Source organism: Furipterus horrens, unplaced genomic scaffold (assembly GCF_987537825.1).
Source record: "Furipterus horrens unplaced genomic scaffold, mFurHor1.1.pri manual_scaffold_4, whole genome shotgun sequence".
Lineage (NCBI taxonomy): Eukaryota > Metazoa > Chordata > Mammalia > Chiroptera > Furipteridae > Furipterus > Furipterus horrens.
The window spans coordinates 49,262,755-49,334,042 of record NW_028327174.1 but is presented as its reverse complement, the minus strand read 5'-3'; the positions used below and the strand labels follow the sequence as shown (position 1 = coordinate 49,334,042).

Sequence of the window (71,288 nt, the reverse complement as noted above, 5' to 3'; positions counted from 1 at the left end):
CTTCAGTAGATTTAATGATGAAACAAGAACAAATTAATTCTAAGAAATTAGGGAAAGAACAATGAAGATGGACAGGGAATTGATGTAGAGTGGGAATTCTGTAGAAAACATAATTACAGGTTTTAGGAAATCTAGAGATTTACCATTTTAGATATACATTTTTGAGTGGACAAGAAACTGTGTGACCGAGAGGAAGGTTAAAATACTGGAATATTATACATAAGAAGAGGCCTGGCCAGTGTGGATCAGTTGGTTGGGCATTGTTCCTTAAAGCGGAAAGTCATGGGTTCAACTGCCAGTCAGGACACATGCCTGGGTTGCAGATTTGGTCCCTGGAAGGGGCACCTATGGGAGGCAGCTGATCAATGTTTCTCTCTCACACCCATGTTTCTTTGCCTCTCTTTTTCCTTTCCATCCCCTCTCTAAAAATAAATAAATAAAATCTTCAAAAAAATAAATAAATAAAAGAAGAGGCTTCACCCAATTTACTTCTGACCTTCCAAAGAACATATTGAAGGCAATGAGGAACCACAGTGTTATCTCTGAGTTCATCCTCTTGGGGCTCTCTGCTGATCCCCAGATCCAAGCTCTGCTCTTCGTGCTCTTCCTTGTTATTTACCTCCTCACCCTCATGGGGAACCTGATGCTGCTGCTGCTGATCAGGGTTGATTCCCATCTTCACATCCCCATGTACTTTTTCCTGGGACATTTGTCCTTCCTGGATCTCTGCCACTCCTCTGTCACTGTGCCCAAGCTGTTGGAGAACCTCCTGTCTGAGAAGAAAACCATCTCAGTGGAGGGCTGCCTGGCTCAGGTGTTCTTTGTGTTTGCCACTGGGGGCACTGAATCCTGCCTGCTTGCTGTGATGGCCTATGACCGCTATGTTGCCATCAGCTCTCCTCTGCTCTATGGCCAGGTGATGAAAAGACAGCTGTGTGCGGGGTTGGTGTGGGGCTCGTGGGGCTTGGCTTTTCTGGATGCTCTCATCAATATCCTTGTAGCTCTCAATTTAGACTTCTGTGAAGCTCAAAATATCCACCACTTCTGCTGTGAGCTGCCCTCTCTCTACCCTTTGTCCTGCTCCGACGTGACAGCAAGCTTTACTGCCCTGCTCTGCTCTAGCCTCCTGCATTTTCTTGGGAATTTTCTGCTGATATTTGTCTCCTATGTTCGTATTTTGTCCACCATCCTGAGCATCAGCTCTACCACAGGCAGAAGAAAGGCCTTCTCTACCTGCTCCTCCCACCTCACGGCAGTGATCTTCTTCTATGGCTCAGGATTACTCCGCTATCTCATGCCAAACTCAGAATCCACTAGAGAGTTAATCTTCTCCTTGCAGTACAGCGTGGTCACCCCCATGCTGAATCCTCTCATTTACAGCCTGAAGAACAAGGAGGTGAAGGCAGCTCTGAAAAGGATGTTGAGAAAATATTCCTAGCATTTCAAATAATAGACTACAACATTAGTATGATGAGGAACCTGGGTAGAATTGCAGTAAGTAATGCCTGAATATTAACCCTTTGAGAGCCATGCTTAATTGCTAAAAATTTGTGTGAGATGCTAGGCTATTTTGCTGAGATATGCAGTTTATGAAAAATGTCTATAAAAACATTATTATTCATAATAATTTGCTGAAATTTTCACAACATATAGTAAATACACTCTTCTTTTGTAAGCAGTGTTCTTTGATGCAATTTAGCAAAAAATTTATTGCATTCAAATTATTTTATTATAACAATTATTTTAGAAAAAATAAATTCTTTCCTTCAATATGGTTTTTGAAGTATAATATATGGCATAATATAAAACCTATGATTATAACTTGAAAAAGCATATAGCAACATGGATAACAAGCAAGAAGTATGCCAAATAGTGCATAAATTTTTGAAAAAAAAAAGAAAACTTCATAACGTACCAAAAAAATGAACACAAACGGCATTCACACTAGGGACATATACCAATAGATATCAACAGTGAAAAACAGTTTATAAACAAAATGAAGTGCAAAAACAATACAATAATAGTAAAATGTTTATATATTAACATTTGTGGCTATTGACTCATTTTGGGTGCAGCCCTTTGTCACATCTCACACATACTGTTTTTGACCTGATTTTTCTAACAATTGCTGTAGAATTTTGTCAACTATATTTTCTATTTCTATTTAGTATCAGGATGTGTATGTCACATAATAAGAATGCAATAAATACCTACTGAGTGAAAATAAATTTATTGAAATAATCATATGACTTTTATTATTTGATTTTTAAATATAGATTGTATCAGTAGGTGTTCTGGTGTTGAAGAGTTGTTGCATTCCTGAAATCACCTTACTTAGGTAGAGTAGTAAAAACAGAATTAATTCTCATCAATATTTAACTTAAGATTTCCTATTTATGTTTATAATGAGACAGGACAATTTTTTCTTGCATTCATCTGGTCTTTTCAACAGCTTTAATGATTTTATGTGTTACACATCACAAAGTTCACCTCTTTAGTTCATACAATGCCATGGTCTCCAGCACATTCACAGAGTTGTGCAACCATCAGTACAACTCAATCTCAAAACATTTTTGTCACCCCATACCTGTGGGCAGCCACACTCCAAACCCTCCCCCTACACAATCACTAATCTATTTTTTGCCCATATAGATTTCCCTGTTTTAGACATCTAATCTTGGTATCAATAGTATACTTTCATTCTTGTAGTTCCTTAAAATATGTTCATTAAAAAGAGGTTATCATTTCCTTGAAGATTTTATAAAACTCATCTGTAAAAATTTGAGGACTTCTTGTGTTTTTGTTGTTGTGGAGGAAATATTTTGATCACCAATTTAATTCCTTTAATGATTAGTGGTATATTTGGGTTTGATATTTGTTCATGAATCAATTTTAGTAATTGGTAATGTTTGCCTATTAATCATTCAATGTATTAAATTTCATTGATATTTTGTTATAATATTCTAATATTTATTCAATGTTTTTCAGCATTGATTTAATTTCAAACATATAGCTAAGCTGAAAGAATTCTACAGTGACTATCCATATAATCACATCTAAATTTTACTATTAACATTTGGTACATGTGCCTTATCAACTACCTGTCCATCTATCCATTTACTAATTACCTTTTTTAATGCATTTCAAAAAAGTTACAAAATTGTATAGTATACTTCAATATACTTCACCCTAAATACTTCAGCATGCATGTCATTAACTAGAATTCAAAATTTGACTACACTTTTTTCTCCTTTGCTTTTGTGGTAAAATCTACATGCTAAAATACTAACAGTGTCATTCAGTGAATTTTGATAAATGTAAACTGCTGTGTAACTCAAATGCTTATTCAGGTATAGAGCATTACCACCACCCAAGCAAACTACTGGGTTGGCCAAAAAGTTTGTTTGGTTTTTGTCAGAACATGGAGACAGCTGGCATGCCCACCTGAACTTTTGATGTATGCAAATGAACCTTATGCAAATAAACCTGGGCCTAGCCCCTCCCATAGGAAATGATGATGGACTTCACTTGTTCCCAGAGGAAATGTTGAAGGACCTAGCCTGATATGTTGGGGGAAAAGCAGGGAAATGTAAATGACCTACTGGATGTGTTGATGGGCGGGCTCACCCTAACCGAAATGTGTGTTTGGCAAATGTTTGGCAAAGTGTGGAGCTGGCACCTGCATAGGCTCAGGCAGGCAATTCCTATGGGCTGCATGGGTGACTGGGAGTCTCCACTTCCTCTTCTCCCTTCCCCCTTCCCCTTGCTTCTAGGGGACCCCCTTGAGTCAGCCCGGGATTTTTTTCTTTCCTCCGTCCCCTTCCCCCCTTTTCCCTCAATAAACCTGTTGTTTAATCCTAGAGTGGTCTCTGGGTGATTTCTCAGAGCAAGGCAACCTGACAGCTTTTTTCCAGACAATGGCTCTAGTAGTGCTTAGTTGTCTTTAACTTCATTTGAAACAATTTTGTTAGATTGTATTGTGACAGCTGTTATATCAGTGTGCATTAAAAAAACTTATCAAAATAGGTGAATTTTTGGTAGCCTTTTAATTTTGAATATGGAAGGAAATACACATTTTTGGCATAGAATGCTTTATTATTTTGAGAAAAGTAAAAACGCAACTGAAACACAGAGAAAGATCTGTGCAGTGTATGGAGAAGGTGCTGTGACTGAACATTTCAAAAGTGGTTTGCAAAGTTTCATGCTGGAGATTTCTCACTGGACAAGGCTCCATGGTTGGGTAGACCAGTTGAAGTTCATAACGATCAAATCAAGACATTTATTGAGAACAATCAACATTATACTATGTAGGAGATCGCCAACATACTCAGAATATACAAATCAATAAAGTTATTGGTGAAAATATAAAACGTATCTAAATGGACTTTTTGGCCAACCCAATACCTCATGTCCCTTTCCAGCCAATGTTGTTTCCCCTTCCTTACTTGTGAATCACTGTTCTGCTTTTTACACTATTGATTAGTTTTGCCTGTTATAAAACATCATAAAAACAGAATTGTATAATATACATGATGTTGTGTCAAATTTCCTTCATCCTGTTTTTGAGATTCATCTGTGCCGTGCCACGTATCAGTAATTTGCTTCATTTTATTATTAAATAATATATCATAGCATGAATGAATCTCCATTTATTTATCTATTCTATCAGGTTGCTTCCAGTTTGGCACTATAATGAATGATGCTGTAAATCAAGGTTCCTAAACTGAGGCATGTTCTCATGCCTCTTGGTCCAGGTGTTCTATGACCTGAGCTGGCGAGCTGGACTTGCTAGCCCCAACAGTCTTTGACTGATCAGGCCTCAGGGTTTCAAGACATTCTGTGACTTAAAAGAAATCTTGCTGAGTACTCTATCCTCCCTAATGTTGACAAGGAAACCAAACAAAGCCGAGCACAGGTAGTGTTGGTAGTACTTAAACTTGGGTGCTTTCTGTTAATGTTTAAGAAACTGTGTAGCCGTTCCCATAGTCTTAAAAGAATAGATGATTGAATTCCTGTTTTTTATTTTTGATAGGAATCATTCTTTATAGTTTATATATTAATCTCCTTTGGTTGTAATCCCAAGTAAGTAATTATATATTGTAATCAATATTTGAATGTGCCTGTGAGCTCATTCCTTACCCTCCCTATTGATTTCTATACTTGTAAAACTCAATAAAAGGAGAGGTTTTTGCGCCGCTCACTGCTGACCTGCCAGAGCGTGCAGCAGCCCTCCAACCGACTCATTCTCCTTGCTGGAATTACTTCCGCGCCCTCGACCACATTTAATACAACAAATGAATAAAGCTGCAATGAACATTCTTATAAAAGCCTTTTTGTGCATAATTATTTTCATTTCTTCTGGGGAATACCTGGTATTGAAATTATTGGGTCATAAGTAGGTATAAGTTTTGTAAGAAACTGCCAGATATTTTTCCAAAGGGGAGACTCATATCATTCTATAGTTCCACCAACATTGTCTGCCAATTCTAGTTGCTCTGCATCTCACCAACATTTCGTCTGGTCAGTCTTTTAATTTTTTTCCATTTTTGTGAATGTCTAGTGAAATATCCATGTGATTTTAGTTGGCATTTCCCTGATGACTAATGATGTTAAAAATTATTTCATACATTTAATAGTCATTCATATATTTTATTTATTTATTTATTTATTTATTTATTTATTTGTTTGTTTGTTTCTTATTTTATTTTATTTTATTTTATTAGAGAGAGGGGAAAGGAGAAAGAGAGGGAGAGAAATATCACTGTGTGGTTGCCTCTCACTCGTGCCCCCGACTGGGGACCTGACGTGCAACCTAGTAATGTGCCCTGACTGGGAATTGAACCAGCGACACTTGGCTCGCAAGCCGACACTCAATCCACTGAGCCACAGCAGCCAGTGCCATTCATATATTTTATTGACTGCTATTACAGTTGTCCCAATTTTTCCCTTTTTCCCCCCTCTGCCTGATTCCCCCTTCCTTCCAGCAATCCCCCCTCCCCACTTGTGCATATAAGTTCTTTGGCTTCTCCATTTCCTATACTATTCTTAACATCCCCCTGTCTATTTTGTACATGTCAATTATGCTTCTTATTCCCTGTACCTTTTTCCCCACTCTCCCCCTCCCCCCTTCCAGCTGATAACCCTCCAAATGATCTCCATACCTATGGTTCTGTTCCTGTTCTGGTTGTTTGCTTAGTCATTTTTTAAATATTCAGTTGTTGATAGTTGTGAATTTGTTGCCTTTTTTAATGTTCATAGTTTTGATTTCTTCTTTCTCAAATAAGTCCCTTTAACATTTCATGTAATAATGGCTTGGTGATGATTAATTCATTTAGCTTTACTTTGTCTGGGAAGCACTTTATCTGCCCTTCCATTCTAAATGATAGCTTTGCTGGATAAAGTAGTCTTGGTTGTAGGTCCTTGCCGTTCATCACTTTGAATACTTCTTGCCTGCAAAGTTTCTTTTGAGAAATCAGCTGATGATCTTATGGGAACTCCTTTGTAGGTAACTCTCTGTTCTTCTCTTGCTGCTTTTCAGATTCTCTCTTTATCTGTAACTTTTGGCATTTTAATTGTGATGTGTCTTGGTGTAGTCCTCTTTGTGTCCATCTTCCTTGGGACTTTCTGTGTTTCCTGGACTTGTATGTCTGTTTCCTTTGCCAGATCAGGGAGGTTTTCTTTTGTTATATTTTCAAATATGTTTTCAATTTCTTGCTCTTCTTCTTCTCATTCTAGTATCCCTGTGATTGGGATGTTGGCACATTTGGAGATGTTCCAGAGTCTTTGTATACTATCCTTATTTTTCTGAATTCTTGTTTCTTCTTTCTGATCTGGTTGAATGTTTGTTTCTTCATTATGTTCCAAATCGTTGATTTGAACCTGGCTTCCTTCCCTTTACTGTTGGTTTTCTTTATTTCACTTAGTGTAAACTTCATATTTTCCTTTATGTGTTGCTGTATTCAACGAGGTCTTTGAGCATCTTGATCATCAGTGTTTTGAACTCTGCATCTGATAAGTTGGCTGTCTCTGTTTTGTCCAGTTCTTTTTCTGGGGTTGGTTTTGTTCTTTCATTTGGGCCATATTTCTTTGCCTCCTCAATTTGGCAGTTTCCCTGGTTTGCTTCTGTGTATTAGGTAGAGCTGGTTTGACTCCCTGTAGAAGGCACCTATAAATTGTGTGGGTCAGAGCCAGTTTATGACTCTGTGTAGGGGGAGGGCTCACTGTCTGGCTTCTGAGGCTTTTCCTGGCACTCACCCCATTTCTAGTCACTTTACCCACTCCCCATATGCAACTGGCACCCTTCCAGCTGTTGCCCTGGCATTGAATCTCAGAGTGGGGGCGTTTGTATATGTTTTAAGACCTTGGAGGCCCTTTAAGTGAAGTTTCCTGAAAATCTGGCAGTTTCTTCTGCTGCTCCAACCCTCACTGGTTTTTAAAGTCAGAAGTTACAGGAATTTATCTTCCTGCCGCTGGAACCCTGGGCTGTGTGGTCTGGCCTGTGTGGTCTGGCCTGTGGATGCTATCATTTGCTCCTGAGGTATCCCCCTGATTTTTATCGACCACACATGAACATGGGACTTCCCATACCTATTCCACTACCACTGCCACCTCCTCATGCCACACTGCATCTCCTCACCTCTCCACCCTGTCTCTGCATTTCCACTCCTCCTACCTGTCTGAATGATTGTAGCTTCTTTAAATCCTTGGTTGTCAGACTTCCACACATTTGATTTTCTGACATTTCTGGGCATCATTTGTTTTGAGATTAAGTTGTAATTCTTTTATTCTTTTTGTGGTTGCACGAGGAGGTAAAGTGTGTCTACCCATGCCTCCATCTTGATCAGAAGTCTATTTTTATTTTATGAAGTATTTGTTCAAGAATTTTGCTCATTTTTAAATTAAATATTTTAAAACAAGTAGTATGAAACTCAATGGGCAAAAACTACAAGTGTTCCCCTTAAGATCTGAAACAAGAGAAGAATGTCTGCTTTCACCTCTCTCATTCAAAATAGTATTGGAAGTCCTAGCCAAAGCAATTAGACAAGAAGAAGATATAAAAAGACATCCAAATTGGGAAGGAAGAAGAAAAACTGTCTTTATTTGCAGATGACATGATACTGTACATAGAGAATCCCAAAGACTCCACCAAGACACTTTAGAACTGACAAATGAATTCAGCAAAGTAGCAGAATACAAAATTAGTATCCAGAAATCAGTTGCACTTTTATATGCCAATAACAAATGAATAGAAAGGGAAATTAAGAAAACAGTCCCATTCAAAACTGCTTCAAAAAGAATATAATACCTAGGAATAAACCTAACCAAGGATGTAAAAGATCTGTACGTGGAAAATTATGACACTGAAGAAAAAATTTAAGAAGATACAAATAAGTGGAAGCATATACTATATTCATGGATAAGAAGAATTAACATCATTAAAATGTCCATACTATCCAAAGCAATCTATAGACTCAATGGAATTCCTATCAAGATTCCAATGATGTTTCACAGAACTAGAATAAATATTTTAAAACTTTATATGGAACCACAAAAGGCCCTGCATAGGGGCTGCCTTTAGTTGTTAGTCATATGACTCCCTCACAGCATGGTAGCCTCTAATCTCTCTCACTTCAGGAAGAGCCCATTTATATGGTTTCACCTGCTTAGGTCAGCACAATTCAAGATAATCAGGCTTTTCATTAACTCAAAATCAACTGATCAGTATGTCAGCATGGATGTGAAATCTCACTGTACTCACAAGTCCCACCCATATTCAAGAAGAGGAGATTATACAGGATGGATTGTGCACCAGGGGGCCAGAATGTTGAGGGATATCTTAGGATTCTGCCTACCAGAGCCATATTATAGGAAAATAATCTTACCCTGATGTGGAAAACAATTTGAGCCTATATCATTCCAGCCATTATATGATATAGGCATTTATAATCTCAGAAGAACTTTTAACTCAGCTTCTAACTCTTTCTGCCACTTTCTGGATATTAGATGGTGCCAGGTATTTGTCTACAATGATTCAACAATCTGGTCTACTTAAAATATAAATTAAGAGTTAGAGATAATAGAATTAAAGATATTTTCTGTAACTTATAAATAACAAACAGCTAAATTAAGAAACTCTACTATGTCAATGAGAAGTCTGCTTAAGCAGAGTAAGTTTTTGTACTATTTAAAAAAAAGACAGTTTGAGGAATTAAGATAAGAGTCAGAGAGAGCAAGCATTTCACTCTGCTACATGAACTCTGCTTTTGCTGCATTCATGAGTTTTGATATGATAAAATCCTATCAGACTGAGTTCCTGAGTGACAATGTGGTTCAGATCACCACTGGACATATAGTACTTGTCATTGGGCATAGAGGGTGATATAATGTAAATACCCAAGTTATTTTGAGGTTTAAATAAAATCTTATGTTAGGCGCCAACACAGTGGGTTGCATATGGAAATTTTGGGACTTCTGGTCAAGATGGAGGCATAGGTAAACATGGCTCATCCCCTTACACAACCACAGCAGAAAGTAAAACTAAACTACAGAACAACTATCACCTAGAATTATCAGAAAATTGAGCTGTATGGAAGTCTAACAACCAAGAAATTAAAGGAATCATATTCATCCAGGCGGATAGGAGGGGTGGAGACACAAGGATGCTTGGAGAGGTGCGGAGATGTGGAGATGCAGAACAGGCAGTCCCACACCCATGTACGGTACATAAAAATTGGGAAGGATACCTTGGGAGTGAGAAATCCCAGCCCCACACCAGACCACTGAACCCAGGGTTTCAGTGCCAGGAAGATAAGTCTCCATAACGTCTTGCTGTAAAAACCTGTGGGGGTGGGGGCAGTGGAAGAAGCTGAGGGATTCTTAGGTGCTTCCTCTTAAAGGTCCCACAACAGACTTAGGACTTAGTCAGACTCACTCCCTTTGGGTTCCAGCACTGGGCCAGCAACTTGAAGGGCACCAGTGGCATACATGGAGAAACCAAAGGGCCTGGCATCAGGGCAAGTGTTCGGGGACAGCTTCTTCCTGGACAAAACTCCAGAGGCCAGGCAGTGGCATTGTCCCCTTTCTGAGCCCTACACCCCACAGAGCCACAGAGTGGTGACAACATATCAGAGACTCCATCAAACTGGTTGACACCAGTTGCCCCACTCTGGCAATTACCCAAGGCTCCACCTCATCCAACTTACCAGCACACTTTGCTACATGGGCCATGCTACTAAGACAGGGAGTTGAAGCAGCTCTACCTAATACATGGGAACAAACACAGGGAAGCTGTCAAAATGAGGAGACAAAGAAATATGGCCCAAATGAAAGAACAGAACAAAACTCCAGAAAAAGAACTAAAAAAAGGGAGATAAGCAATCTATCAGATGCAGAGTTCAAAAAACTGGTTATCAGGATGCTCAAGGAACTCACTGGAAACTTCAAAAGTATAAAAAAGACCCAGGCAGAAATAAAGCTTACACTAAGTGAAATAAAGAAAAATAACAGGGAACCAACAGTGGAGTGGGTGAAGCTGAGAATCAAATCAATGTTTTGGGATGTAAGAAAGAAAAATCATTCAATCAGAACAGCAAGAAGAAAAAAGAATCCAAAAAGCCAAGGATAGGCTAAGGTGTCCCTGGGACAACTTCAAACATACCAACATTCGAATAATGGGTGGGCCAGAAGGAGAAGAGGAAGAGCAAGAAATTGAAAAGTCATTTGAAAAAATAATTTTAAAAACTTCCCTAATTCTGTGAAGAAAATGGACATGCAAATCCAGGAAGCACAGAGAGTCCCAAAGAAGATGGACACAAAGAGGACCACACCAAGACACATCATCATTAAAATGCCAAAGGTTAAAGATAAAGAGAGAATCTTAAAAGCAGCAAGAGAAAAGAAGAGTTATCTACAAAGGAGTTCCCATAAGACTGTCAGCTGACTTCTCAAAAGAAACTTTGCAAGCTAGAAGGGTTTGGCAAGAAATATTCAAAGTCATGAAATGCAGGGACCTACAGCCAAGATTGCTGTACCCAGCAAAGCTATCATTTGGAATCAAAGGGCAGATAAAGAGCTTCCCACACAAGAAAAAACTAAAGGAGTTCATCATCACCAAACCATTATTGAATAAAATGTTAAAGGGATTTATTTAAGGAAAAAAGAAGATAAAAACTGTGAATAAAATGGCAAAATACATATTTATCAGCAATTGAATCTAAAAAACAAGCTAAGCAAACAAGAACAGAGACAGAATCATGGATACCAAAACCATTTTGATGGTTGCTCAGTGGGAGGGGGTTGTGGGAGAATGGGTGAAGAGGTGAGGGGATTAAGAAGTACAAATAGGTAGTTACAGAATAGTCATAGGGATATAAAGTACAATATAGGAAATGGAGAAGCCAAAGAACTTACAAGCATAACCCCTGGACATGAACAGTGTTGGGGGGATTGACTGAGGGGGTTGGGGGCAGGGTGCTGGGTGGAGAGGGACAAAGGGGAAAAAAATCAGGACAACTGTAATAACATAATCAATAAAATATATTAAAAACAGTAAAAATAGAAATTTCCATTTTTCTTTGACATTTATTCTAAATAAATACTATACCTTTTATTTTTAAATGACAGTTTGAGATTACACCACTTTGAAGCTGTCCTAGTGTAACATAATATTTTTCAAGTGCTGTTTTGACCCAGTCATGATGTCATGGCTAAAACTCTCAATTCCCCTTTGCTGGCAATATGTCAACCCCCCAGCTCAAATACTTTCTTTATCAGGCTCTAACACTCCTGGGTTACAATATACACATGTCCAACTGCCAGAGGCCCCAGATACCTATACTGAGGGACTGCCTCTTCTTTCTTAGGCCTGCAGAATTATTTAAAATACCCTACCCCCAGGAAGCCTGAGAAACCTAGCTGACTTCATTCTAGCCAGCTCCATTCTGTTTGCCATACATAAATACCTCCTGCAGTTCCAGCCTGCTGTTACCCTGTCCTTGGGTGCATCTCCCTGTGTGGCCCTGTTTGACAGCTTTCTCTGGTTTGGAGCTGAAAGCAACAAAGAGTTCTGCCTTTCATCTCTTTGTCTTTGAGTTGTATTCCACCACCAAAAAAAAAAAAAATTATTTAAATCTTATAAAACATCCAGTCTTACCCTGATTACAATACCAGCTGTCACTGACAGCTGCCTGCACTCAGTCCACTATTTGCACTGACTCCAAATTATTTTTGCCAAGTAATGCCCACTGCCAACATCTTGCCTTTGAATAGTGCTTCACAAGTTTTACACCATATGTCTACATTTTTACTTAATTTGGTCCTCACAACTGCTTTTCAGGAAAAGAAGAAGGACATTAAATACCAATTTGATAGATGAGGTTAAGGCTCTGATCTGTCACGCAGAGGCACAGCCAGAACTAAGAAACCGACTCTTTTAGTTCTCAGTTTAGTGCTATTTCTAGCACACCTTTGGGCTCACTATTTAATTTAAGTCTTTTTAATTAAAAATTTCCTACTTAAAAAGCACACCAGAAACTATTACCATCTTGTAAGCCTTCTCCTTCCCTCCCTCTCAATATCAAGGACAGTAGGATTTAAGCATAAGCCACAGAACTTCTTAAGCCTTGACACCACCACCACCTACTGCCAAGCATGATTTCAGGGACCCTCAGAGCTCTGGCACTTTTGGAAAGACACCCCCTCTAGCCTTAACTCAAACCACAATAGGATTGAAAGAAGATCCACAGAGCTCAGCACACTTCTAGCAAGATCATCATTCTACCACATACACCTCATCTACTCAAGCCCAACCAACTTTTACACCTGACTTCACCACTGACAAGCTGACTGAGAGACCCATCCCAAGAAGAGGGCTATAATTAGAACTGATTATCCACCTCCCCCTGAGAGGACTAATTCCTGCATGACCTATATCTCTGCTTACAACACTCACCACGAGAATCCTTGGCTTCCAGATCATTCCTCATCACAGATATTTTTACCTTATTCTAGTCCTCTACATTGCCTGATTAGAATCAATCTCTAACCCCCAAAATAACCTCTAACTCCTTCCACTGAGACCTCTGGAACTCAGGGTCTGTCATTAACACAATCCCTTTGCTATAGACTGAATGTTTGTGTGCCCCCCTCAACTCCACCCCACCCCCACCCCGCCATTTATATGTTGAAACCTAACCCTCAAAGCGATGGTATTTGGAGGTGGGGCCTTCAGGAGGTAATTAAATTTTGAAGGCAAAGCCCTCAGGAATGGGATTGGTGCCCTCAATAAGAGAGATTCCAGAGAGCTCCCTCACCCCTTCCACCATGTGAAGACACAGTGAGAAAAAAGCAGATTCTCATCAGAAATTGAATCTGTCAGCACCTTGATCTTAGACTTCTCAGCCTGCAGAGCTGTGAGAATTAAATACTCGTTGTTTATACGACACCCAGTCTATGGCATTTCATTACAGCAGCCCAAACAAACTGAGACACTCATATATCCTTGGACCTCCTTTGGTAGGTGTTTCTTTCACCTCCTTTTTCTAACTGAAACCTGGCTACCACTTGAGGACCAAGCACACTTCCCTTGCAGTCCTTTCTAAGGAATGGCTTTCTTTTCTCCTACAACTTTTATGCCAATGCTTTGCAAACATTAAATTGCAACCCATTAGTATGTAGTAAATAGAATACTTTTAAAATAAAGTAATAAAATATAAAACATCAGCATATACTGCTTGTAATTAAGATGTGTGTTGTTTCAGGAAAGTTTTGTTTCAATTATATAAATGGTTGATTTCATTCCTGCCTCAAGTACCATTTCATTCCTCCCTAAATAATGTCCTGCTACTCTGAAGCACATGCCATCAAACCGTTCCACACACTACCCTTTCCTAGTTATTATCACTTGAACTGGTCATTCTCCTTCTTTCATTAAAGACTCCCTCAACTCATCATTCCTGGTGACTTCACTATCTATGTGGAAATCCATCTTATGGCTTGGGATAAATTGCACAAGTATGATAACTGAAATACTGAACTGTTTTTCACAGCTGCTGATGTCCCCAGGACCCTGCATCTGCGCTTTAATCTGCACTTATTTTGATGGATCCATGTCCATGCTGTGACTGGTAGTTAAATACTTTGAATACTATCCCCATCTAACACCCTAGCCTCTCAGATATTTGACTCTTTCTTACCTCAAACAATCTTTTCTACCACTGCAGAAACTCACTTTTATAGCCCATAACATATATCTAGTTATTACCAATAATTGCAACCCTCCCTATCTCCAGTTCAAGCACCCTGTTCTTCTGCCTACACCTTCGGCTCACTCCATTCCAACAATCTATCTCATTAAGACTCAGGAATACTTCCAGCCAAGATGGAGGCCTAGACTGACACGCTCCATCTCCCTCCACAACTAAGAAGGAATACAACTACCGCAAAACCAGAAATAACCAGCAGATACAGAAAATAAAGCTACATGGAAGTCCAACGTATGAAGTTATAAATAAGTGGTTCTCATCCACACAGGTAGGAGGGGCGAAGCCAGGGCAGAGAGGTCAAGCTGTGCTGGCGGCGGTGGCAGCAGCAGCGACAGCGGCAGGATGGCGGTAAGCACAGACACCTGTATTTAAGGGGAGGCGAGAGCACCTGGGGAGTACCCCCACCTGCAGACCAGACCCATCAGCTTGTGATTCTAACGCCGGGGAATGCAGATGCCTATTGCCTCAGACTGTGAGGCCCAGAGGGCGTGGGGACGGAGGAGGAGGCTCCTGGTCTCTCAGTGGAGAGTGAACAACACGAATCCATCTTGGACCCCCACCCCCACAAAAAGTGCCACAGTGTGGTGAGAAGGGTCGTCTGGTAGTGACGAGTGCATGGGGCTCTGCCCCCTATAGCATAGGAGGTGTGACAGCCCTGCCCAAGAAGCAAAGGTAAACACAAAACTGTCAGGAGGGCACAGATCATGATAGAAATTCCACTCACTCAGCTGACCAGACAGCAAATATATAATCTATCAGACCAGCAAATAGGAAGTCTTTCTGAGGCACAGTTCAGAGCTTTGGTTACAAAAATGCTTGCAGACCTAACAGCTGATCTTAAACAAGACAGGGAAGGAATGAAGGCTAGTCCTGCTGAAATGAACAAAAACACATACAAAACTAGTGGTGAGGGAAATAAAACCAGGGGTCAAATCAACAAATCGGAACATAGGGAAGGAACAGTCAACCAGTGCAGAAAGAGGAAACAAAACATGAGGAAAATGAGGAGAGGCTCAGAAACTTATGGGACAGCTATAAGCAAGCCAACGTCCGAGTCATAGGATTGCCAGAAAGTGAAGAAGAAGAACTAGAAATTGAAAAATTATGTGAAAAAATAATGAAGCAGAACTTCCCTAACTTGGGGAAGGAAAGAGACTTACAGGTCCAGGAAGCACAGAGAGTTCCAAAAAAAAACTGGACCCAGGGAGGACCACACCAAGACACATTATAATCAAAATGTCAAAAATTAACGATAAAGAGAGAATCTTAAAAGCAGCAAGAGAGATGAAGAGAATTACATACAAAGGGGTCCCAATAAGACTATCAGCTGATTTCTCAAGAGAAACTCTGCAGGCAAGAAGGGACTGGCAAGAAATATTCAAAGTAATGAAAATCAAAAACCTACAACCACGATTACTCTATCCAGCGAAGCTGTCATTCAGAGTAGAAGGGCAGAGAAAGTGCTTCCAGGACAAAGTAAAACTGAAGGAGTTCATTAGATCCAAACCACTGTTATATGAAATGTTAAAGGAACTTGTTTAGGAGAAACAGGATCAAAACTATGAACATTAAAATGAAAACTGTATCACAACAACAAACAACAAAAGCTAGGGAATAGAAATAAAGGCAAACTAAGTAGGCAACAAGAATGGAAAAAGAATTATAGATATGGGGAACATATTGGGGGGAGGTCAGTAGTGAGGGAGAAGGGGGGAAAGGGAGGGAGATGCTACAGGAATTAAGAAGCATAGTAGGAGGGAGTGGAGTATACTGGAAGATGTTGAGAACTATAAGCACAATCAATGGGCAGGGACTAAGAGTGGGGGGACAACTGGAGGGAGGGGGTCACTGGGTGGAGGGGAACAAAGGGAAAATAAATTGGGACAACTGTAACAGCATAATCAATAAAGCATATTTAAAAAAGAAAAAGACTCAGGAATACATTGATCTTTCACCCCATCTTTGCACTGTCCATCATTCTACTAAAGTCTTCTTTTCACCCATTATCCAGTTTCAATTCTTAGGTTTTATCATTTATTGAATTCTTACTATGTATTAAGTTGTTTATGTCTCCATTTCATTTTTTCTCTACTCTAGACACCCAGAACTCTGTTCTTCATGTCATTTACCTTCAAAATAACTTGACAAAGTAGGTGGACTGATATTCATTTTCTTGATTAAGAAATATATATATATCTTCCCAAGATTATAGAAATAAAAAGATAATTTATCTCCTTGAGTTGTGAAGATCACATGAACACAAAAGCACTTTGTAAATACTAAAGTGTTTTACAAATGTTAGTTATAATTATTAATTACTGACTAGGGGGCTCTTACTCTTTTTCTCCACAGGAGTCCTAACCTGAGACTTCCTTCAACCTTCCTCTTTCTTGTATAGTCATGGGCATAGAGGAAGCAAAACTTCCCACTGCTCTGTTGGTAGAAAATTCATCTCTGATGTCAAGCTGCAAAACTTTGAATGGAAGAAAAAAAGTGTTATAAGTGGTGGTTAGGTTTTAATTAGTAATTGAAGGAATGGTTTCATTATGGAAAAACAGGCTTTTATAAGCCAAGCTGATAATTCATGACAATCAACAGACTAATAAGAAACTTTTATAACACAATCCCAAACTGGTGAACACCTGCATTATGCTTCCTTATTCAAACCACATCAGAGCAGGAGTTCAGAAATGAAGGAGCCAAGGCTGACAGGCAAGAGACTGAATCTCTTAAGGTTTTTCTTTCTCTTTCTTTCTTTCTTTTTTTAAGTCCTGTAGAGAACTTGGAGCCCTAAACGTCTTAGAGCTCTCCCTGAGCCCCAGGTAGAACACTGCTGTGTCCTAAGGAACTCTGTATTCCACATGCTAGAACCTGGCTATGGGCCCAGCTAATACGGTTCTGTTGTTCTGAACTCTTGACGGGGCAACCCTGCACCAAGAATGATATAATGAGACCCATCAGGTATATCATTTACAGCACTAAATATAGTGACTCCCTATTGTTTGACATAGCAAATAAAAATCCTTGACTCACATATTCTAGTCTTTCTATCAATGTCCCCATTTCTATTTTTCTCTCCTCTAGACACCCTCACAACGCTGCTCTTTGTCCTATGGCATGTCCATTTCTGCCTTCTGATTCTATCCAAGATGCTCTTCCTACACTTTGTCTTCAGAGCTGATCTTGAAATGATTCCATAAGAAAGTCTTTTTAAAAAATGGAATCATCTGCCTACTCTCATTGCTTATTTAATTACTCTGCCTTGTAATATTACATGGAGGTTTGGACTTGTCCATTTTTTACTGTGAAAGGTAAGGTACCACTCTGGTGACTAGTGCACCAGATTATATGTCTAAGGCCAGGGCTTAATTCCCAATTTTGCTTTTCAGCTCACTTAATGCCCCTGAACCCATGCTGAGATAATATCTACACCTCACAGTTTCTTGATTGACAGCTAAAATGATGGCACATTAGAAGCATAATATAAAGTATTTTACATTTTCCCCAGTGGTGTTTAAGACAGGGTTCTGGCATAAAATAGATGTATATTAAATATTAATGACTTACTATGGTTTCATTAGGTCAAAGTCTATTTTACCTCAGTTTTGTTTGTTTTGGATATAATCTCACACTGGTTTATTTCCCAAAGAGGAAAGGATGGTCTATGCTGCTTCTCATATCTATTTATCTGCTCTCCCCAAATATTCCTTTCAAGTAAAGTCAGGTTTAGGTGCTTCGTTGTGTTCAATTTCATATTGTGTGGCAGAGGCAATGCTAAGTGTTCATCAGACCCCATTTCCTTTTCTACTAGGCACATATATTTTGCTTCCCAGCCACCACTGCAGTTATGTAGGGCCATGTGACCACACACCTGAATTCTGGCTAAGGGAATAGGGTGAAACTGATTTCCACCATTTCTAGGGCTGGCTCCTGATATCTCTGACTGTCAGCCACAGCTCTCCTCCTTTATCTGAGACCTATAGAGTGGATGATTCTAAAGCAACAGGGGACGATGGAGCCGCAAGACACAAGCAGACTGGTCCTTCCATGATTGCAAGAAGCCCCATCCAGTGGCCCCAACCAACCCACTATGCACTGTGACTTATATGGAACATAAGCCTTTATTGTATTAATCTACTGAGATACTGGTATTGTTAGCCTACCCCAATTAACACACCTTGTATTTCTCACCAGTGGTAACATAAATAAAAAGAAAACTTGGACTTAATTCCAGGACCTGAGATATAAATCCTGGTTTTACCACTCCCCACACATATCCTATGATCTTCTCTAGAACATGTTTTATACCCTCTCCCAACTGCATGCCTAGCACATTCTCCTCTTTCCCATAATGGAGCCCTCCCTGCTCTTCTGCCTTAAGGCTTCTGTGAGGTCTTCTCTGACTTCCTTCACATATGTGTTCACTTCTTTGCTCCTAGTGCAAAGTATATTCCTACATTTTAGCATCCATTACATTTTATTGCAAATATTTGTTGATGTCTGTTTCCACAGACTGAATCCTTAAATACACAGAGCTCCTTTGGGATCTTTGACTCCCAGCATTTAGTTGCAGTGCCTGGCACTTAGGAAAAAATAAATACATATTAAAGGAATGATTGTCACCTATTTTTAAGTTTATAAGATTTTACAGAATTGTTGTGATGATGAAGTAACAAATGCGATTTGTAGATTATAAACAGATTCTAACAGTAAGTTTATTCTCATCTTTTCCAGTCAAATTCATCTCAATGTTTCTAGGTAGCTCTGTCCAATAGAAGTGTAATGCAAGCCACATATATAAAATTTAAACATTTTAGTAGCCATAGAAAAAGTTCAAAGAAGTGCATAAAATTAATTTTAATAAATTTTAACTGAACATATCCAAAATACTGCTTATTAGCTATTCTACATTTTGTTAACTGAGTCCACACATCGAGAGCTCAGCAGCCACATGTGGTTAGTGGCTCCTGCAAATTGGACAATGCAACTGCAAGGTGCATCGGTCTTGGTCTTGGTGGAGTGACCCTGAGCACCCTCATTCGGAATTAGTGAGTGACTCCCCTCAGTGCTCCCTCAAGCCCACTCTCCCTACCTATAAGGTAAGCTCTGTGAGGAATTCCAGGCCCGTGTCTCCCGAAATCGCTCTCACATTGATTGTCTGGCATATAACGAGCGGTTATTAGCCCGTGGGAGGCCGAGTGGCCGGGACAGAAAATAGACAGGGAGCAGGCGCGGGCCAGAGGCCACGACAGGCCGGGACCGGGACGCCCGCGCCTGAGGCGTCTGTGGGGTGGCGTCCCTCGGGCGGCGGGCGGCAGCCGCCGAAGACTGGCCCCCCCTCCCACTGCCCGCGCCGCTGCCGCCACGGCTGCCGCGGCCGCCGAGCCCCGGAAGCGGGCGGGGATTTCCTGTGCCCGCCCCGCCCGCGCCGGCAGGGCCGCCGTCTCCGCCTGTCGCTGGCTCCGCGGCTGCCGGCTCCGACGAAGCGAAGGGAGAAGGGGAGGGGCAGGCGGCGCCCAGGAGGGAGGCACCTGGCCGTAGGCCAAGGCGACCGGGGTGAGTGGGGACGGGCCGGAGGGAGTCACGGCCGGAGGGAGGGACGCCCGGCTTCCTGCGGCGGCGGGTGGGGGCCGGGTCGCCCGTGGGGGCGGGGAGGAACATCGACGCGGCCTCCGGGTCGCTGCCTTTCTCTGGGGTCGGCCGCACTGATATTTTTGCCCGCCCGGTTGTCCTGTCTCCCTCGTCCCCACCGGCGCTGTCAGCCCTGTGGGTTCCTGCTGCTGTCACCCGCGCACAGGTTACCCCACGGCCCCTTTCTCTTAACTTGCTCATGCCCCAGTTCACGGGAAACCTGTTTTCTGACCTCACCTCCCCTGCTGCAGCTCTGCCTTCTCAGATGCTCTGAAATCTGACCCTCTCCAGGGGCACTGTGACAAGGAGGAGGGAAGAAGCAACCTTACTCCGCAGTCGGCGTCCAGCTGGCCCACGCCCCACCCGGGGCAGGGGCCAGGCTTCTCTGACCCAGCGCCTCTTGTCCCTGCGCCCTTGGGCTACTCATTTCAACACCACGGCCGTTCTCTGTCCAGCGGCACTGACTGCAAAAACTTAACTTCTGCAGGTGCCTGCTTCCCATGCCCAGCTGTGTGAGGAAAAGGGGGATCCGAAAGCCCTAGAACCCGACTCCAGTAGGCCTGTGATCGCCCTGGGACCAGGAGAAACCAGGTTAGGGCTGACACCTTAACTGCCCAGGTACTGGCTCTGAGAGAGCAAGCATCTTAGGAGATGCAGCCTGGGGACACGTACCTGCCCCTCCCTCCTGTGCGCAGATTTGTTGGCCAGCCCTTCCACAGGTTTTCTGTGGGTTGTCTGGAGAGGCTCACAGCTGGCCCAGTGGGCTCTGCGAAGAGAAGTCTCCTGTCCGGGCACTCTGCTGCTGGGGAGATGGAGAAATGGCTTTGAGACAGGTGTCCAGAGATTTAGCTCGAGGTCAAGTCCCAAGGGAGGATTTGTGAAGGGAGTTAGAGAACAAGGAACACCTCTGGTGACGATGGGGAATTGGGGCTTTATATTTTAAAAGTGAAGCGAATGCAGAGGCTGGAATTTAGAAGAGAGAACCAAAATGGAAGTTTTTCTTGCTTTATATTGGAAATTTTTCTTTCTCACGAGAAGCCTCTGAAAAGGAAACCTCCTAAACTGGGAATCAGTCCAGGATGCTCCCTGGGGCATCTTTGGACTTCTGAGATGAAAGGGGAATTTGTTCCCTTCCTGTCCATTGGGTTTAGGGTTTCCATCAACCTCTTTTATCAAAGAGAAATAAACAACTTTATATCTGTTATTGCCCATCCTGGGCTTCTGGGTTCCAACTGTTATTGGGTAGACTTGAGTGAGCCAGAATAGTTACCAAGGTTCTGCCAAGGAGAAGGGGGCTCTGGGCAGTCTCATAGACTGTTTCTTTGCTGTAAGGCAGCAAGGCTCCTATCACAACACACATGGGACCTGCCTGGCTTTTAGGCTGTCCAGAGAAATGAGCTCGTAAACCCGGCCCTGTGCACTGCCAGACTATTTTTAAGAATTTTTAAAAAATCTAATCTAAACCTCTTGCAATCAAAAGAAGAGATCTGTATAAAGATAGAAAACATCTCTCTTTTTATTCATTGGTAGTGTCATTCATCAGCCTTCTTCCTTCGACAAGATGAAACTGTCCATCATTTTTAACTTTTCTCCAATGGCCATATTTCCCATTCTTTTCTTCTGAGGAAGAAAAAAAAGTGCTCTTGACACACATGCCCTTTGGCTGGGACTTCTACCTATAGTAATCATTTCATTCTAAATCTACTTTAATGGATAGCTTTTGAATTTCCAGGATTGTTCCTTTGCCTTTTTTTTTTTTTTAATGAAGTTCTTCCAGCCTTCAGGGATATTCTATTTCTACCATGAGGTTACCAAAATAACCATTAGTGACTTTGCTTTGTAGCACCTGTTCATTTCTCAGTTCCTCCAAGAAGCTTGGCTCAGGCTCAGTTGATTGGAATACATCAAGCTTTTAAAGTTCATCTTCCATCAAGCTCCTCTTATCCAGTTTCATCTTTTATCCCTTTGCTGTTCTCCCTAATGCTCTTGTAACAGAACCCTAGGGCTGCTCCGATTGAAACAGAACCCATGGGCTGTTTAATTAGGGGCCCAATTGCCCACCGCCAGAATTATAACTCTTAATACCAGAGTTTGGTGAAAAGAAAAAGAATTGTTTATTTACACAAAGTCCTGCCTCCCCCTCCCAGACCGGGCCAGTCTTAGGAAAGTCAGAAACACGGTTTCCCTACTTCCTAGGCACAGTTCAGCTTTACCAGTAGCTGCCAGTCACTTAGTTCTGATTGGGGAGGTCCTTTCTGTGCTGTGGTGCCCTCCAGCTCTCAATGCAGGACCGCCTTGATTCTCAGCCTCCTTGCAAACTGCCTTCTTCCTGTAACCTGTGTGGATCTCCTCTCCTCAAAACCGCCTGGCGAGAGCTTCTTCTTAAAGCAGCTTGGAGACCCCGTTCTCCAAGCCACATGGAGGGAGCCCACAAGAGCCAGAGAGTGAAGGCGTGAGGGCCAGAGAGAGCCTGAGAGAGAGAGAGCCTCCTAGAGCCAGAGCCAGCCCAAAATATCCACAGCTGCTTCTCTCTTCCTCCCTGCCTCCTCTCTCCCCCTGCGTCCTCTCAGGCAGTGGGTGTTGCAAACAGTTCTGACCATTCACAGAACCCTACATAGGCTCTGTCTGCTTCTCTCTTCCGTACCAGCCCACAGTCCAAGATCCCTCCCATCTTCCTGAGTCTTGGAAGTAAACCGGATCTTTGCAACAATGTTTCCAGCCACTAGCTCCAGGCATGCAATGGCATCCTGAAAGCTGCTTCCTGCTCCCTATCTCCCAGCCGCAAACTCTGGGGTTTGTTTTTGGACTCCCCTGTTTCTGTAACACTCTTAGGAATATCAGCCTTTTCCATTTTCATGGGAATAGCTAATATGAATTTGTTTCAGGTCACAATTTGGGTTCGCAGCAAAAATGCTTTCAGAACAGACAGCAGCCCTGGGGACAGGATGGGAGTCAATGAATGTCCAGCTGGATGGAGCAGAGGCCCAGGTGGAAAGGGGAAGCCAAGAAGAGGGGCCATGGAGAACAGCACCAGGGCCACTGGAACACCTGTGCTGTGACCTTGAAGAAGAGCCACAGTCCCTTCAGGAAAAGGGTGAGAACTTAGAGGGTATGTGTGTGAGAAGCACGGTGCAGAGAGTAGTCTCCTAATCTCTGTTCAAAAAGTAGAGTCTAAAATCCCCAAACTGCTATGGACTGAACAGCCTAATCAATACCAGAACATAGTCCATTCTTCCTTGTCCTTGATCATAGTAATATAAGGACCTCCTGGATTCTGCAAGCCATGTAACTGGGCTACACCCGTTTCTTGCATAATCACTCCCTCCACATGCTGCAAGTGCATTGTAATGGTGCTGAATATGGGAGACTAAGAAAGTGACAGCAGAACTGATTACCGGTGGAGAACACACCCAGTAAGATGCTCTTTATGTGATGAAAATTACATTCACATAATCTCAATTCAAACCACAGCTAGTCTATTACAGAAAAGCTCTACTAAAAACTACTCAATACCCTTACAGAACATTTTGAGTGAATGTCTCTTCTACTATATTTCTGCATTTGGGTTTTACCAATGGGCATATATATATATATATATATATATATATAGGAAAAACTGGGTCCCTTAAGCCCTGCTAAAATGGGGTGCAGGCTCTTATTGGGAAAGGATGGATGGTACACCTCTCATGGTTCCTTCCTCCCCTCAGCAGCTCAGTCGGCTCCCTGGGCTCCTGCCATTCCCCAGGAGGGGAGCACCGGAGATTGGGAGATGGCAGCTGCACTTCTTGCAGCCGGATCACAGGTGGGCTGTTTGCTTCCTTTCGCCTCTCCCAGGGTTTCATCACTGCTGCCTTTCTATAACCTTAGCATCATCCCACTGATTTATTATTTCACATGGTCACTAATAGGATATTTATCATATAACTGAACAGATTCTGTCCCTTTCCAAGGGCCTCATAATACCCTTTAAAACATGAATGGAGGTATAACAAGAAGAGGGGAATTCCTAGAAGTTAGGTTTTTTGTTTTTTGTTTTTAATTTAATAGATGCTGTGCTATTCACAGGGGGATTTTAAGAACAAGTCAGTAATATCCTTTAAGAAATAGATCTCTAAAGATTAGGAAAAGAGAACTTGAAGGAAGCTTGGAAGACCATAAAGTAGGCAGGATTGGGTAGATGGTGGGACATTTATGGAAAAGGGCAGGAAGGGATTAAGGCACTGTGGAAGGCCATAATGCTAATAAATGGCAGAGCTAGGAATCATTTGGCTCCAGAATCTGGACTCCCAAACACCATACTGTGCTGCCTCAGAAGATGAGGATGTAGCATGATGGCAGCAGTGGGGAGAATGTTTTATCTCTATCCTTTGTGCTGATAGAAGAGGAATGGTCAAGTGGAGGAAGGAGGAGATAATACAGTTTCTTCAATGCAAATAGTAAGGCCAGTGAGAAGAGACTGGGCAGACACCTATTAAAAAGAGGGAGCAATGAGTTTCTGGTGTCTCCGACTTCTGGTCTCACTTGAGAAACTCCTCTAGAGACCCTATCTTCACTTAGTCACTGACCATTACCTTTACCCCTCTCCTCATTTTCTCTTCACTAAAACTGTGTGCCCTGCCTAGGGACCTCTGGGCAATTCTTTTTCTAGTTCTTCTCTTGCCCTCTCTCTTCCACTTCCCCAATCTTTTATATTTGGATCCCATTTTCCTTAAGGAACAGCTGGTGACAGATGATGCTATATTTTGTTTCAGGGCTTGGTAACCATCAAGGATGTGTCCCTGTGCTTCTCTCAGGAGGAGTGGCGGAGCCTGGACCCTTCTCAGACAGACTTTTATGGAGAATATGTCATGCAGGAAAACTGTGGGATAGTGGTCTCTCTAAGTAAGAATGACCTTCCCCAGCCACTAAAAGCTTGTACCCTGGGAGGCTGGAGCCATGTGCTCCAGGGCTGTTGGATAGTGTCTGTCTAGCATTCTTTCCTTGTCAGGGAATCTATCCTTCCACCAGAGAAAGGGCACTAGGGCTAATCCAAAAGGAATGGAAGTGAGGTATCATTTTTTTAAAGACAACAGCAAAATAATGCTAAATTATGGAGGAAAGAATTTTAGGCTCTTCTTGGTTGGGAATTGGCAGGTTCTTACAAAGCAGAGAAGGACATCTAAGAGATAGAACTGAGTCCTTAGAAACTCAGAAACCATCTAGGGAAAGATGGGAGTGTGGGAGCAGGGCAGGGGGATAGCTGCATTAGAGCTAATGAAATTATGACCAGAAAGGACAGTTGGGCTGTAAGTATTTGACATGTAAGTGGAAGAGAACACACACATTGGGGAAGAGAGAGTGATTTTTCTAGAAAAAAGAAGAGGGACTTAAAAAATGGGAGGGGATGAGGAGGGAGAGGCCTGTATCTGGCCTTCTTTTATCTAGAGTTCTAAGGAATAATATAGGAAACAGCTTTCTTCAGAAATATAGAATTACCATTGTACTAATTGACATCCCTATTTCCCTTTCCCATGGACAGGATTTCCAATTCCCAAGCTGGACATGCCTTCGCAGCTAGAAGGAGGGGAAGAACAATGGGTCCCTGACCCTCAGGACTTACAGGAGCGGGACATCCTGAGGGTCACATATACAGGTAAGATCCTAGACTGGACTTTTAGCCACGGACTTCATCCCTCTTGAAATGTCATCATTATATGTCCTTCTAGTCCCTCCTCTGCCTTAGAGAGTTATAGAGTTGAAAGGTTTAGAGGTCTTTTTCTTCAAAAGCAATACACTATAGCAGAATGGTGTAGAGGGCAGGCTCTAGAGCCAAACTTTGTGGAGTTGAATTTAGGACCATACCTGAGGGACCTTGGAAAAGTAATTAACCTCTCTTTGGGTTTCCCATCTGTAAATTATTGTGAGATTTAAATATCTTAACTTAGTAGAATAGTATCGGATACATAATAAGCATGCAATAAACATTAGTTGTTGTTGTTACTGTTGTTGTTGTTGGGTGCCTTCCACAGTGTCTCTAGTATTGCTGACAGGTGACCAGCCAGCCAGTAATGATTGCAGCACATTCCTTAACTCTCTCCATTTATGCTTAGGCAGGAAGATGGTAATTAATAATAAAAAAAAAGTGGTAAATAAATAATAGTAATAAATAATCACAATAGCATAGACCATTTACTAAGTGCTTACCAAAAGCTGGTACTATGCTATCTATTTTATAACATCTGTCTTACAATTACTTCCATTTTACAGAAGAAGAAATGAAGGCTAACAGAAATTAAGTGGGACAGCTGAGATTTAAAATTAGGTAGCCTGAGCCCTGGCTAGTGTGGCTCAGTGGATTGAGCACTGGCCTGTGAACCAAAGGGTCGCTGATTCAGGGCATGTGCTTGGGTTGCTGGCCAGGTCCCCAGTTGGGGACATGCAAGAGGCAACCACACATTGATGTTTCTCTTCCTCTCTTTCTCCCTCCCTTTCCCTCTCTCTAAAAATAAATAAATAAAATCTTTTAAATAAATAAAATTAGGTAGTCTGTCTCCTGAGCCTAGGCTTTTAACTTCTACACTTCTTTCACTGTCTTGTACAACATTAAAATATGTTCTCTCAGCCCTTGTTGGGTGAGGTTTAGGCCCTAAAAGACATCATACAACCTCTCCTATGACTTGGGTCCTCAAGTACTCTCTGGTGACTCCCCTCTTGGGGTTGGTATTTCCCCTTCTCTGCAGGAGATGGAAGTGAGCATGAGGGGGACACCCCTGAACTAGAAGCAGAACCTCCCAGAATGTTATCTAGTGTGTCTGAAGATACTGTCCTGTGGAACCCAGAGCAGGACGAGAGCTGGGATTCAATGTCCAGAAACTCCAGAGGAATGCTCCTAGGTCCACCTTTTCTTCAGGAAGATAGCTTTTCAAGTCTTCTGTGTAGCACAGAGATGGATTCCCTGTTAAGACCACACACCTGCCCCCAGTGTGGGAAACAGTTTGTGTGGGGCTCCCACCTTGCCAGGCACCAGCAAACTCACACTGGGGAGAGGCCCTACAGCTGCCTCAAGTGTGAGAAGAGCTTTGGACGAAGACATCATCTGATCCGGCACCAGAAAACCCACCTGCACGACAAACCCAGCAGGTGCTCTGAGTGTGGCAAGAATTTCCGATGCAACTCCCATCTGGCCAGCCACCAGAGAGTGCATGCAGAAGGCAAATCCTGCAAAAGCCAAGAGGTTGGAGAGAGCCCTGGGGCTAGGAAACGGCAGCGTGCCCCACCGGTGCCAAAGTGCCATGTGTGCACTGAGTGTGGGAAGAGCTTTGGCCGACGGCACCACCTGGTGAGACACTGGCTGACCCATACTGGAGAGAAGCCCTTCCAGTGCCCTCGCTGTGAGAAGAGCTTTGGCCGTAAACATCACCTGGACAGGCACCTGCTGACCCACCAGGGACAAAGTCCCCGGAGCAGCTGGGACAGAGGGACATCTGTCTTTTGAAATCTGTTTCTGCTGTAGCTGTGCTCACATCTATCAGCTGGTGCTACCAGGAGTCTGCCAGAGCTGCCCCTCTCCTGTCCCCAGTGGCCAGGATCATGAGCCTTGGCCTTATCCCTAAAGATGAGGTTGCAGCATTGGTGAGAGCATTTTTCACCAGTTCTGTGAGATACCGCATGAAATAGAGCTCTTTGGGCAAAACTTTTGGGAAACAGTGCTTACTACATGGGCTGAAATTCAGCCTGAGCCCATTCTCAAGGGTAGTGGTACCAGCAGTTTATGGCTGAGGTTCATTCTGATTGTTTGGAGCCTGTGCCATACCAGTTGTTAAGTTTTTGAGTATCACTATTGTATATCATAGGTGTTATATTCTCTCTCTCTGTCTCCACATATATACATATATATAGACATATATATGTATATATGTGGAGAGACATATATATACATATATAGACATATATGTATATATGTGGAGAGAGAAAAACCATGTTGCCATATTAAAGGCTCTGAAAATTTATGCAGCAGAGCAAATTGTTAAGCCTCTTAATGCAGTGTTTCCTAACTGTATTTGACCTCATTGTTCTTTCTATCTCACATCCTACAGAACTGGTGACTCCATGAAACACTCTGGTGAACACTGGGTTAGAGTAATGATGAAAAAGGAAAAAGCCCCCATTTTTTAACCAAATGAAAGCTGAGGGGCAGATCTCATTCCTGTGCTGGTTCATCACCTTTACCCCAATCATCCGAATATACATCCACACCTCTCACCTCACCTGCGAAAAAATAGAAACAATAACCTCTTCACCCCTTAGTTCTACTCCCTTTATCCTGCACATACATATATATCCAGCTGAGAGATCATACTACCATGCTAAGAAATGGACCCTATATACCCCACCCCCAAATAATCCAGACTTAAACAGACTGTCCCTAGGATAGTCCCCTCTTCTCTTGTGTCTTTATGTGTCTGTGTGTATCTGTGTACAGGGTTTTTGAAGAGAGCATGCAAAGTGCAAACTGTAAAAGCTAAGTTTTCTAGGGGTTGTGTTCTGGTGATGAGGGTAGTGGAAATTTTATGGGGTTTTTATTTTGTTGGAAGATAGGAAGTAAGCTGAGTGATTAAGGAAGCCCTAGTAGAAAGGGTTAAGTAATGGGTTATGTTGTGGGAGTTGAGTTATAAAGCCTTTTTGAATGTCACTGAGATCAAGACTACTGAATATATATGTTTAGGTCTGAATCGTTGGTCCACAGATTCTTTTTGCCTGGGTAGAGAGAGCAAGAAACATCCTCAGTGAGGTGAGCTGTTCTTGTTGATTTCAAGCAAGATGCATATAGAGCTCTGTGCAGAGTGGTTTGTTTTGTTTTGGTTTTTTTTTTTTTGGTCTTGTTTCAAGTGCTGGGAAATTTGGGCAGGAATCACAGTGCTTACAGGTTGTTGTCATTACTCTTGTTTGACCTCGATTGCCTCATCAAGGGGGTAGAGTTATTCTCAAGGATCTCATCCTCCCAGAAACAGAACTTTAGGGGAAATGGCTGTGGTTTAGGTTTTCAGCTGATGCAAGGTAATGGGCTTTCCATTTGTTTTTCCTCACAATTCTGGGAAGGTGTATACACTAAGAGTCTTAACTCCAGGACTGGCATAAATATTCTAGCATCTATTAGTTGGTGAGTTGGTTATTGTTTCTCTTTACTGATGTATTAATACCGATCTTATAATTTAAAAAGTACCTTGTATGTAAGAGCAGTTGGGGTTAGGGAAGGAGAGTAGCAAAGACAATGAAAGTGGATATTTTCTCTTTAATGCTTAGATTCTGGTTTTCCTTAACACTAATTTTTCAGCTATGGTTGGTGGAATTAAGCAGAGAGGTAAGAAGGAAGTGAGTTACAACAATCTAGTTTAGTAATTAGTCATTTACTTAGGAAAAATGGGATGAATCATAGCTCCTCAGAGTCCTGGACCCAAATGGAGCTGAAAATAGGGTCATTTTGCTGAATGGGCTTTTTAGAATGGATAGGACTTGATCAACCCAGTCCCTGCCTGCCTTCTGCACTCAGAGCAGCCTTCCTTCTTGGTCTGGAATGTACTTCTCTTGCTTATGTTCCTATGAGTAGAGCAAAGCGGCCAGCTCTTTGTAAGGCAGCCTTGTCCTAGGTCCTCAGAGGTAGTAGTGTTTTAGGATCAGTGTTAGAAGATGCCCCAAGGAATAGGCAAGTATTGCATTCTAGTGGTAAAACTGGACTATACCATCTTTTACCCTCCCACTATGTCTCATTCATTCATGCAGATCACTCTATTAAGCAATGGTTCAGAACTTGTTTTGGATCACAGACCCTTTTGAGAATCTGATTAAAACCATAAACTCATTTTTGAAAAAAGATTAGCAATTCTCTCACTTTTTCATACACATTTAGCAGGCTGGGGTCAAAGAAAGGGAGTTACCCTGACCTAATGTCATTATATATTTGTGTCAAGAGTTACAAGGCAAGGGTCACTAAGTAGTTGAATAAATAAGATAATGAGAGGCAGTAGGGTCTAAACATAAGAGTCTGGTCTTTAATGACTAGAGGGTATTGCTTACAATCTAGTTTATATATATTTTTAAAAAGTTATACTGACAAATCCAGCACCTCACAAACTTTGTTTTGAAGACTTGTAGGAGGTGACTCCATACTATCAGATCACACCTCTTAATAATCAGATATTCACCTCCAGCCTTTGATCTGTTTTAGTAATTGTAAGGATAGAAAGTGAAGCCCCTAAAGTGTAGGTGCAGTCATAGCACACAACTGTAAGGCATCGTGGAATCTAAGGGCCTTCTACAGAAGGGACTTCCTTTTAGGTCATTTCTGGTGTACCACTGCCTTCTCTACCTCAGTCCAACACCACTTCCCTTGGATGAAAAATTAAATAAGCAACAGCCATTGGATGGGTGAATAGATTTGAATGCTTTTTCCCACAGGGAATCAGCCTCAAACTCCCATCTTTCTCCCGACTCCCTCTGCCACATGTTTATCCTACCTGCTTTAAATGAAAGAATTTTCTCTGTGTTCTCTCTGAGCAAAATGTAAAATAGAGAAGTCCCATATAAGGAACCTGTTGCCTTTTTCTCTCTGGTGCCTCTACTCTATTCAGGGCCCGAGTATCTTCCTCTTCATCAAAGTATCTCTGTATAAAGAATCCCTTACACAGGAGAATGTGACCCTAAGTGTTAGTTTAACCATATCTGTTTCCACTTAAGTGTTTTGATAGTCAAAGTGGAAAGGAAAGCTTTTCCCCTGTTAAAATGATGTTATGCCTTTAGGAAGCTGAAGGGGTGATAATTTGGGACAAAATCCTTCCCTTTCCAGCACTCCTGCAATCAAATCATTGTTTCCTATTTCCATGAAGGTCAAGGTGAGCCCTGACTCAGAACCACAGGTGCCAGAAGATAGGTTCCTTCTCTCTGTTTGCATGGGGGTGAGTGGGGCTGGGCAGTAACAGAAAGGGAAATCTATTCCCTTAGACTACTTAGCTGGCAAAATTTATTTCTACGGAGTGCTCTGGTAGGACCCAGGTCGGGGGTGGGGGGGTGGTCTTTGGACCAGCAGCATCAACAGCACCTGGGAACTTGTTTTAGAAATGCAATTCAGACGAATTGAATCAGGAACTCTGAGGGTGAAGCCCAGCAGTCTTTTAACTTGCCTTCCTGGATCTCTCAGGTATGCTAATGTTTGAGAACCACTGGCTTGGAGATTCAGATTCCATTTCAATCAGTGTTACCTTGCCCTCTTTGAATGGGAAGGGAGGGGATCTTTATACATGTTACCAGATTGATTTTCTGCAACCTCTCTAGGCTAGTTGCTTTTCAGTTCTGTTCCTCTTGAGTTCCAAGATCTTCCGACCTCTTCAATCAGTGAAAGGACTGAGTCAGTCACCAATATAAGAAGTTGGTGGGGCAGGCATCAAGCTGCTGTGATTGGAGCTAGAGCTTCTAACATGGGCACTGAGGATTTGTGGGTCCGGAAATCTGAAAGGACAAAAAGGAGGAGACATCAAAGAAGGGAAATCCAGTGTAGAATTGAAAAACTGGCATCCAAGGATATAATTTGCTAGTTACGTGGTCCTTTTCCAGGCCTGATAGCTGCCCTGAGGTAGGTGGGGTGGGCATTTAGCACAGAGGCAGGGAGTAAGGCCAACTTGTACAAGCCCTTAAGAACCCAAGCTTTCCAACCTCACAATGCACTGAAGAACAGTAACGTGCTGTGCAAGGAATTTCTAACCATGATTTGTCCTATCCTATGGGCAAGGTCCACAGGAGCATCAGGGAGCCTCTCGTACACAAGAGGGAACCAGGCTCATTTAGTAAGATGTGACTCAATGAGATTTGAACTTAGACTCTACTAGGTAGAGGTTGTGACCAATTAAGCCATGGCATCTATGTCAAAAATGCATTCTCCTACTTTGAAGATGCTCTCCAATTCAGGTTTTGGGAAGGGATTGTTACCTTCTCCAGCTCCTCTCTTAGGCACACCCATGGGGGTCACACTGTAATGAAAGTTGTAAACCCGCCACCCCTATGGAGATCTCCAAGGCAAGAGGTTAGATTGAACCTAAGTCTCTTCCGGGGAGGGGGTCAGCCCCTCTCCCCTAAGGCAGAAAAGCTTGGCTACTGCTTTCTTCAGCTCCAGACCTCAGGTTCTCTTTCTCTTTCCCTTTCTGTCACCACCTCCATTTTTGCAATAAGAGAAGCTTTTCCTCCACTCTTAGCTCCCACTTCTCTTTTTCAGTTTGATTGGTTTGGTTTGGTATTTTGTTTTGTCTGGGAAATGCCAAACCTTCCTGAGGGTGTTTGTTCTTCCCAGTCCCTGTCCTCCTTCTAGCATAGTTCCTCTCTCTTGTCCAGTTTCTTTTCGGTCAGCCTTAAGCCTGCCAAGCAGGGTCCATTCCTTCCTTATACTTCCCACTTTCTTTTCTCAAATTCTTGGCTTGGCTACTGTAGCTTAGCTGCCATCACACCATCCTGTATCTCTGTCTCTCATATCCGGTCTTGGCCTCGGCTGCTGGTATTGTCATAGTCAGGTCCTTTACTTCATTCCCCACAGGCTCTGCTTCCCTTGATGGAGCTTCCAAAGTGGCTTTCTATTTTTCACTGCTTTGATTTTCTCCACTCCTTCCTGCCTCTTACGGTTCCTGAGAACTAGTCCCAATTCTACAAGCCCTTTTTTGAGTGCTTACTACATGCCAGGCCTGGGAGATTGTGACCACGGTTCCTGTACTCCACATGTTCCTCCGCCAAGCCCTGTCCCGCCACTACTTTCCTGCCATCTCCAATGACACTGCGCCAAGGTGCTCTTTTCTGGGGAGCTTTGGGGGGTAAAATATGCCCACTTGCCATCCAGTCCAAGTGCTCTGTGCCTGCCAGGTTTCTAGCAATTGCCTGATTTTTTTCCCCTCTGATGGACTTGAACTTCCCACAGAATACCCTGCTGGGAACCTTCGTCTGTATCCTTTGGGATCTATAATATGCTCTTTATGGTCCTTGTCCATTGAATAAAGGATGTATTGGCTGTGTCACTGATTTCCTCTCTTGGTCTTTCCTTTACTTTTCCCCCCATTCTTAGCTCTTCAATCCTGATAAAAAGGCTGCAACAGAGCAGGGACATGAGACAGCTCTGGGGGAAATTGTACAGCCATGTGTGAGCTCCCTTCCTGCCCCTCCTGGAACATAAACCCTTAGACACTTAGACTGCTGAGTCTGGAACCTGAGGTGGTGGTGGTGACTGCAAATTGACCCCCTAGGCAAATTCACAATAATTGGTGATTTGGGGGCAACCAGAGGCAGAAACTGGGTCCACCAGATGCATTAACTTTTGAGGGTGAAAAGGTTGGGTATCTGGCAGGTTATCAAGAATATGGAGAAAGAAATAGTATGGGAGAAAACATGGAAAGCTGGCATGGAGAAACCACCAGCCTCTGACCCACTGACATGGCCTTCCAGCCCTGGAGCCTCACTGGGACAGGGAGCAGATACTGCTTTGCAGGCCTTGAGCACAAGGCAGAGGCTTTGCTCTTCTGCCCTGGCGGTCACCTCTGAGAGCTTCAGGCCTCTACTTTTTAGGGGTTGCTTGGCCTCTGCAGCTCTCCCAGCACCAGCCAGACTTTTGTCGCCTGCCTTCGTGCTTCATGTTTTCCTGCTTTCTTGCAGTGCACTCTCACCACCTCCTAGTCAACTTAGTACAATTTGACAAGTCTGGTCTTTCTGCTAACTAAAAGGGGGAGGAGGGAAGGAATTGATAAAAGGGGGAGGAGGAACACAGCAGTGATAGTCCATGGAGGTGCCTGTTCTCTCAGGCAGCTGCAGTGGACTGTGGAAAGCCTGACTTCCTTCTTATCAGTGCCTTTCCCAGACTCCTCCGAGGCCTCATGCTGACACCCCCCCACACACACCCTACCTTCCAAATCCTTTCCTAACATGGTGCCCCCATAATTGCCATGTTAGAGTTCCCCAGAGGAAGGGAAAGCACAGGAGAGCTCTATTGTTTTGAGAACACTGACAAATGGAAATGTTCACATGTCCGAAAACAGCGCCCCCCCCCCAATGTGTTTAAGAACATCGTCCTCTGTAAGAAACCACTAAATCATTAAAACATTCAGTGTAGAAATAAATTCTAAACTTCTCACCTTTACCTACATAAAAAAAGATGTCTTGTAGAGTTAAGAGTAGATGGTTCAACATCTATAACTGTGATGAAGAAAGCACTGGATTTGTAGTTAAAAATCAATTTCTAAATTGTACATTTCCTAAACATTAGCTTTTTCACTTTAGATCTAGGATATTGAGGTGAAGGTGAAATTAAATAATGCATGCAAAAGTACAAACTACCTTATAAATGAAAAAGCTATAGTTGACAATTATGTGGAAATTTCTATCTTATTTTTGAGCAAGCCACAATTTATAGGACTTGAAAACAAATACAAAAAAGATATAGTAAAGAGTCATTCCTATGTCTTCTCTATAATTTGCATCATCTTCCCCTCACAAGAGAATCCCTTTTTTTTGTTTATCCTTCTGACCCGTCCCGCAGGTCGAGCAACGAGGACCCTAGAGGGGGAGTGAGGATCAGAAAGGGGCAAGAGGCACAAAGAATGGAGACAAGACAGTGCTCTGATCAAGTCTCGTTTATTCTTAGTCAAAGCAGCATTTTTGTAGCTCAGGAGAAGAGGAAGTTTTCATTAGGGAGGAGCGCAGCCACAGCTGGGGCGTTATCTAACAGATAAGAGTTAAAATGAAGGACAGCAACTCCCAGGAAGAGAAAGAGGGAAGTTGCTCTTAATTAGGAGCAGACAACTATTATGGGATAATGAAGCCATGCCAAGCAGAACTTTAGGATGCCGGTCAGCAAGACTTTAGCCGAGGAACTTTCTAGTTCCCCACATCCTTCCAGAGTTTCTTTATATAAAGAGATGCATTTTCCTTTATTGGTATATGTGTTTTATTTTTATTTTATTTTTCATTTAATGTATCTTGGGGAGCTTGTGATAACAATACATAGAGAATCTCCCTCTCTTTACACCTGCATGCTATTTTACTGGGTGAAAGCTTCACACTTTAACCAATCTCCTCATGGTATTTAGATTAATTCCAATTTTTTTTGGTTACTGCAATGCTGCAGTAAAAACATTGAACATGAGTCTTCACAAATGCATTAGTATCTAAAAGATAAATTCCTAAGTGTGGTTCTGCAGGGTTAAAGGATATCTGCATTTGCAATTTGGAAAGCCAAATCCCTTCTATCGAGGTAGCAGAGCTTTACACTCTCACTAACACTGTATGTGAGTGCCTGATTTCCCCACAGCCTCACCAATGGAGTAGGCTCGCAAACGTTTTTGGTTGATTGAAATGCTATAATGCTTTTTTTTTTTTAGTGTGCATTTATCTTATGAGTAAAATCATATCTTTTTTCATATTTTTAAAGGCCATTTGTATTTATGTTGATTTTTTTCAACAACCATTGAATATTTGATGCTACAGAGCATCTATGGTTCATTACAACTCTAAAGTCCAACAATTTTCTGATCATCATTGTACTAGGCAGTTGAGATACAAGGGGAGCAAAGAACGGAGGTCGCGGCTGTTCCATTTGCTCTAAAGTTAAATATCCAAATATGCCACTATAATGTGAGCAGAGCAACGAAAAGTGGGAATTACGTTTTACCCATATTTATTCCCAGCAAAGGGCCCATTATTCTGCAGGCACTTAGGCATAGTGAACACTAGTGATGAGATTAGCTATTCTTGGGAATTCCTTTCACAGAAGTACCCAGCTAGGATTAGAATCTAGATAATCTGGGTAGCCTGCCAGTGAGTTAAGGTTGTTTCTTCTATTTATTCAAAGTACAACCACCCTAAAGCTTATTAATGAAAAATAATCTGAAATGACCATTGTTAGCTATATAAAGTCAAGGTCTGACAATATATTTGGTAAGTTTACTAGTGAATGAAGTTTTATTAAATGAAGAAATCATAATACAAACGGAAGTATGACGATTCTTAGGAAATCTAGAAAACAAATTCTTGCCAGTGTTCTTTCCATCCTAACTTAGGAGAAAAGCTTTCTAATTCTAGACCAGCTGGTTCTTTAGGTAAAAGCATCCAGCACTATAAAGGGGCAATAAATGTGGCTATCATAAGGGCATTTGATTTTGTTCTAATTGTGTTTCTCACTGCCTCTTTTCAGATAGCTCCCTATTCTTTTTTAATTTTTATATTTCAATTACAGTTGACATTCAATATTACTTCATAATAGTTTCAGGTGTATAGCACCATACAGAGTCATTACAATATTATTGATTAGAGTCCCTATGCTGTGCTTTACATTCCTGGGACTATTTTGTAACTACCAACTTGTGCTTCTTAATCCCTTCAGATGGCTCCCTATTCTGATTCTGATTCTTCTTGTTTCATCCTTCCACTCACAGACAATTTAAGAGCACGATAAACCTAATTACAGCAGGGGAACATTCAAAAGTTCAAATACTCTGTGGATGATATACACATTTTGTTGTTACTCCGCCTTTCAAAGGCTTAAAGCAGTGATTCTCATTTAAGGGTGTGAGAGGGTGAATATTAGCACCACTTAAGCTTTTTTGTTGTTGTTTTAAATATACATACCCAGTTCCTCCTTATAGAAGATATGACTTTCCTGGGAAAAGCTTGGTCAGGCATACTCTTTAAAATATCTTCAGGTTGTTCTAACACTTTCCCACTTCCCATATTCACGCTCACCTTTTTTCAAGAATAAAAAGCACCTCCCAGCGCTGGCTGGGTGGCTTAGTTAGTTGGAGTGTCATCCTGTACACCAAAAGATTGCAAGGTCCATCCCCAGTCGGGGCACACACCTAGGGGCATATATGGGAAGCAGCCAATCAATGCTTCTTTCTCACATTAACGTTTTCTCTCTCTCCCTTATAAAAATCAATAACAACATATCCTCCAGTGAGGGGGGGGGGAGCATGTCCCAGGTGTTTCCCCTTCTCCCCACTCCTTTGGTTTCAGCTAGAAACACCAAGTTGTTTCCCTGAATCAGCTGCTCTGCTGTTTCCCTTCCCAGCAATCATTTCTGTGTCATGGCCTATGGCATGAGAAGTGCTCCCACGATGTTCTTAACTTCTGAATTCAGAACTAAAAGGAATCATACATTTGCTTCATATTTGAGATACAGTGCTCAATATGTTTTTTACGCAAAAGAACTATTCATTATCTAACCTCCCCCTTTCTCCTTGTATTTCTGATATTCATTCTGTAAATCATAGTTTACTCTCTAAGAGTTGGTACTTTCCCAGTTGATAATTCCCTTATTGAATTTTATCAATCAAAGCATATGTAATATTTAAATCCTTACATTTTACTGACACTTAAAAGTCACCTAAAATCATCTTAGTCCAATCCCAACGTTTTACAGAGAAGGAAACCAAGACCATGAATAGTTAAGTGATAATTCAGCTGAGTTCAGAGTGGCAGAACTTTGATTTGAATCCTGGTCTTATTAAGTACTGATCCAGTAGTTTTCTGCTATAGCACATTATCACTCCATCAAGGATTACTTTTACTCACTTAGCTCTCAGTGATGAGCACCTACCCTGGGCCAAGCCCTGTACTAGATGCCTCACACACTTAACATATAAAACATATTTTTAAGATTATCAAATCATGGCAAAAGCTAGAAAGCCATTACAATCAATATTGGGAGAATGAACTTTTTCCTAAAGGGGAATTCAGGTAAGAATACTTCAGGTCAGTGGGACCACTCAACTTAAAGGCAGTCTCCTCTTCTCTGGCCCCAGTGATGCCCTTTGCTTCTCACCTTACATGCCCTCTCCCCCAAACTGAATCTAGATTTGCTAGGCTGTCTAATATTAATTTAACACTTCTGTCTAATCCCATGAAATTGCTGGTTTTCTTCTGTTCTCTTCTGGAAAGATTTTCCTGGGTCCTTTAGCAAGAACAGTCTCCGCTCCTTTTTCTTTTTTTCACCCCACATGCTCCTGCTACAAAGCCTCACCTCAACAACCGCCCCCGCCCCCCGCCAAGTGAGCAAAGAGGAAACAGACACTATTGTGGCAATTTGAAAGGTCTTGTGAAGAGTTTGTCCATTTCAACGAGGGTGAGAGCTGCTCTAATTGGAACCTTATGAGGAAAGGCATCTGTGCCTGGAGGAAGGGAAGGTGCTCCCGCACTAAGGATTCCCAGCTGCATTCCGGGGGCTTTCAGGTTTGGTGGGAGTCTTTGTGTGAGTAGCCCCTGAGTCAGTTTTAACTGCGGTTGACCTCTGGATGGTCCGTTTTACCGGCTTCTCGGAGTCCTGCTTCCTCTCTTCCCTTGGCCTCTTCTCCTCTAGTGTCTTAGGCTTGTCTTCCTTCATGGCCCGTCCTCTCCCTCCGGCCGGCACCTTGGTCCTCGTTTCCTCCTTGGCTCTGAAGCGCACGGGGTCCTTCGCTCTTGGCCTGGACTTCCTCACGGTACTTGTCCTGACATTCCGTCTCCACGCTTCCCTGGCCTTCCTGGCCGCCCAGCGACGCGTGCAGCGCCTCCGTGGGACCCGCGGCTCCGCATGGGTCCTCCCCGGGGGCCGGACGCCTTCCAGTGTCGGGCGTCCCGGCTTTGTCTTGGGCTTCGGAACCTTCCAGATCCTGAAGTAGCCAGAGCCGTTGCTGCCGCTGATCCTCATCAGTGTGCCCTTAACATCAGACTTGGGCGTTTCGCCGGAGTGGCGGCAGCACTTCCTGCGCATTTGGTAGCCAGCCTGTCCCAGCTCCTTCTTGAGAACGGCCAGAGTCAGCCCGTTGTGCGAGGCGATGGCTCTGAGCAGCACCTCGGACACTCTGAGCACGGAGTGCGGGTCCTGCTTCGGCGGTGCCCCGAGGGTTTTTTCCATGGGCGGCTGGGTTTTAATTTCAGCGCCTTGGGATTCAACATTGGGTGCGGCCGCCTCAGCCATGGCCCTGCTCCCCCTCCGCGGGGCTACTGGCCTTGGAAATCACCTACCTAGGAATCAGCGAACGCGGAGGCCGGCTGGGCCACGTCACAAAGGCAGGCCCGGCCCAGAGGTTCAGGTCCCAGTGAGGGGGCTGACAGATCCCTCCTCGGTAGGGACTTTTTTTTTTTTTAATATCTGATGACCTACCACTTCCTTCTAGGTCTAAATCAATCCACATCGTCCAGACCGACAAAGGATCTCCCATATAATTTTCCGGGTTTTGTTCCCTGCTCTTGTGCTCACACTTCTCATTGATCTTGATCTAGACCTCTTTTTTAAGTTCACTAGTTTTCTTGGAAAGTAGTGCACACCATCTACCCACATTTCCCTAAGGGGAGAGGTGCTGCTATCCACTATCCAAAACAAGTCCTAGGATGCCTTTAAAAAGTAAATGTGGTAGTATCTAACACAGCCCGGCCCAGAAACGCCCACTTCAGCTCCCTTCAGTTAGGGATCTGCGGTTGTGTCTCACTGACTCCGCAAAGTGAGGAACCCCTGTGGTTCCTCTACGCTAAACAGTAACTCCCGTACCTAGAAAGTTCAGATGTTTCGTTCAGGTGGATTGGAACAATCAGATTCCAAATAGCCTGAGAATGCTGGACTAATCTTTATTCTTTGAACAGACTTGGCGTTCTTCTCCCTCCCAGTCCCTCTTCTTGGATTGTCTATCCCCTTTCTCTGCCCAGACATTCTGTTCATCGTTCAAAGTTCTGCTAAATTCTTTCTGCACTGAAGCTTCGTCAGACTCTTTCAGTCAAATGATTTCTCTCCTCTTAACTACCACAATTACTTTCGCAATCCTATACTGCTTTTTCTTTATTTTAAGTCAATTTGGTATTAAAGGGTATACTGTGCCACAATATTTTTAAAAAGAAAAAACAAAAACCTGGACATGGAGCTGGAGAACATAGATACATATCCTAGCTCTTCTAACAGTCATATTACATTGATAAATCTCTTAATATCTTTGAATCTGACTTCTTAAAAAAAATAGCCAATAATCCCTTCCTACCAACATCACAGAATTATTGCAAAGGTTTAGAGGACGTGATGGTAGATGACAAAAGGCTACCCAAATATAAGACGTAAAATTATTTTACTCTGTTTATGTCTTTTCAACTAAGTGAAAAGGTCCTTTTAAATTTCTATATCCCATCTTGTACCTAACACTATCTTTCATTATACATAGAAGGCATTTGATTGAGTCTTCTTAAACTCCTTCCTGGTGAGGAGGCTTTCTCTGGACTCAGAAGGAAACTCCCAGAAAATCAGGAGAAAGGAGTAGGATGAATCTCAAAGGGTTGGAAATGAAGGGACCAAAGAAGCTCGTTGCTCAAGGACCTCTTATGCTAGACACAATTAATTGGGAATAACTCAAAGAATTATTCAAAGAATACTTTAAATTGCAAAGCATATCATATTTTTCCAGAGGACATTCACATATACTCAGCAGTCAACTGTGATATAGTTTCTTCCAGGAGTCAAAGTTCTAGGAAGTAGCTTAGATCTGCGCTTTGTAAACATAAATGTGAGCTCCATAAAGTGCATATCCTAATAATTAGGTCTGGGATGGGGCCAAAAGTTATACCTCTAACAAACTCCCAGGTAATTCCATCTGGTTAAAATAGAAGTGTTGGGTGGCAGGGGGAGAGGAGACAATGAGAAGGGAAGTGGTAGGAGGTGAGACTGGAAAGGTGGCATATGGCCAAGGTATGAAGGACAGATACCATAATAATGACACAGCTGTAAGTGGTCATACAGTAGTAAGTGGTCAAGTCTGGAGTCAAACCTAAGTCTATTTAATTCTGAGGCCCAAGTTCTTAACTAAAATACTGTGCTTGATTTCCCTTTCTCCAAGATTGACCCTCCTCACCTTACATATCTCTATTATGAAGGGGGGGAGTTTATCTCCATAATCACATCTCAAAATCAAGAGTATCTACAAGCACCCACTGTACCTTCTCCCTGTGTTTAAATCAGAGCAGAGAACTGTGAACCCGAGGCTCTCCAAGGGCAGGGACTGACACATCAGCTCATGGACAGTGCACCATGGAAGAGTTGCCAGGTGGAGAGGCAGAGCCACATGAGACAGGATTTCTGCCATTTCTGTAGTCTCTTGGTCTTGCTATACCTCCTGGTTGCATAGACCAGTGGCCACAGGACAGGGTAACCTATAGAGGAAAGAAGAGAAAAAACTGTATGCTTTGAGAGTAGGGGGAAAGTAAGTGAAATCTGACCTTCAAATCATCTGATTCCAGGTAAAAATAGGTTGGATGCACACAATGGTATCATCATAAAAGACAAGAACCAAATAAAACAACCATGTTTATTAATACCCCTGCACTCACAAAGAAGACCAATTAGAGACCTTTGGGAAAACTTTAAATGGAAGGAAAAGATATATACATAATCAAAAACACCTGTGGCAGAAAAAGCCATTTATTTCTATATATATTTCTATATAAATATGTTGTAAGTAATAGAGAAATAACAAAAGCGAGAGGTAGGAAATAAATACCCACTACTACTCAGCTGGCTCAGAGGACAAGAAAACCAGCTGACAGACATTTTCCATAGCACCAATCCCTTAGAGTTCTTTTCTTCTTCTTTGAAATCAATCTACTTGTCAGCCCTCTTCTCTTGACACCTCAAAAGGAAAAAATACTTAAGAAAAAAAAATTATTTAGTAACAGAGTCAGTACAAACCAGCATTTACCCCCAATCAGGAGATACCAACCCAAGCTCCAGAAAGACAACTATCCCTTCCAATTTGAATCGTCTCTGATTATAAACCAGAAGTTATCACATAGAGAGGACATCATCACTCTGTTGTGAGAAAGAGCAAGAGTCCTTAATTTCTGGATGCCTTGTGGGTTGGGGATGGGGGTGGGGGTGGGGTGGTGAGAGGTGGTACTAAGGAGTAATGACTAACTTAAATCCTTCTGCTCAAGTTCCAGAGCAAGATTCTTTTGTTCTCAGCTGGTAACAAGACTTCCTCTGGGCCTCTATGAGGTCTCTAGAGGAACTTGGTTGATTTAGAAAATAAGTAAGCTTTAATTACTGTACTAAAATTTGAGAACATCAGAGATTTTAATTAATCTCACTCTCTCGTACACAGTTATACAGCTCTGACCTCACTAAGGATAACTCCATGACAGAGAGAAGTAAAAATTAGTAGCACACTCTGATCTAACCTCAGTCTGTAACTCATTGCCCCTCCCTAATCCCCATGCCTTGGATTCCAAGGTGTTAGGTCTTTCTGACTCAATTATCTTGCAGTGATTCAATTTACCTTTCCCCAAACTGAATAACAGAAGCATATTCAACAATCTGTTACAACTCCTCCACTGACCTTAAACTGCTAGTTCTTTTTTCCGAAAAGGAACTTTTCTGCCCATTTTGTTTTATAGTCTAAGACCCTTTTCCCCTCCTGAGCTACTATGTGCCTTCCACTCTAATGCAAATGGCCCCACCATGGCTTTGGGAAAGACTACAGTGGTTCACAAAAAGGAATCCAAAAATAAAATAACAAGATTCCTTAAAAGCAGGGAAACACTCTAGCAATTGGGCATTTATCTTTTTACGCTTTAGCACAATTTATTAGAAGTGAATTCAGAGAATCTAGATCCAGGTGCTCACACTGGAGGAGCAGGGCAATCTCTCAGCAATTAGCCTGAAAATATGATGCTCAGGTCCCCTTGGTTCCTCCCAAGTTGCTCTAAACACTCTATGTAACTCACTCTCCTCTATGCGTTCCAAAAATGCCAACAAGAGAGAAATATGGATTTTAGTATTACCAAAATCCCACCCAAGTTCCTTTTCTCACCCAAACAAAGGAGTGTTATATAAATTAAACCTCTCATCCACTCATTATTAATAGTGAGTTTTTCCATGAGCCCAAGAACCATTCTACTAGTCAGTTAAATCTCAAACTGAAAACTCATTTCTCTGAGGATTTATACTTTCAACATGAGCCTTGGGCATTCCAAGACACAGTTAGGGTACAGCCCCACAATAACACTACATTCTGGACATCATTTAATTTTGTTATAGCGATTCCTGGCCATCCACCCTCTGTTAAATTTCCAGAATATTGTATGAATGAAGCCAAAGCAGAAACACAGAAAACTGCAGAGTAGCAACCATTTACCATATATATATATATATATCGTCGGCAGCGGCGGCGGCAGCCGTCCGTCTCGAGAGACGATGGTGTAGCTTAAGAGTCTATCTGCACCGCCGAGAATGGCTGTGCAGTCCGACTCGGGAGTGACACGGTATCTGTCTCCTCCCGTGTTGAATCGACATCTTGTGATGACGCTGGAGTGTCCTCTCCAGTGAAGCTGAAGCTACAGAGCCTGGGCAGGATGATATGGAGGGTCTGCTGTTGCCCATGCAGCAGACCCCCCCTCTCTTCGCAGCTGAAGGGTCCAAGGGAAAGACGGAGTCAATACAGCTTGGCTTCAGGTGCGCCGCAGGAGTTGCCGGTGTTGACTACAACGTCAAACCGCCTTAGGGACTCCGGCTTCGGATTTTCTGTCGGGGTTTACTCCCTTAGCCTTTCCGCTGAAGAGGTATGCCGCAAGGCAGCGGAGGTTTTTTGGAGTCAGAGTTTTCCTTCTCTGATGTGCCCTGACTGGAAGATCGAACCAGCGACACTTAGCTCGCAGGCCGACGCTCAATCCACTGAGCCAAACCAGCCAGGGGGAATTCTTAGACTACAAAAGGAGTTATATATATATATATATATCAGAGAAGGAAAACTCTGACTCCAACAAACCTCCGCTGCCTTGCGGCATACCTCTTCAGGGGAAAGGCTAAGGGAGTAAACCCCGACAGAAAATCCGGAGCCGGAGTCCCTAAGGCGGTTCGACGTTGTAGTCAACACCGGCAACTCCTGCGGCGCACCTGAAGCCAAGCTGTATTGACTCCGTCTTTCCCTTGGACCCTTCAGCTGCGAAGAGAGGGGGGGTCTGCTGCATGGGCAACAGCAGACCCTCCATATCACCCTGCCCAGGCTCTGTAGCTTCAGCTTCACTGGAGAGGACACTCCAGCGTCATCGCAAGATGTCGATTCAACACGGGAGGAGACAGATACCGTGTCACTCCCGAGTCGGACTGCACAGCCATTTTCGGCGGTGCAGATAGACTCTTAAGAAGCTACACCATCGTCTCTGGAGACGGACGGCTGCCGACAGTCTAAGAATTAAAACATTCCAGACCTACATGCCCAATATGATACTTTGTTGGTACTAAAACCCCAATACAGAGAAACTTATTTATATCCCAATTTCTAAAGACCTAAAATTCACAAAATCCAAATTCCCTAATTGTAAGAGACTCCGGGTCCCTTGGAGTGGATGAAGAAACTACTCAGACACTCACCATCTGAGGAAGGAAGGGAGGGGGTTTTCTCTGAGGAAAATCTCCCTTGTTTCTTTATTAGCCAGGGTTTTTATCTACTTTCCACATGCAGAAATGCATAAGGGAAACATGCAGCCCTTCCCCAAATGGTAGGGAGTGAAAGGGAAATGCAGATAAATACAGGGTTGAAACGCCCAGGTATTTTACACAAGGTCAAAAACATTTCCTCTTACTTAATTGTTCTGTTTTTCACATTCTACTGACAAGGATTTGAGGCTATTCAGAGAAAAACAGAGCAGGTTCCCTTTTCCTTAAAAGCCACTTTGTATTTGTATTCTATCTTTAAAATCCCCTGGAGGGTGGGATTCAGAGCAAGCATTAAAGATAAGAAAACTGCTGGCTAAGGACCCAAGTTCCTGTTTTTTTGGGCGGGGCCCCAACACAGCAGGTTGTCAAAGTCTTTCAAGCCATGCCTGCCTGTCTCCCACACCTGATTAAAAATTGCTTTCCACCAAATTAAGTGACCATAGAAATAAATGCTCATGCTAAAGAATACAACCAGCAAACCTTATTTTCACTTTCAATTCCTGGTGCACATTCTAGAATTATATGGCATAACTTACACCATTTTTTCCTTCAAAATTCCATTTCTAAATATTTCAACTCCAAAAAAGCTCACTAAATTCTTCATTTTCTGGGAAAATCATTTCTAATTTTCAGTTTTAACCCAACTCCTTCTTCCATGATTTTTTCTCAGGCTTGGATCCATCTAGGGAAGAAGAGCTACTATTTATTCAATGCCTACAAATCTGGCATTGTATTCAAATTACCACCAATTCTTTCAACAGCACTGAAAAGTGGATAATGTTACTCATATTTAGAGATGAGAAGGTAAATGGTGTACCAAGGGAAAATTAAAAAGAGAATTCTCTACACCTCACAGACAAACCCAACAAGGACCCTTGTTTTCCATTTTCCATCTGGAGAAGAAGAATTGCCACACCAGCTCTTTTCTATATCATACCATTAATCAAAGCTTTGAGCAAGAAATTCATATTATTTTTACTATAATTTCTACCCTAGTAGCCATGTCAGTTAGCAATTTATTGTCTCTTAGCACCAAATCCAACCTTTGTTGACTGAAAGGTGAAAATACATCTGGGCCTTTTAAATATTTTTCCTGTCTCTAGAGAGACATTGCAGGAGGAAAGAGTTTCCCTCCCTGGGTCTGGTTTTCAAGGATCTCTCCTTCACCAGGTTCCTAGAAGAGAGGTTTGGAGAACTGTGGCCCATGGGCCAAATCCAACCTGTCGTCTGTTTGATTGTTTTTAAAATAATTTATTTATTTGTTTGTTTATTTATTTTTAGAGAGAGGCGAAAGGAGAAAGAGAGGGAGAGAAACATCACTGTGTGGTTGCCTCTCACTCGCACCCCCAACTGGGGACCTAATGTGCAACCTAGTCATGTGCCCTGACTGGGAATCAAACCAGCGACACTTGGTTCGCAGGCCAATGCTCAATCCACTGAACCACAGCAGCCAGGCTGTTGTCTGTTTTTATGTGGCTTGCAAGCATCACTGAATTGAGCTAGCACTTTGAGCTGCAGAGAACAAGCCAGTATGTCCCCACTCAAAATGTCCAATTTATGATCCAAAATTAATTAACATACTAAGTGGAAAAGCTCTCAAAGGAAAAGGCAAACAACAGATGCCAATCCCAAAATGATCTAAATGTCAGAATGATCAGACTTTGTTTTTTAAGAATATTTTATTGATTATGCTATTACAGTTGTCCCAATTTTTCCCCTTTGCCCCTCTCTGCCCGGTATGCCACTTCCCTCCAGCAATCCCCCTCCTTAGTTCATGTCCATGGGTTGTGCATATAAGTTCTTTGGCTTCTCCCTTTCCTATAGTACTCTTAACATCACCCCAGTCTTTTTTTTTTCCCCCAATTTTATTTTGCTAGTGGAAATATTTTAGTACCCAGGAGAGAAATACTGTACTTCTGTATGGGGACCTATCAATGGTTTCATCGAATAGGAAGTTCTTGATCTGCTCCTCTGACCCTTTACCTCTCTGTCCTTATAACTTTCCACTTTACTACCTTATTTACTCTATTCTAGCCACACTGGCTTCCCTTTTTTTAAAAAAATTGTTTTTCTATTACATTTGTCCCATTTTCCCCCCATTGCTCTCCCCTAACCCCCCCCCACACACACACATGGTTAGTCCCCATCCTGTTATCCATGTCCATATGTCATTCATATTAGTTCCTTGACTAGACTCTTTCACTGCCCCCCGCTCCCCACCTTCTTCCCCTCCTCTCTCCCCCTGGTCACTGTCAGACTGTACCTTGTTTAGATGCCTCTGGTTCTATTTTGCTCATTGGTTTGTTTTGTTCATTAGTTTCATATATTAGGTGAGATCCACTGCATAGTTTGTTCCTACTGATTATCTTCTTAATCCCTGCACCATTTCCCCATTCTCCCTTTTCCCCCTCCCAACTGACAACCCTCCAAATGATCCCCATACCTATGATTCTGTGTGTGACTGGCTCCCTTTAAGCTTGGGGTCGGTGTGTTTGTGTACATTCTAAGACTGCTGCACGTTAAGTAGTGAAAATCCAGCAATTTCTTCTGCCACCCCAACCCCCACTGGTTTTGCAGCCAGAGGTAACAGGGGTCTATCTTACTGGTGCTGGAACCCTGGGCTGTGTGACCTGGCCTGTGGCTGGAATCACTTGCTCTCAAATTATCACTCTTGTTTGTTCTGCCACTGCCACCACTGCCTGTCCACCCATCTCTGCGACTCTGCCCCTCCTACCCATCTGGATGAATGTGTCTTCTTTAACTCCTTGGTTGTTAAGACTTCTATACAACTTGATTTTCTGATGGTTCTGGGTGTTACTAGTTTTGAGATCTGGTTGCACAAGGAGGTGAAGCATGTCTACCTACTCCTCCATCTTGACTGGAAGTCCAGAATTATCAAAGATTTCAAAGCAGCTATTATAACTATGCTCCAAAAAGTCAGTGCTGTTGAAATTACAGAAGTTTTCAAAAAAGAAAACAAGAATTACATAAAAGAAAAAAATAAAATTTACAATTGAAAATTTTAATAACAGGGATTTAAAAATTCACTGTAGAGAATCAGAATAAGTGGAGATGACTGAAGACAGGGTCATGGAACTTGAAGATAGAAAGTATCCAATATAAACAAGAGAAGGGAAAAACATGAAAAGAATTGAAAATAGTCTTAGAGACCTGTGGGACAGTTTCAAAAGGACCAATATTCAAATTACAGAGTCCAGAGGAAAGGGGAAAGAGATTGGAGTAGGAAAAAAGTACATACATTTGAAGAAATAATAATAGAAAACTTCCCAAATTTGGTGAAAGGCATAAATTTACAGACCCAAGAATCACAGCAAAACCTAAATGGGTAAACTTGAAGAAAACCAATATTAGACACATCATAATCAAACTTCTTCAAACTAAAACATAAAAACAAAACTTGAAAGTGGACAAAGAAATACAATACATAGGGTATCAAAAATTCAAATGATTGCATTCAGAATAGAAGTCAGTGGGATATTTTTAAAGTGACTAATTAGTGGTCCAGATGGCTTGTAAAATCTCTGCTATGGGTTGAAAATCAAATGTGTTTGCATAAAACTGGACGAGCAATTGAAAAAAAAGGAAATACAGAACAATGCACTAAATCTTAATATCTTCTCTGCTTGAAGGATTCGAGAGGAAAAAAAGAAAACGTTTTACTATTCTCTAGGGCATTGATTCTCAAAATGTAGTCCTTATAACCCTGGGGGAGCCAAGACTTTCAGGAAACTATCACAAGATCAAAGCTTTTCATAATAATTCTAAGGCACTATTTACCTATGTTCACATTTACTTTGATAGTACAAAACCAACAACTGGATAAAACTGCTGGCCTCTTAGCATCAATCAAGGCAGTGGTGCCAAACTATACTAGAGGGCACCATATTCTTTACCACCACATACTCATAGAAAAGGGAAAGAAAGTAATTTTCATTTTAAATATCTTCAATGAAGCAACAAAAATGATCATTTTATTAAGTCTCAATTCTTAAGTACCCTTCTTTTTAATATTCTATATGGCAAAATGGGAAGCATACATAAAGCACTTCTGCTGTGTGCTGAAGTTTAGTGGTTTTCTCAAAAAAGATTTTGTGCAGTTGTTTGAGTTGCAAGGTGAACAAGCTACTTTTTCATAAAATGCCATTTTTACTTGAAAGAACAACTGACACACAAATGATGGTTATTCAAAATTGGGTATTTGACAATCTCAAAAATGAACAAAGTGACTCTATAATTTTATATAAAACTACTGACAGGATTTATCGCCAATGATAAAATCAGTCTTTGGAGCAAAAAACAAATAAAATTTTTTTTAGAAGACCTGTATCAGGTAAGACAAGTTTGACATCTTCCCAAGACTTTCTGTTGAGGTCGGTGGTGATATTAACAATTATGATTTTGGATAGTGAGTAGAGAAATGTGTCAGTTTGTGGAAGATCTGCCTAACTCAATGAATTCATATTTTCCAAATTGCCAGTGCATTGCAACTTTACAATGTAAGTTTACAAAATTATGTATGGGTGAAAAATTCATTCAAAGTACAAGAGAGACCATTAGTTTTTAATATAATGGGGTATGAAAATTTCATTGGTACAGTCTCAGATTTCACATTGCAACTAACCTTTAAGAAACAACCACTTGTAGTTTAAGTGTAGTATCAACAAAGAATATCCACAATTATCTAAAAAGGCTACTCAAATACTTCTCCCTTTTCTAACATTATCTGTGTGAAGCTCAATTTTCTTCATATACTTTAAACATGACAACATATTCAGCCTTCAGTAATTATCCAATCCTGGGGATAAATATGAGAATTCACTCTAGAGTAAAATAGCATGAATGAACATAGTGTTTTTCAACTCTTCAGCATTATATTTGTCCTTACAGGGCAAAAGAGAGTTCATAGTGGGGAAAATCTCTATAAATATGATTGATATGGAAAGGCTTTCAGCATAAGTTCTACCCTTACTGTACATATAAGAATCCACACTGGGAGAAACTCTATGAATGCCGGCCATGATTATGGAAGAATCTTCAGGAAGCACTCGCATTTGATATGCATGTGAGTACTAATATTGAAGAAAACCTGTTGTAACCAATAGGGAAAGTCCTTCAGAAGAAGCTTTTCCCTACTGTACACAACAGAATAAAAAATGGAATTCAGTGACTTTGGGAAAGCCTTCAATGTTACTTTGCCCTTTAGGAAACGTATGACAAACCATACCAGAGAAAAGCCCTGTGAATGTAAGCAGTATAGAAAATCCTTCCCCTGTAGCTCTTCATTTACTATGGATAAGAGAGTAGTCAGCAGGAAGAACCCCTATGAATGCAATGAGTGCTGAAAGGCATTTATTGCTCTTTATCCTTTAGCCAACAAAATACAATTCACGCTAAACAGAAATCTTATGAATGTAATCAGTGAGTATGGGGCGATTTCTCTCTCTTAGTTGATAGATAAGCTATCATACCAGAGAGAAATACTGAATGTCTCCAATGCGAGTGACCCTTCTATTTTGCACAAATCACACAACAGAAATACATAAGGAATGTGTATCCCTCATCATTTCCATTGGAGAAAATTTCTTTAATGTAACGAGTAGGGCCAGCTTCATAGGCATGTGACTAATGCAGTCACACAGGGCTCCATGTTTGAAGTTTAATACTGATGTTGCCATCTTAAAAGTCTTAATAATCTTACTGTTGTGTCTGCGTTTTGTAAGTGAAGAAGCCTGTACAGGCCTGCCTCCTGCCACCTCACTGCCTTCTGGGGACAGGTTCTATATATCAATATATATGAGAGCTATTGTATATTTTATATATTATTATATTATTTTTACAGCTAAGTATAACACAAAAAGTCTCCTTTGACACTAACATACACAAGTATGCCAAAAGAGGTACATCTTTCTCTACAAACCCTAAAAGAATTCCATGGACCTGTGGACCTAAGCTAGAAACCTAGATTACTTACCAATACTACAACCACAAGCCAGATACACAGTTAATAGATTAAAAAGCTAATATTACAAAGCACTTAAACTGATTCAGAAGTTATATTCTAAAAAACATAGAATTAATAAAACAACTTTGAGTATTAAAAAACAGAATTCTACTATTCATATACTATAAACTGCTCCAAAACAACAGCAAGTGCTGGAAACAATACCACATATTTTAACCCCCACCCTCGTCACTAAAGAAGGTTTGTCCCTCAACAATCAGATTCCTCAACTAAAATAACATTGGATCCTTGTTGACCTATCAGCTCCTACCTTTATTAGATTTCAGAAAAACTGAAATGCTCTTTCCTTGCCATTGATTTCCAATTTTCCTTAATCGATGCTTGGTTAACATTCCCCTTCATAGTTACTGTCCCACTTATATAATGCCTCCTTCAACTATTAAAAGAATAAATAAAAGTTATTGTTTATACTTATTTCTTAAAAACTGTTTTAAAGACCAATGGGAGGTCCTGCTGGTGTGGCTTGGTGGATTGAGCACCATCCTGTGAACCAGTGTCACCAGTTCAATTCCCAATTAGGGCACATTCCTGGGTTGCAGGCTAGGTCTCCAGTTAGGGACATGTGAGAGGCAACCACACATTGATGTTTCTTTCCCTCTTTCTCCCTCCTTTCCCCTCTAAAAAATATATAAATAAAATCTTTTTTAAAAAATAGGAGAAAAATCTCTAGGGTCTCTATCAAGCTTTAGGATGGGAAGAAGTGTTTTAAATATCAGCAAAAAAGTTGGATTTCAGGATTAGTATCTCCAAAGGCCTTAATTATCCAGAAGAGGGTAAAATCTCCTTCATCTCATATTTCAGAGTCCTAGAATATGATTTTTCAGAAGAAAAGGACCAGACTACAGGTCAAGTGCCAAGTTTGTTGAGAACTATTATTTTGGCACTTTATAAACTTTCAGATACACCTTTCCCCTAATCTACTAGCTGCTTTTATCTAGCCATTCTTCACAATGTCCTCGCTTAAATGGGTCCTTGTTCATGATCCAGTCACCTTAAGATCCTTAAGATACAGGCACCAAGTCTCCTTGTCATATGTCAACAACATCAGTGCCTGTAGATAGATAAAGTTGAAGACACCAGAGTTCTAAAGAAATTGAAATAAATATGTTAAACTACTTCAGCCCTGTCTGCAGTCTCTGAATTTGAAGGGTGGTTTTTTTTTTTTTTTTTCTTTTGAAATAATCTTTATATCCTATTTTTCTGACTCATTAAATAGGAAATAACTTGTATATAGTGTAGGCTCAAGAAATATTTATTGAAATTTAGCACTGATTACTTTTATATTTATGTTACTATCAATGCTCTTAAGTCACAAGAACTAATTAAACAAATTAGATCTAGTACTCATTGAAGTAAGTGAAAATACACATCATGGAGAGCTGTGGGGTATTTCAGTAATAAGATATTAGAGGGACTTCTGGTCAAGATGGAGGTCTAGATAGCCACACTGTGTCTCCCTCCACAACTAAGAAGGAATACAACTACCTCAAAACTAGAGACAACAAGAAGTTCCAGAAAATCAAGCTGCATGGAAGTCCAACAAAGATATAAAGAAAAAATACTGTACTCATCCAGACAGGTAGAAGGGGCAGAGCTGGGGCAGAGAGGAAGCAGTGTGGCAGCGGCAGCAACAGTGGTGGCAGCAGCGGCGGCAGTAGCAGCAGCAGCAGTGACGGCGGTGGCAGCAGCAGGCTGTTGGAAAGTTAAGTCACATGTTTTAAAAAGTAGGGAGGGACACCTGAGGGGTGCTCCCAGCACCAGACCATGGTTCCAGCACCAGAGAAAATAAAGCTTCATTGCTTCTGACTGTGAAAACAAATGGGGGTTGGGGCAGAGGAAGAAACTGCTGGTCTCTCAGTAGAGTCCGCTTATTTAAAGGGCCTCTATGGTCCTGGAACATCCGCAGACCCATCCACTCTGGGAACAATGGCAAGGACAACAGCTAGAGGAGCGCCAGTCCCATATAGAAAGTGGGAGAAGTGCCTGGAAAAAGGGGTGAGTGCTGAGCAAGCAGCATTGTTTCCTCTCAAACCCCTCCCCCACATACAGCACCACAATGTGGTGAAACAGGTTGCCCCTACTGAGGAATACCTAAGGCTCTGCCCCTTACAAGCTAACAGGTGTGACAGTTCTAAGACACAAAGGTAAACAAACACTGGGGCCTGTCAAGATGAGGAGACAGAGAAATATGGCCCAAAAGAGGGAATGGATCAAGATAGGAGAACTAAGCGACAAGGAGATAGCCAACTTGGCAGACGAGGAGGTAGGCAACCTAACATTCTAAGAGTTCAAAACACTGGTGATAAAGATGCTCACAGACTTGACAGATATGCTTAAGTACGGGAAACACATAAGGGAAGAAGTGAAGGCTATGCTAAATGAAACAAAGGAAAATCCACACAAAACCAATGGTGAAGGGAAGGATACTGGGGTTCAAATCAATAATTTGGAACATAAGAAAGAAAAAAATTAGTCAACCAATACAGAATGAGGAAACAAGAATTGAAAATAATGAGAGGCTTAGGAACCTCTAGGACAACTTTAAATGTGCCAATGTTGCAGCTACACAAGCGAGACTGAACACTCTGAAGCAGTGGATAAAGCAAGCAAAGTTTAATTTCAATGCTGGCGGTTGTGCTGAGACCTGAACAAGTCTCCAACAAGCACTGACGGAGAATGGGGATAGAGCAAAGATTATAGGGTTTTGCTCCTTCTCTGGTGGGAAGCAGCTTTGGGAAGTAGGGGGGCAGGACAGAGCTGCAGGTGTCAAGTAGGAATAGGAGTTCTCAAGGCCAAAAGTTTGCAGGGTCATAAAGTTATCTCCGGAGGCAGCAGCGCAGCTTCTCTGTAAAACAATATATCTTCAAAAGGCTAGATATCCTGTAAAATATAACTTTGCAAATGTTATAAACAGGTCACAAGCAAATGGGAGGAGATAGGGATTATGGGAAGAAATGTTGCAGCTGGCGTCTCTTAGCTTGTAAATTACTGAGTGGCTGCAACATTCCTCCCTTCTGAGGCTTTTAGCAGGCTTTTGCTACTTCTTACAGAGAACATCTGTAGCCCCTACATATTTACGTATTTAGCAGACCTCTGCAACTTTTTACAGGGAATATCTGGTGCCCCTACACCAACATTCGAATCATAGGGGTGCCAGAAGGAGAAGAGAAAGAGCAAGAAATCGAAAGCTTATTTGAAAAAATAATGAAGGAAAACTTCCCAAATTTGGGGAAAGAAATACACATACCTGGGTGGGGGAGAGAAATGGGGGAAAAATGGGACAACTGTAATTGAAAAACCAAAAATAAAAAATAAAAAAAAAAGAAAGAAATACACATACAAGTCCAGGAAGCACAGAGAGTCCCAAACAAGCTAGACCCAAAGAGAACCACACAAAGACATATCATAATTAAAATGCCAAAGGTGAAAGATAAAGAGAGAGTCTTAAAAGCAGCAAGAGAAAAGCAGAGAGTTACCTACAAAGTGATGCCTATAAGACTATCAGTTGGTTTCTCAAAAGAAACCTTGCAGGAAAGAAGGGACTGGCAAGAAATATTCAATGTGATGAAAAGCAAGAACCTACAACTAAGATTACTCTATCCAGCAAAGCTATCATTTAGAATCAAAGGGCAGATAAAGTGCTTCCCAGACAAGGTAAAGCTAAAAAAGTTCATCATCACCAATCCATTATTATATGAAATGTTCAAGGGACTTACTTAAGAAAAAGAAGCCCTGGCTGCGGTGCAGAAGTAGGAGAGGTGCCTGGAAAGGGGCGGCATTGTTACCACTCAGACCCCTCCTCCACATACGGTGGTACAACGTGGTGAAACATGTTGCCCTGTACTGACGAATCCCTAAGGCTCCGCTCCTTACAACGTAACAGGAGTGACAGCTCTACCTGGGATGCAGAGGCAAACAAACACAGGAACTGGTTAGAATTAAGAGACAGAGAAGTATGGCCCAAAACGGGGAACGGATCAAGGTTCCAGTGGGAGAAATAAGCGACAAGGAGATAACCAGCCTAATAGATGAGGAGACAGACAAACTAACAGATGCAGAATTCAAAACAGTGTTGATAAAGATGGTCACAGGCTTGATAGATATGCTTGAGTATGGCAAACACGTAAGGAAAGTGAAACAAAGGAAAATCCACACAAAACCAATGGTGAAGGGAAGGAAACCGGGGGTTCAAATCAATGATTTGGAACACGAGGAAGAAAAAAACAGTCAACCAGGGCAGAATGAGGAAGCAAGAATAGAAAAAAATGAGAAAAACTTCCCAAATTTTGCGAAGGAGATGGACATACAGGTCTGGGAAACACGGAGGGTCCCGGGCAAGCTGGACCCAGAGGGAACCACACCAGGACCCATCATGATTGAGATGCCAAAGGTGAAAGATAAAGACAGAGTCCTGGGGGCAGCAAGAGAGAAGCAGAGAGTTGCATACAGGGGGGTGCCTATAGGACTATCAGCTGATTTCTCAGAGGACACTGTGCAGGCAGGAAGGGACTGGCAAGCAGTATTCAATGAGATGAAAAGCAACCTACAACCAGGATGACTCTATCCAGCAAAGCTATCATTTGGAATGGAAGGGTAGATGAAGTGCTTCCCAGACAAGATGAAGCTAAAGGAGTTCATCGTCACCAAGCCATTATTATATGAAATGTCAAAGGGACTTACTTAAGAAAAAGAAGCCCTGGCTGCTGTGGCTCAGTGGATTGAGCATCGGCCTGCAAGCCAAGTGTCGCTGGTTCAATTCCCAGTCAGGGCACATGACTAGGTTGCACCTCAGCCCCCCAGTTGGGGGTGCAAGTGAGACGCAACCACACAGTGATGTTTCTCTCCCTCTCTTTCTCCTTTCCCTTCTCTCTAAAAACAAACAAACAAACAAATAAATTATTTAAAGAAAAAGAAGATCAAAACTATGAACACTAAATGGACAACAAACTCACGACTATCAACAACTGAATCTAAAAAATAAGAACAAAATCCAATTAAGCAAACCAGAATAGGAAGAGTCATGGGTATGAGGATCACTCAGAGGGTTATCAGCCGGGAGAGGGGAGGGGGAGAAATGGGGAAATGGTGCAGGGACTAAGAAGCATAATCTCTTGGTACAAATAGACAGGGGGATGTTAAGAATAATATGGGAAACGGTGAAGCCAAAGAACTTATATGCACGACCCATGGACATGAACTAAGGGGAGTGGTATTGCTGGAGGGAAGTGGGGTACTGGGCAGAGAGGAGCAAAGGGGGAAAAAATGGGACTACTCTAACAACATAATCAATAAAATATACCTTTTTAAAAAGTCAACAAATTCACAACTATCAACTGAATCTAAAAAATAAAAACAAAACCCAATAAGCAAACCAGAATAGGAACAGAGTCATAGATATGGGGATCATTTGGAGGGTTAGCAGCAGGGAGGGGGAAGGGGGAGAAATGGGGAAATGGTACAAGGATTATGAAGCATAATTGGTTGGTACAAAATAGACAGGGGGAAGTGAAGAATAATATAGGAAAGGATGAAATCAAAGAACTTATATGCATGACCCAGGGACATGAACTAAGGAGGGGCGTTGCTGGAGGGGAGGTTACTGGGAAGAGGGGAGGAAAGGGAAAAGAAATTGGGACAACAAACAACAGAATCAATAAAATATACTAAAAAGAGAGAGAAGATATTAGAAGTAATTCTGGGATTTGGGCTTTAGTTGGATAATTAGGGGGAGAATCTAAGGAAGCAGAGGTTCTAGTTTTGGTATTGTCAAAAAGCAGGAGCAACTCTATGGTTATCTAATAAATTTTATCAATATGGAGGGCAAACTAGAGCAAAGGTAAAGTGGTAGTTGCTAAAAAACAATAGCAGTCATTAATTTAGGGGACAGGGAAATCTTTGGCATTTTGGGAAATTTACAATGATCTTGTCTGAAGTGGATGGTCTTGTGAGATTGCTTGTGTCCAACAGGAGGCCAGCATACAGCATAGTTGTGTCAAACGAGTGCCTGGATATTAAGGGTAGGTTTTTTCCTTTCTCACTTTTTCATTAAAAGAAACGTCATATTTGATGTTTTTCATTCAATAATTGTAACAGATAATTTTGCTTTGCTCTTGATGTTGAACTCTCTCCCAGATAACGTGAAAGCTTACTGTTGCTTTACCAGTTGCAGCTTTATCTATTTGATTCCTCCACCTTCTAGATAATAATTAAGATGACCAACCAGAATTGCCCCACTTTCTGACAGATTCTTCCCAAATCTAACAGAGGTCCAAATCACAAAACAATCCCCTTTTACTGAGATGTCCCACAGGTTCCCCGTGGTGCACAGTCTCTTCTGTTGCAACACTAGATCCAACTCTTATTTGCCTACAGGTGTGTTTACTGTTCTTTAGCTTGTGGGCATAGACATCTAGATGTTGACTGTTGTCATGCATGATACAGATATTTTTTCCCCTATACAGATATTTTTTCCCCTATACAGATATTTTTTCCCCTTTCTCTTGACCCTTAGCCATGTTTATGCTATTTTGTTACTGATAAGTTTATAATTTTATTTTTTCAGTGTTATCAGTCTTCTCCTTTGACTGTTTCTCTGTCTTAAATCATAAAAATAGTATTTTCTATTTTCTATTTTCTTTTAATACTTTTACTTTTTTAATGTTTAACTCTTTAATCCATCTAGACTTGAATTTCACATGCAGATAATGAGGACTGAAGTTCTTTGCAAATCTTCAGGATTAAAATTCTTACCCACCAGTTTCTCTGGGCAGCTTTCCTCGACTCTCCCTCTCCATTTCAAGTCTGGGTTAAGAGACCTTGTATTTTGTTCCCATAGTACACACCACAACCATCATCACTTCTGTCTTAGAACAGACTGCTTGAAAGCAAGAGCAGTATTTTATTTATTGCTTTACTTGCGTGTCTAGTATGTTGCTTACATAATAGTTCAATAAAGATTTATCAATTAACCAACTGTCCTCCTTACTTCATTTCCTAGAGAGCAAAAGCCAGATCTTACTTGATGGGCCACTACCTCTGTTTGTTGGTTTAGAATTTTCCTCGCTGGGTCGTTGCCATGGTGACGTGGCGGAGTTTTCACATCCGCAGTATCAGTTCTACACGATGATTGGCTAAGAAATTGACTGCTTATCTCACTTCCCTTCGCATTTTTTCTCCCCGCCTACTGCACAAAACTAAAATCATGCAAACTGCACCAATAATTTCCATTCGGTTTCTCTGAAGCCTCTTTCCTGGAGCTCTGGCAACTTCTTCTTGCCCTAAAGCTGAGGGGACGCAAGCAATGGACTCGAGGGACCACAGGCATCGGACACAGGATGCTGGTGAAAAATTGGTCGCTTTGAGGGGGTAAAAGTGGAAATTTTCCGTCTTGTTGCACACCCCTTTCCTGTACTCTGAAAGCTACAGGTGTCCGATAACCACGTCAAAGGCCTTGACCATCCCACTCATCTTGTGCTAAAGATCAGAGGACACACACCCCCTAAGAGGGACGTCCTGAGACCGGAAGTCCAGAGCGGTCGCTTATGGGAAAAGTAGTCTTGAGAACCCCTGTGTTGTGAGATGGGGCGTGAGAGGCGGCTGCCCCTGAAGATGCTCTTGCAGTCGTTTGCCTCTGAGGGAAAAGACTGTTGTGTTCCTTGTTAATGAGATAGAGAAGAATGAGAAATGAATGAGAGGCTAGCTATAGACGATCTGGGATAGAATTTGGTGGCCTTCTAAAGAACTAGCCCTACTCTCTCCTTAAGCCTTTTTTCTTGAAACTGCTGAGGGTTTCAGAATCTGACTAGGACTTTTACTTTGCTCACCTAAGCATTGGGATTGGAGAGTAGGGATTGTGTTTGGCTTTTGTTTCTTTTTCCCGGAGAGTGCTAACTGGAAATGTAACAGAACCCCTGGGCTGCTCCGATTGAAACAGAACCCACGGGCTGTTTAGTTAGAGGCCCGATTGCCTGCCGCCAGAATCATGACTCTGAATACCAGAGTTTGGTGAAAAGAAAAAGAATTGTTTATTTACACAAAGTCCTGCCCCCCCCCCCAGACCTGGCCAGTCTTAGGAAAGTCAGAAACACCGTTTCCCTACTTCCTAGGCACAGTTCAGCTTTACCAGCAGCTGCCAATCACTCAGTTCCGATTGGGGAGGTCCTTTCTGTGCTGTGGTGCCCTCCAGCTCTCAATGCAGGACCGCCTGGATTCTCAGCCTCCTTGTAAACTGCCTCCTTCCTGCAAACCGCATGGATCTCCTCTCCTTCTCAAAGCAGCCTGGCAAGAGCCTCTTCTTAAAGCCGCCTGGAGACCCCTGCTCCAAGCCAGATGGAGGGAGCCCACAAGAGCCAGAGAGTGAGGGCGTGAGGGCGAGAGAGAGCCTCCTAGAGCCAGAGCCAGCCCAAAATCTGTCCACAGCTGCTTCTCTCTTCCTCCCTGCCTCCTCTCTCCCCCTGCGTCCTCTCACACAGTGGGTGTTGCAAACAGTTCTGACCATTCACAGAACCCTACTAGGCTCTGTCTGCTTCTTCTGTACCAGCTCACAGTCCAAGATCCCTCCCATCTTCCTGAGTCTTGGAAGTAAAGCAGATCTTTGCAACAATGTTTCCAGCCACTAGGCTCCAGGCATGCAAGGGCATCCTGAAAGCTGCTTCCTGCTCCCTATCTCCCAGCTGCAAACTCTGGGGTTTGTTTTTGGACTCCCCTGTTTCTGTAACAGAAAGCCAAATATATGAAGACACTCAGCATGGGTGCATTTCACAAAGAGGCCAGGAAGTATATGGTGTTTAAGTCTAACATGATCAATGGCTCTGGTAGTAAAAGTGATACCTCACTGAGGGACAGAGACTTGGGAGGGAGCAATATATGGTGTGGGTCAAAGGGTCTGTGGGTTCGTTCTTGCGGGTTCCTTGACTCTCCACAGTAGATCTTGGCCAGCTCCCTCATTTCACTGAAGAAAAAAAAAAAACACACACACACAGATAAAGGGCTCTGCCCAAGGTCCCACCACTGCATAGCAACAACATTGAAACTAGTACTCAGGGCTCTCCTTCCCATGGTTTATAACCAGGTGAGCCAATGAAATGTAGAGATTAGCTAGCTTCTCACACCTCTAAGGGTGAGTACTAGGGGAGAAGTGTCAGGGAACAGTGGTATCAGAATCTGGCCTTTCTGCCTAGACAATGGAAGTCTCCTGCTCTTCAGGAATTTGTTCTGTAGCTGGACTATACAAAGAAAATTTATCCTACATGTGAGCCTCAGGAAGAGAAGAATAACTATTTGAATCCCCAGTGACAAGAAGCCTTGGACCTATGAAATTGGTAGAGTGGACATATTCAATTGTATACTACAGTCCAGGCTAAGCTATATTCTCCCTTCCATTTCATGTCCCATCCTCCTCCTAATGATTATTATCAGTTCTAAACTAGCCTCTGGAATGATGGAATTAGAGGATTTCATTCTTTCCTTCCTGGATACCTTTAAATACTGAATTTCTAATTGAGTGATGACCAGAAGCATGAGAAATGGAAAAAGCAAAGGCCTTGGCCTTAGAAAAGCCTTAACCCTAAATGCTATAGCAACAAGGAATGCTCTTCAAGTCACAATCCAGGACAGCAGCAGGGAGTTCTTTTGGTGGAGTTGGCATCATTGAATTCCCAATAGAGAAAACAGAACCATAGCCTCTGACCTAATAGGAGGGATCACAACATCTGTATCTCAGGTTAGAAAAACAGGAAAGCCCAGGTAAGTGAGTGGAAATGTTTCTGAAGTTTAAACCAGATGTAGACTAACAGGAGAGAGAACAGTTTATGAATTCTATCCTTTTGCTCCCACCCAAAGTGTCTTCATCTCACTTTCTGAGAGGCAAATTCAGATTGGGACCACACTAGGGCCCACCAAGAGAAAGTCTTGAAGCCATTCTACCTTTATAGAATCAATTTTTGGTGATTAGATCTAGATTTCAAATTAATAATGGAAAAATACAAAGAATACATTTCAGCTTTCATTTTCCTAGGGTTGCTAGTAGTACCATTTTTGAAACGATGGGCCCTCTTGTAATGCAAAAACCAAATAAGCAAAAATCAGAATATTGCTTATTTCTAGTTACTTTCTTCTTTTCTGGATCATCCACCATCCTGGTTTCCCTCTCTTCCTGCTTGCAGAAATGCTAGAGACTGAAGATGACATGCCCACTTTTCTCACTGTCAGCTCCTAACTTTTTCTTTGATCTTATTGAGAAGATGGCAGGCTAGTTAATGAGTCAGAAATCATAATGCTGGGAAGTGGGGCCTGCCATGGAATTTCTATAATGAAATTTGACAAAAAGCTTCAATGGTAAAGCTAGGAGAGATGATTTTTTGACAGTTTGGAGTGTGTGTTTGCTTATATGTGCATGTATTTCTGGAATATGATTTCAGAGGATGCTAAAAGAGGAGAGATGGTCCTACATATACCATTCTATGATACTAAGCTTCTAAGTCATGAGTTGGCAAACATTTTCTACAAAGGGCCAGATAGCAAATATTCTTTACTTTGCTATCCAGTCACTCTCATAACTAACTACTCAGCTAAATGTGATTTTATATAGCTTTTTTATATGATATGTAGATTTCTTTATCCTGGTTTTTCATTAAAAATTATAGGTAAATAGGTATTCAGGGAGTAAACAATGTAAATATTTTGATGACTGCATAAAATGCCATTCTATTTTGATACATGTTCTATATTCTCCTTAGCAGTTCATCTATTGTTGAATAATTGGATTGTTTTCTTTTGTTGCTGTTGTTATTGGAAACAGTCTGTGATGCAGGTACAAAGAGAATGAAGGTCTTGTTTCCAGAACAGGATTTAATCTGGCTATTGGTGATTGAGATAGATTAGAGAAGTGCACATTAACAGGGTGCCCCAAAGTCAGAGACCAGGTTCTATTGACTAATCCCAAAGTGACTGCAAAGGAGAGATTTAGGATGGGAGTAAAGAGGGCCTTCCAGGGACAGTCTTTAAGTTACATAGCAGGGAGAGCTGGCCCTGGAATTGCCAGGTTACTCGTTATACTCGGAACAAAATCTGCAGGGACATCTCCTGGATGTGTGCCCTTTTCTCACTCTTAATAAATCCCAGGTGCTCCTGATCTTCTTTGGGCTGTCATTTAGGGAGTTCCGCTAGGCATCTTCCTAACTAATCTCCTGAGACTCATCTAGAATGAATGCAAAACTCAAACTGACCTTAACTGATCTGAAATAAAGCTGCCTGTAGGGATTTCCACACTTGGAACCTCTACGATCTTTAAGTAGCAAATGCTAATAGGGCACTGAGCATCTCAATTTGACTACCTTCTCCTCCCTTTAGGCCTATTCCCAGAGACACCAGAAAAGGAGGGAGGATGAGGAGGGAGGATTAGGGGTTCAGTCTGGGCAGAGACTGGCTGGTACCCAAATGCCTCCTCAGAATATGCTCAACACTGTTACTAGGTTTCCCTAGGTAGGAAGTTTGGAAATTCAGAGTCATTTATATTGGCCTATCTGGGATGTGCTGGGGAATGATTTGCATTATAAGTCATTGGAGGTGATAACAGGCTTTTACTTGAGATTATCAAATCTGTAAAAAGATCAGTCCATTATCTGCATCTTTTTTTTCTTTTGGTCAAGTCCCTAAAAAGTACAGCAAATTCATACCCTGGACAAAGGAGACCCTGGACAAATGGAGACCCTAACCCTAGAACTGGAAAATGTTCAGATCATTTCCTCATTCTTTCATTCAAAACACATATTCAGTCTGCTGTGTGTCAAGTAGGGTCTGCGTATTATGGGAGACAGATGAATAAAATATAGTCTTCACCTAAGATAGGTAAGAATCTGGCAGGAAAGAGGAGTCATTCAAAACAATTACTGCAAGAGTTAGAGAATATTAAGTACCTCAAATAAGGCACAAACAGAAATCAGAGGATGTTCAACCATGGGACACTATATTCAAATTTTGACTAGAGAGATAAAATAACAGAAAATATTATAATGTTTAAAAACTTGTTAAGTTTGTCTGCCACATGGTAAAGAAAAGGTTGAACATGAGGCTAGAACAATATACTCCATAATAGACAAAGGTTAGATCTAGTCAGGCATTTGATAACAGTATCCCTTCTAATTCCCATAAAAATCCCAAAAGCTATTTAGATATTAATTCCACTCTGACCAAAAGGAAGCAAACTAAATATCCTAAAATGAATCCTCCTGTTAGCCTAATGATTAATTTTCACAATAACATGTTCAACTAAAATTTACATTTATTAAATTTGTAACATTTTGTCTGCAATTAAATTATTTCAGCTTTTTAAAATTTATTTTATTTTTTAATGCTTTACAGTTCCAATTATTTCTCCCCTTTGCCTCCCTCCACCCAGCCTACCACCCACTTTCATAGTCAATCCACAGCCCTTGTCTATGTCTATGGGTCCTTCATATATTTCCTTAACTAACCCCTTCACCTTTTTTCAAACAGTCCCCCCTCTCTTCCCTCTTACAGCTGCCAGCCTATTCCATAATTCTGTGCCTCTGAGTTCTGTTTTGCTGATTAATTAATTTTGTTCATTAGATTTTTCGTATGAATGAAATCATATGGTATTTATCTTTCACCAACTGGCTTATTTAACTTAGCATGATCGTCTTCAGTTCCATCCATGCAGTCGCAAACAATAGGAATTTCTTCTTTCTTTCTGCTGTGTAGTATTCCATTCTGCAAACATACCACAGTTTTTTGATCCACTCATTTACTGATGGGCATTTAAGCTGTTTCCAGCACTTGGCTATTGTAAATAGCAGTGCTATGAACATGGGGGTGCATAGGTTCATTTGATGTTTGGGGATTCTTGGGCTATATCCCAGCAGTGGCATTGGTGGGTAAAAAGGTGGTTCCATTTTTAAATTTTTTGAGGAAATTCCATGCTATTTTCTACAGTGGTTGCTCCAGTCTGCATTCCCACCAACAGTGTACTAGAGTTCCCTTTTCTCCACATCCTCACCAGCACTTCTTTTTTGTTGTTGTTAATTTATTAATAATAGTCATTTTGGCAGGTGTGAAGTGGTATCCCATCGTGGTTTTAATTTGTATCTCTCTGATGGCTAGTGATGGTGAGCTTTTTTTCATATGTCTATGAGCCATCTCTATAGCCTCCTTGGAGAAGTATCTATTCAGGTCCTTTGCCTACTTTTTAAATTCATTGTTTGTCTTTCTGGTGTTGTGTTGTATGAGTTCTTTATATATCTTGGAAATTAAACCTTTGATGTATCATTGTCAGATATTTTCTCCTATATAGTCAGTTTCCTTTTCATTTTGTTGATGGTTTCTTTAGCTGTGAGAAATCTTTTAAATTTGATGTAGTCCCATTTCTTTATTTTTTCTTTATTTCATTTGCCCTAGGAGTTATGCTATGTGAGATATCTGAAATTTTACTGCCTGTGTTTTCCTCTAGGATTTTTATGGTATCACATCTTATGTTTAAGTTTTTATCCATTTTGAGTTTATTCTGTGTATAGTGTGAGTTGGTGGTCTAGTTTCTTTTTTTTTTTTTCATGTAGCAGTCCAGTTCTCCCAACACCATTTATTGAAGAGACTATTTTTACTCCATTGTGTGCTCATAGCCCATTTGTCAAATATTAATTGACCATACAGACATGGGTTTATTTCTCGGCTCTCTGTTCTGTTCCATTGATCTATATGTCTGTTCTTATGCCAGTACAAGACTGCTTTGATTACAGTGGCATTATAATATGATAATACTGGCCTTGTAAAAAGAGTTTGGGAGTGTTCCCTCTTCTTTAATTTTTTGGAATAGTTTGAGAAGGATAGGTGTTAGTTCTTCTTTGGATATTTGGTATAATTCACCTGTGAAGCCATCTGGCCCAGTGTAGGGGCACCAAACATTCCCTGTAAAAAGTTTCAAAGGTCTGCTAAATATGTAAATATATAGGGGCTTCAGATGTTCTTTGTAAAAAGTAGCAAGGACTTGCCAAAAAGCCTTGAAAATAGAAATGTAGAAAGAAGTGTAGCAATTGGTGATTTACAAGCTAAAAGGACCTCAGCCTCTATCACCTTCCATTTACTTGTGTCCGGTTTATAACATTTGTGAAGGTTGTGCTTTGCAGAATGTCTAGCCCTTTGAAAATAAATTGCTTCACAGGGAGTTAGTCCCTGGCTGAAGAGCTATGCTGCCGGGGAGATAACCTTAGAGCCTTGTGAATTTCTGTTCCTGTTACTGACAAGACATTCCTGCAGTCCTGCCCAGCCCCCTCTTCCTAAGGCTGTTTCCCGCCAAAGAAGAAACAAAGAGACTGCACCAGTATAAGAACCCAGTGTTTAAACTCCATTGTAGGTTGGAGGATATTAAGAGTCCAGCTCAGGGTCTGCCCAACTCCTGGCCATTATTAAAAATCCTTTGCTTACTTTATACACCGTTTCAGAGTGTTCAATCTCGCCTATGTAGCCATAATACCAGGGCTTTTATGTATTGGGAGTTTTTTGATTATGCTTCAATTTTGCTGGTTGTTATTGGTCTATTCAGATTTTCTGCTTCTTCTTGATTCAGTTTTGGAAGATTGTATGTTTCTAGAAATTTACCTATTTTGCCCAGGTTGTTCAGTTTCTCAGCATATAGTTGTTCATAGTAATTCTTACAATGCTTTGTATTTCTGTGGTATCAGTCGTTACTTCTCTTTCATTTTTCGTTTTATTTATTTGGATACTCTCTTTTTTTCTTGGTGAGAACAAGCTCTGGACTCACTGATTATTGAAAAAAATATTAGTCTCTATGTCATGTAATTCTGCTCTGATCTCAATTATTTCCTTCCTTTTACTAGCTCTGAGCTTTGTTTGTTGTTATTCCTCTAGTTCTTGTAGATATAAGGTTAGTTTTCTTATTTAAGATTTTTCTATCTTCTTTTTTTTTTTTTTTTTTTTTTTTTTTGAGCAGAGAACATGCTTTATTGAGGAGTAGATATAGAACAGCACATTCTACCACGTGGGGAAGGGTTCGCTTCTGTAAAAGGCCTTTACCCCTGAAGAAAACCCCCCAGTGAAGTTGCTTTTGGATAAATTTTAAGTGACACTGAAACTGGCAGGGAGCTGAACATGCTTAAAATTAGCTCCCCCAACCCACAGTGAATATAAATAGTGTACAGAGACGACCAGAGAAAGGCACAAATGACCAGAGTCGGGATTGTGGTGAGGGCTCCACATGAAGACAGCAGTGCTGTAGGCGACCGAGTCGGGAAGGGTGACATGTCATACATCAAAAGCTGCCCCAAGATAGCAGGTTATAATGGGCTGGAGCAAAATTAGAGGGAGCATCTCTTCCTTCACTTAAATGCCACCAAAAATAGGAGACCAGAGAATAGGGGGATGGTGGCAAATCCCAAAGAGGAAATGGAGGAGGAGCTCTTGGAAGGGCGTAAGCACTTTAGTCCTGGAGGGAGGGTGAGGCACTGTTGAAAAGAGAAGCAGACCTTCGTGGGGTGGCCCTTCTGCCTCGTTGAGTCATGGGCTGAGATACCTTTCAATCAGTTCCCACTTCTCCAAGGATGTTCAGACAAAATCAGTGCAACTTATGTGGAAGTACAGGTGTGCTACATCAGACTGGTACTGGTGAAAAGGTTTCTGCAGTTAATGAACCAGTTAACATGCAGCATGAAAGGGAGACCTAACTGGAAATTATTTTGGCACCTGCAAACATAAACAGGGGCAGGAAGGAAGGAGGGAAGAAAACATGTACTACTGGGCACTTTCTGGTGAGGCAAAAAGTCCACTCCCTTCCACCAAGACATGGCCCACTGCCCAAGGGTGAACTCAACAAAAAATACAGAATCAACATCTCTTCTCTCCATCTCAGATAGATGACGTGCTATTACCAAGACTAATCCCAGGGTGGGGTTTCCACAGTATTTGGCTCTGGTCATCCTGATACCGATCAAAACAGGTCTTTCCATAAAAATGGAGGCAAATATTTAGTGAGATGATATCCAAAGGGAACAGAACCCTCCCCACACACACACTCAGAAGTGTTACCTCTTCCCTGTCCATCCAGAAAACACATATAAGGAATAATTGGAAAGGTCCCGGCAGTGGCAACTATATTTGGAGGTCTGGTGGACCAGGTGGCAAGAAGCACTATTACAAAGTTTAGAAGACACAACACAACCTCATGGGGCAAGAGAACGTGAGGAGAGATCTGGTGACTGGACAGGCACAGTACCAAACAGAACACCTTGGGTCAGTGCTATGAGGGACCTGCACTCAAGTCTAATATAGATCCCATCCGGGCAACCTCACTGAGGCCGAAACAACAGTTCCTCAGAACCAGCGTCTGCAGTGTACATGAAGGTCGGAGCCAGGACAGTCCTGAGGGGGATGGCCTTCCCAAAGGATACTGTACTTGCCAATCACAAGAGCAACAGAAATGACAGACAGATCCCTAGGGTACGGATTCCTACTGCTGGGGTTCGCTGGCTCAGAGTTACAGGTCACTTTAAGTGCCCTTGGGAGGGGTCCATTTCAAACAGCTGGGATCCATGGTTTTATTGGAGTTGGATCTCTTGGCCTCTTTGGCTATCCACTCATCAATCAAGTCCTGTCTCTTTAAAACTAGGTGTTTTCCTTTCCAATATTTGAGCATCTGAAGGGCTTGCAGAGTGCTGACAATGTCCACAGGATTCACAGCTGTCTCCTGGCTAATTTCTTTGATAGAAATCTCTTTGCCTTGGAAATTATGCAGGTAACGAAGAAGCACTTCTTTCCAGTAACTGCGGTAGCTTATGAGCCCCAGGTCTGAGAGTGGCTGTTCGGGGGAGCCAACTTTTTCTTCCACTTTGGAAAGCAAATAACTGAAATCAATGAGCATCTTGCCATAGCCCTGCCTCATGTACTGAGGCATGGTAAGGATACAGGACACATTATAGTTGAGGAATGAGTTCTTCTCCTTGGAAAAATAGCCAATCAGGTGACAGCCAGTGTTGTCTGCTTCTGTCATAACATAGAACAGAAAGGGCTCCACATCATAATATAATGTCTTGTGGTCCAGAAAAAGCTTGGCCAGCAGGCACAGGTTTTGGCAGTAGATCTTGTTTTTCTTGCCATCCACCTCAAACACGGATATTGAACCTTTGCGGTAAATCTCGTCACCTGGTGGGTGTTTCCACACACACTTAGCCATGTGTCGGCGGAGTATCGTTTGGCTCTTCATGTATTTTAAACAGAATTCACACATATAGAGACGTCCCAGTCGTGCATATTCTTCAGGATACGGAGAATGATACCAAGTATCAAGCTCATAGCGACCAAAAGCAATTGTTTTAATCATGTTGCTCCCCTCTGTGATTTGGCCTTGCAGCCTTAACTTCTCCAAATCCTCCGAAGCCCGGGCTTGTGCTCTTCGGAAAAGATCCAAGTCATACTCGCTAGTCAGGTTTTCCAAAAGAGGTTCCCGGGTATTCCCATAGGTCTGCCTGTGTTCCATATATTTCTCTTTCTGTTCTTTGCTCAGCCCAGAATTTCTTTTCTTCCTGAGTTCAGCAACTTTTTCCTTATATCGCAGCTGCCTCTCTGTTGGTGCCTGATGCCTGGTTGCATGCCTGTTGTTGTCATCTTGCCTGTGGGACAGCATCCTTTCTTCTATCTGCTTATCCCGGCTCTGTGCTCTCACCTTGCATTCATCAGCTGAGAGGTTATGATAGAGTGGGCATCCTGAGATGGAGAAATGTCTTTCATGTTTTCCTGTAAGATGTCCCAGAGAGTTACAGCCTGGTGTAGGACACTTCATATTAAAATTATAGCTTTCGTGGAAGCGACGGCGCTTCGGGCGATGGGAGAGGTCGCTGCCTGAGTCCTTCAGGGACATGTCCTTGGCAATGCTCTCATCATGAGACACATTGGGGCTGGATATGTCGATGTCAGACTCAGAAGGAGGTGCGTTTCCAGTTGGGGTTCGAGGCGGAGACTCATCATGATCAGCTGTATTTTTAGTTTCTCTATCTGAAAAGTCAATCACTTGCTCAGTTTCTGAGCCAGATGAACGAGTCTGCCGAAGAGGGTATTTTTTCGGAGTCACTGGTGTAGGCTGCTGCTGACTACGGGTCACTCTCCTGGTAGAATAAACAGGCTCCTCCGTGCCAAAAGACTGCAAATTTCGAACAGGGCTGGAATCTTGGGAACTCTGGCTCAGCCGGGCTGAGGAGCGGGTGACTCGGGCAGATCGCCGGGATGTGCCATCGCTCTCTGAACTGTCTGTGTGCTCGAGATCTGTAGAAAAATCGGAATCTTCGGTTCCATCTGAACTACTGCCTGCATTCCTCTTCCTTCGCGGCATTGCCGGCGGCTGCGGCCCGACAGTTCCAATTCGGGCAGCGGCGGCTGCAGCAAGAGGAACGGTGGCTTCGGCGGGCTCCGTGGCGACCTCTGTAGCAGTCCCAATCCTGCGGACGATCCCAAGTGCCTCTTGCTTCACAGCGTCTACAACGTTCTCTCTATCTTCTTTATGTAGGCCTGTATTGCTATGAACTTCCCTCTCAGGACTTCCTTCACTGTGTCCCATAGGTTTTAGGTTGTTGTGTGTTCCTTTTCATTTGTTTCCAGAAACTTTTTGATTTCTTCCTTGATCTCATTGTTAATCAATTGATTATTTAATAACATGTTATTCAGCCTCCATGTATTTGAATGTTTTTGAGTTTTTTTCTTGAGGTTGGTTTCTAGTTTCAAGTCATTATGATCTGAAAAGCTGCTTAATATGATTTCAATGTTCTTGAATTTGGTAAGGCTTATTTTGTGTCCTACCATGTGGTCTATCTTTGAATATGATCCATGTGCATTTGAAAAGAATGCATATTTTGCTTCTTTGGAATGAAATGTTCTGTAATATCAATTAGGTCCATTTGATCTAGAGTACCGTTCAATGCTACAATATCATTGTTGATTTTTTTTGTTTGGAAGATCTTTCCATTGTTGAGGGTGGGGTGTTAAAATCCCCTACAATTACTATATTGCTGTCAATCTCTTTCTTAAAGTTCTCTAGTATTTTCTTTATATATTTTGGTATTCCTATATTGGGTGCATATATATTTACAAGGGTTATATCTTCTTGTTGGACTACTCCCTTAAGAATTATGTAGTGACCTTCTTTGCCTTTCTTTTGAAGTGTATTTTGTCTGATATAAGAATTGATACCCCAACTTTTTTTTAATGTCCATTTGCATGAAATATTCTTTCCATCCTTTCACTTTCAGCCTCTGTGAATCTTTTGTTCTGAGATGGGGTTCTTGTAGACAGCATATATGAGGGTTGTGTTTTCTTATCTATTCAGCTATCCTATGTCTTTTCTTTTTTACAGTTAATAAATTTATTGTCAAATTTTCAGGAGTTTATCTTTTCATATAATCAGAAAATTAACCATAGAATTATATAATGAAAACATCAAATTTGTAGAATTATTTTACTATTTTTAAAAATATGCTTTATTGATTATGCTGTTACAGATGTCCCAATATCTTTTCCTTTTGTTCCCCTCCACCCAGTGAACCCCCTCCCTCCACTTGTCCCCCCCACTTAGTTCATGCCCATTGGTTGTGTGTATAGTTCTTCTCAACATCTTCCTATCTACTCCACTCCCTCCTACTATGCTTCTTAATTCCTCTATCACCTCCCTCCCTTTCCAACCTTCCCCCTCCCAGCTGGCCTCTCCCCAAAATGTTCCCCATACCTATAATTATTTTCCCACTCTCATTGCCTACTTAGTTTGCCTTTGTTTTGATTCCGTGGCTTCTGTTGTTGGTTGTTGTGATACAGTTTTCATTTTAATATTCATAGTTTTGATCCTCTTTCTCCTAAACATATCCCTTTAACATTTCATATAACAGTGGTTTGGATCTAATGAACTTCTTCAGTTTTACTTTGTCCTAGAAGCACTTTCTCTGCCCTTCTATTCTGAATGACAGCTTCGCTGGATAGATTAATCGTGGTTGTAGGTTTTTGCTTTTCATTATTTTGAATATTTCTTGCCAGTCCCTTCTTGCCTGCAGAGTTTCTTTTGAGAAATCAGCTGATAGTCTTATTGGGACCCCTTTGTGTGTAATTCTCTTCTCTCTCTTGCTGCTTTTAAGATTCTCTCTTTATCGTTAATTTTTGACATTTTGATTATAATGTGTCTTGGTGTGGTTCTCCCTGGGTCCAATTTTTTGCAACTCTCTGTGCTTCCTGGACATGTAAGTCTATTTCCTTCCCCAAGTTAGGGAAGTTCTGCTTCATTATTTTTTCACATAATTTTTCAATTTCTAGTTCTTCTTCTTCACCTTCTGGCAACTCTATGACTCAGAGGTTGGCCCGCTTATAGCTGTCCCAGAGGTTTCTGAGCCTCTCCTCATTTTCCTCACTTTTTGTTTCTTCTTTCTGCACTGGTTGACTGTTCCTTCCCTATGTTCTGATTTGTTGATTTGACCCCTGGTTTTATTTCCCTCACCACTAGTTTCGTATGTGTTTTTGTTCATTTCAGCAGGACTAGCCTTCATTCCTTCCCTGTCTTGTTTAAGATCTGCTGTTAGGTTTGTAAGCATTCTTATAACCAAAGCTCTGAACTGTGCCTCAGAAAGATTTTCTATCTGCCACGCTGTTAGATTAAATATTTGCTGACTGGTCAGCTGCATTACCAGAATCTCTATTATGATCTGTGCCATCCTGACAGTTTTGTGTTGACCTTTGCTTCCTACGCTATAGAGGGCAGAGACCCATGCACTCGTCACTACTGGGCGGCCCTTCTCAGGACACTGTGGCACTTTGTGTGGGGGCGGGGGTCCAAGATGGATTCCTGCCATTCACTCTCCGCTGAGAGACCAGGAGCCTTCTCCTCCGTCCCCATGCCCTCCGGCCCTCACAGTCCGAG

At 41.8% G+C, this 71,288-nt stretch overlaps 4 protein-coding genes across 8 annotated transcripts; 2 read left to right on the top strand and 2 right to left on the bottom strand.

The window, feature by feature from the left end:
- Positions 1–520: 520 nt before the first annotated feature.
- Positions 521–1,438, top strand: LOC150011670 (olfactory receptor 8S1-like). The gene has a single exon (XM_090273073.1). The coding sequence runs from the start codon at positions 521–523 to the stop codon at positions 1,436–1,438; it is 918 nt and encodes a 305-aa protein (XP_090129199.1).
- An 18,246-nt stretch (positions 1,439–19,684) lies between these two features.
- On the top strand, positions 19,685–27,754 carry ZNF641 (zinc finger protein 641). 4 transcript variants are annotated; one of them, XM_090273075.1, is made up of 6 exons: positions 19,685–19,817; positions 22,778–22,986; positions 23,603–23,694; positions 24,644–24,773; positions 25,411–25,524; positions 26,612–27,754. In XM_090273075.1, the coding sequence occupies exons 2-6, from the start codon at positions 22,803–22,805 to the stop codon at positions 27,364–27,366; spliced, it is 1,275 nt and encodes a 424-aa protein (XP_090129201.1). In that variant the 5' UTR covers positions 19,685–19,817; positions 22,778–22,802; the 3' UTR covers positions 27,367–27,754. The 4 variants fall into 4 exon arrangements, with proteins under 4 accessions (XP_090129201.1, XP_090129200.1, XP_090129204.1 ...); XM_090273074.1 differs by having other exon boundaries at positions 23,600–23,694; XM_090273078.1 differs by lacking the exon at positions 19,685–19,817 and adding an exon at positions 20,386–20,483.
- A 9,541-nt stretch (positions 27,755–37,295) lies between these two features.
- H1-7 (H1.7 linker histone) lies at positions 37,296–38,859 on the bottom strand. Its single transcript, XM_090273079.1, has one exon. It carries the CDS (start codon positions 38,842–38,844, stop codon positions 38,083–38,085), a length of 762 nt encoding a protein of 253 aa, XP_090129205.1. The 5' UTR covers positions 38,845–38,859; the 3' UTR covers positions 37,296–38,082.
- A 27,607-nt stretch (positions 38,860–66,466) lies between these two features.
- On the bottom strand, positions 66,467–68,870 carry LOC150011667 (histone acetyltransferase KAT7-like). Of its 2 annotated transcripts, XM_090273071.1 has the most exons (2): positions 68,064–68,798; positions 66,467–67,973 (listed from the first exon to the last, which is right to left on the bottom strand). In XM_090273071.1, the coding sequence occupies exons 1-2, from the start codon at positions 68,724–68,726 to the stop codon at positions 66,891–66,893; spliced, it is 1,746 nt and encodes a 581-aa protein (XP_090129197.1). In that variant the 5' UTR covers positions 68,727–68,798; the 3' UTR covers positions 66,467–66,890. The 2 variants fall into 2 exon arrangements, with proteins under 2 accessions (XP_090129197.1, XP_090129198.1); XM_090273072.1 differs by having other exon boundaries at positions 66,467–68,870.
- Positions 68,871–71,288: the final 2,418 nt, after the last annotated feature.

What these genes read in the sequence shown, in the direction of transcription:
- LOC150011670 (XM_090273073.1), top strand. Translation starts at nt 521, where the DNA reads ATGAGGAACCACAGTGTTATCTCTGAGTTCATCCTCTTGGGGCTCTCT.
- ZNF641 (XM_090273074.1), top strand. Translation starts at nt 22,803, where the DNA reads ATGCTTTCAGAACAGACAGCAGCCCTGGGGACAGGATGGGAGTCAATG. An exon ending in ACAGTCCCTTCAGGAAAAGG is followed by an intron (nt 22,987 to 23,599) that starts GTGAGAACTTAG and finishes TCCTCCCCTCAG; the next exon opens with CAGCTCAGTCGGCTCCCTGG. An exon ending in TTCTTGCAGCCGGATCACAG is followed by an intron (nt 23,695 to 24,643) that starts GTGGGCTGTTTG and finishes ATTTTGTTTCAG; the next exon opens with GGCTTGGTAACCATCAAGGA.
- H1-7 (XM_090273079.1), bottom strand. Translation starts at nt 38,844, where the DNA reads ATGGCTGAGGCGGCCGCACCCAATGTTGAATCCCAAGGCGCTGAAATT.
- LOC150011667 (XM_090273072.1), bottom strand. Translation starts at nt 68,726, where the DNA reads ATGCCGCGAAGGAAGAGGAATGCAGGCAGTAGTTCAGATGGAACCGAA.